This window comes from Periplaneta americana, chromosome 2, assembly GCF_040183065.1.
Source record: "Periplaneta americana isolate PAMFEO1 chromosome 2, P.americana_PAMFEO1_priV1, whole genome shotgun sequence".
In the NCBI taxonomy this organism is placed as follows: Eukaryota; Metazoa; Arthropoda; class Insecta; order Blattodea; family Blattidae; genus Periplaneta; species Periplaneta americana.
Window position 1 is genome coordinate 217,150,956 of NC_091118.1, and position 62,031 is coordinate 217,212,986.

General features: G+C 37.8%; 1 protein-coding gene across 1 annotated transcript; it reads left to right on the forward strand.

Moving 5' to 3' along the window:
- Positions 1–18,803: 18,803 nt before the first annotated feature.
- On the forward strand, positions 18,804–60,451 carry LOC138695129 (pepsin-2B-like). Its single transcript, XM_069819548.1, has 9 exons — positions 18,804–18,952; positions 25,842–25,932; positions 29,045–29,156; positions 39,214–39,317; positions 43,765–43,997; positions 47,656–47,956; positions 53,449–53,553; positions 55,777–55,980; positions 60,333–60,451. The coding sequence occupies exons 1-8, from the start codon at positions 18,897–18,899 to the stop codon at positions 55,975–55,977; spliced, it is 1,203 nt and encodes a 400-aa protein (XP_069675649.1). The 5' UTR covers positions 18,804–18,896; the 3' UTR covers positions 55,978–55,980; positions 60,333–60,451.
- The last annotated feature ends 1,580 nt before the right edge of the window (positions 60,452–62,031 follow it).

The following is a 62,031-nucleotide window of genomic DNA, read 5'->3' on the forward strand; positions in this document are numbered from 1 at the left end:
GAACCAACATGTCCTTCAAATTACGCTAAGAAGCAAATGTTTAATTCTCAATGGATGACTTGATTCGTGTTTATCATTCGGCGGGTAAGGTTGCGCAGTATTGTTCTTGCTCTTTGCCCACAAGCAATATCGCGGTAACAGCATAAGCTGAGGACATTGTTCTTATCCATGTTCACCTTGAGGACCAAAGACACCATCAGTAGATGTACTGGTGGGCACACAAGTCCACGTAAGCAGTAAGCCATGAAGCAGAGTTCAGACACAACAACCGCATAGCAGGTTACGCAAATAAACGGCTGAAGAGCTTGCGAGGTTGACGCAAGCCATTAGTAGAGTCCGGATGACTCTTACTGGGTTGACATGTCGAAGTCATTTCGAGCCATAACGCCAATATTCATCTTGCCTACTTTGCCTATTTAAACTCTTGCTGCCTATTTTAAGAAAAAAATTGTCTTCAAAAAAGAAACTGAAAGTTACTTGCATGATTTGATATAGTGTCCATCAGATCCCTGCGGAGTTGGTAGCCGAAAGCTTGGAGAATTTGATATAGCGTCCATTAGATCCCTGCAGAGTTGGTAGCCGAAAGCTTGGGGAATTTGATATAGTGTCCATCAGATCCCTGCAGAGTTAGTAGCCGAAACCTTGGGGAATTTGATATAGTGTCCATCAGATCCCTGCAGAGTTGGTAGCCGAAAGCTTGGGGAATTTGATATAGTGTCCATCAGATCTCTGCAGAGTTGGTAGCCGAAAGCTTGGAGAATTTGATATAGCGTCCATTAGAGCCCTGCAGGGTTGGTAGCCGAAAGCTTGGAGAATTTGATATAGCGTCCATTAGATCCCTGCAGAGTTGGTAGCCGAAAGATTGGAGAATTTGATATAGTTTCCATCAGATCCCTGCAGAGTTGGTAGCCGAAAGCTTGGAGAATTTGATATAGCGTCCATTAGATCCCTGCAGAGTTGGTAGCCGAAAGCTTGGAGAATTTGATATAGCGTCCATTAGAGCCCTGCAGGGTTGGTAGCCGAAAGCTTGGAGAATTTGATATAGCGTCCATTAGATCCCTGCAGAGTTGGTAGCCGAAAGATTGGAGAATTTGATATAGTTTCCATCAGATCCCTGCAGAGTTGGTAGCCGAAAGCTTGGAGAATTTGATATAGTGTCCATCAGATCCCTGCAGAGTTGGTAGCCGAAAGCTTGGAGAATTTGATATAGCGTCCATTAGATCCCTGCAGAGTTGGTAGCCGAAAGCTTGGAGAATTTGATATAGCGTCCATCAGATCCCTGCAGAGTTGGTAGCCGAAAGCTTGGAGAATTTGATATAGTGACCATCAGATCCCTGCAGAGTTGGTAGCCGAAAGCTTGGAGAATTTGATATAGCGTCCATTAGATCCCTGCAGAGTTGGTAGCCGAAAGCTTGGAGAATTTGATATAGTGTCCATCAGATCCCTGCAGAGTTGGTAGCCGAAAGCTTGGAGAATTTGATATAGTTTCCATCAGATCCCTGCAGAGTTGGTAGCCGAAATCATGGAGAATTTGATATAGCGTCCATCAGATCCCTGCAGAGTTGGTAGCCGAAAGCTTGGAGAATTTGATATAGCGTCCATCAGATCCCTGCAGAGTTGGTAGCCGAAAGCTTGGAGAATTTCATATAGTTTCCATCAGATCCCTGCAGAGTTGGTAGCCGAAAGCTTGGAGAATTTGATATAGTGTCCATCAGATCTCTGCAGAGTTGGTAGCCGAAATCATGGAGAATTTGATATAGCGTCCATCAGATCCCTGCAGAGTTGGTAGCCGAAAGCTTGGAGAATTTGATATAGCGTCCATTAGATCCCTGCAGAGTTGGTAGCCGAAATCATGGAGAATTTGATATAGCGTCCATCAGATCCCTGCGGAGTTGGTAGCCGAAAGCTTGGAGAATTTGATATAGCGTCCATCAGATCCCTGCAGAGTTGGTAGCCGAAAGCTTGGAGAATTTCAACAATTTGACTCAAGTGATAGCCCCCGAGACCATCATAATAATAATTGCTTATTTGCTATTTTAAGTTGTTTTAACAAAAGACATTTTATTGCCTTTAATTCATCATTTTCATTAGCAACTTTAGTGTTTACTATCCCAAAGATGTAATACTCTACAGAACATTTCATTATTCTGTATAAATAACATTACTAGTACCATATATCTTCATCAAGTGAAAAGTGCAAACTGTATTGTCTCTAAATCAGGCCTGGGTGTTAAAAACTACCTGCAGACTACCCCTTAACTCCCCATTCCACAATCCCTGGCAGAGACAGTTATGTTCCGGAATGTTACGAGTAGACCTGAAGGCAAGCATTACTGAGTGACGGATTGTATAAGACATGCATCATAAGTTTCGGTTCTCGCTGGTCGCCTAAAATCCATCACTGAAGCAAAGTGCTTTACTGTGTATTCGTGTCTAAAGCGGTGAACAGGAAGGGACATGGGCGAGGGCATGAACAGGGCTGCTCTAAATACTGACTTGCAGGAAAGAAAAGTCTGCCGAACACTACAGTTGTGGAAGATAGATGTCAGTCTATACACGACAGTTGAAGTACAACGACTTTTTCTGTAATGAAAATTGTTCTGTCTTATAGACGGCAGAATTTAACACCAGAAAATCTAAATATATATGCACCTTGTGGCAATGTGCAACGAATAGCAAGATGTGCTGCATGTATATCGTATAAATTAAGTATAATAGTAACTTATACAGGGACATCATTTTATTTTTACTTCAATTTTTATTGTACCTGCGTTTCTAAATGTACTTGACCCCCACCCCTTTCACCAATGTCCTTGCTAACGTCAGTCACACAAACTTACGGCCGCTGTTGCTAACAGTGAAATAAACAGTACAGGGTACAGTGTGTTTCAGAAATATGTTGCATTTTCTATAGAAGAAAGAGCTTATATTATTTAAGTTTATTTTCACACAGGTATGGTGTGTAGCATAACTGAATTTATCTGTGTGGACTGAGCACAAGTTATTATATCATTAGGGAATATTTTCGTAGAAATGTCATTAATCTGGTATATAAATTTAGAGCAACAGAGTGTACAGAAAGGAAGAAAAGTGTAATATGGCCAACAAAGGTGACAGAATATGCTGTTGAAGATGCTAGAGAAAGGATGCAGGGAAGTCCTAATAATTCAGTGAAGAAGTTAGCTGTAGAAATTTGGGTTTGTTACGTGCTCTTAAGTGCTCACAAAATTCTCAGGAATAAATTAGGTTAGTAATATGTGAATAAAGTAGACTTTACATAATGAATATAACCGCCTGAAGAATTGAGTTTGTGAAAAAAAATTGTTACTACTTTACTGTTTTTTTGATAAAATATCGTAAAAGTAATGATCAAATTAAATCATAATACTGTATTTCCCTGTAACATAAATGTATACACTACTTTGCTCTCCTCCTATCGCTAGGAAAATGTTTTGTTTACATATTGCACTAGCAACTCCAAACTCCTGTAATGGAAGAGGGGTAACAGTGTTTTCGAGTATAGCCAGGTTAATGTTAAAAATGCTGGTAAAAATAAAGTGATGTCCCTGTAGTATAAGAGAGTAAAATCTGTTCACTCTCGTGTGCTATAGATTATTTTATCCATTACTGGTATCTGAATTCAATTTTAAATTGTATGCCTTTTCTTTGTAATGTGCTGCTTGTGAAGAAGCTTACATGACTGTTTGGATGTTATTCTTGTTAATGTGTTGGTTGTCATGGAAGAAAATTTAATTCACTCTATTAGCCCTTTTCTTAAACTTACACCTTTTCATGTTTTAATTGCCTTTTGCCTGCTAATTGCGTCTTTTCTACACTTATTGTACTTTTTTACGTTTTAAATGCTGTTTTGCACTGAATGCTTTAAGTATTAAAGATGCCTGAATATCCAAACTGCAGTCATTAGATGTAAGTATGTCGCTCAAACAGTGGTCCGCGGACTACAGTGTGCAGTACGGATCTGAACTTAAATTAGTATTTATTTGAGCAATATAAAAACCGATAATGCTGCATCAGGTCTTCGAGTTGAAAGTCATAAGAACGGCTTACGTAACGTAAACTTGTCCAAATATGGAGCAAAATGTCGTTGAATTTAATGTGTTACCTACTTGTCCAGTGCTGCACACTCTGATAAAAAACTTATATTTCAATACAGTAAATAACTGAAAACATTATGAACTAATTATAAGAACAGATTTACAAAAACATGACAAATCGTGCCAACCTTAAGAAATGTTGGCAATTGTAGTTGCTCTCGAGAGGCAGACGAAGCAATTGTAATGAGACAAGAAGAATTTTTGGGTTTTTAACTTGTACTGAGAGTTGACGTCAACAAAATTCTTTTGTGTGAGATCGTGCGTATTTGCTTGTTTTCCGCACAGAACCAATACGCGGTAAGCGTGAAATACCACATTCAGTATTCCCAACGTAACACACGTAACAATTTCCCTCTTCTTACCGCTTAAGCGCGACATTCATTTTACTGCTTTAGGCTTTTAACATATTATTTTTAGAGACGTTTAACATAGTAATAATTATAAATTGGAAACTTACCACTGCAATTTCACCTAAATTGCAATGTTAATTATTGTTTTTAAATATTTGCAAAAATTAAGTAAAGTCTACTACTCCACGAAACTTATTGCATTCCTGATACAAGTAACATTAAGGAAGCCGTGAAAAAATTAACAAGATTCCAGATACCGATGTTATTACTGCAATATGTTATATAAATAATATTGTTAAAATATTAAAATGAAAAATAAATCATTACATAACCTTACCGTTTGTTTTAAGTTCGCATTTATAGACTGGGGGGGAAAAAAGACAGACGTGTATCACGGTCTGCTGGAATATAGTAAACACAGAAAACATTTTATAGCAACAATGTTGAAGAAAGATATTTTGGTTTTCCGAAGCTGCCGTCATTAAACAGAAACCAACATGGAGATTTCATTGCAACTAATTAGAAATTCCTCTTTCAGGTATGTAATAAACGATCTTCGCACAGAATGATGTACGATACACGAGCGGTATGTTTGTTTTCATGTTCTCGGAAATTAAAAAAGCTCAACTACGTTTCGCTTTTTCAATCTTTTCCTCGACCATGAAAACGTCAACATACCGCTCTTGTAACGTAGTATATTACTATTTCTGAGCTCAACAAGGCCTACTGTGAAGGTATGAAACCTCAAGTCCCAATTGGAAGTACGGTACTTACAGTAGTGATGATGATGATATTATTATTATTATTATTATTATTATTATTATTATTATTATTATTATTATTATTATTATGGTGGTTGTGACAAATGGTTCTCAACTGGTATTTGTGTTGTTATGAAAACAGGTTTCATGCTGGTCAGTGAAATGAATGGTCTGTCAAGAACCTCGATCTAGCGTGATAAACAAACAAGACTCTGCATTCCGGCACTTTAATGAATAGCGACAATTGCTACTTCTTCCTCTTCTTTAATGACGTCGCAGTTTGGACTTTCCGTGGAAGAGCACGTGGTGGGACCCCAGACACTTGTCGTCAGAGTGTCGCCTGTCTTTCTGTGTGAATCCAGGAGTGCTTGGTATCAATGGCATTTAATTTTCTTCAGTTTCATAACGTCAACTGCGCGAGACAGTGACAACGTGACCTGGACCTACTCCGTGACATCGAACTCAGTGGCGGCTCATCACCTGCGTCTAATGTAAGAGCTATGTTGAAAAAACGGATTCAGGCAGATTTTATCCGATTATTTCGATTCATTTCATAATTGTTTTAAATCTCCTCCATCTTCTTCAGCTATACGCGAAATCCAGGCGTCCACGCAGATGGCGCCACCTCATGAGCTGCCCGGAAGTTCACTTCGCCTCAAGCCTGGAGCCGATCCAGTGACAACGAAAGAGAGAGGGAATTTGAAAGAAACGCGTCCTTTCAAATGGAGAGAGACAGAGTGTGTGAGCTCCAAGCCTGTTGCCCACTTGTCTCACGCTACTGTAGGAAATGTCTTATGACGTGTTATGTTTGGGAGTTAAACAAAACTTGGTCAACAAAGTTAAGTTTAACGGGACCTCCCTGTAGCACAAGCAACTGCGAGCCCGCTTCCAAAGCTTTAACCACTTTCCTGATTAACCCGAGTTAACTCGGGTTGCTAACTTGTGTCAAAATTTATTAACCCGAGTTAACTCGTTTGAGTCCCATTTTCGGTGCTAAGCATTATAGCCCGAATATATACGTTTCCATTCTTTCATTAAGCTTCTTCTAACTATATGGCTACAGAAGTTAGTGATATTGCTATATCTGGTGGTGTTTTTTGTACTTCTTCCTTGCGAGTGGAATTCTATGCTCACATTCACACACAGTAGTGAGTAGATGCTAGTTAGTTTTGGCTGTTTCTGTTTGTGTTTAGTGTTTTTTGTGCTGTTTTGTGTAAAGATGGATCAAGTTAGTGATTCCGAAACTTTTGATCAGGAATATATTCCTGTAGAAGATTAGGAAATGAAACATCGGTATCAGAAGACGAAGTTACAGACCAACAAACAAATTCAGATCAGTTGATGTCGCGTCTTTTCGACAGTGGTTTGAATAGAAGACATCTGACACCATTTCTTCTGCACCTCCGAGGTCCCCATTCCCTGAAATTTTAACATTGTTTCTGATAACGATAATTCGCAATTTTTTTCATTATTCTTTAATAATGACCTCATCAGCATTAGTCTATATTCGAGGAGACGATTCGGCATGCTAATAAGTGTTCACAGAATGCTGAAAATAATTCGTGGCGGCCTACTACAGACTCTGAAGTACGTGTACTTTTGGGCATAGTGATATTGCAGAACATTATTCACAAACCTGAAGAACAGATGTACTGGTACAAATACTCAATGACTGCTACTCCATTCCTCCCAAAACGCTCTCATATAGGAGAGCAGATACTACTGTCCGGAATGCAATGTGCCACTGTGCGTAATACCCTGCTTTCGAGTCTATCACACGACAAGCAACATTTAACGCCTTGATAACAGCACTGGTATTGTACCTCATAAATTAATCCATTAAAAAACATAAGTTGGTAAATAGTTCAGGAGAAAATCAAAGTGGGACAACTACCAGAGCTGGAATCAAGGTGCACGAGATAACTCGGGATAATAATTCAGGTATGAATGTATGTCTATTTCATAGCAATATTAAATGAACTCTTTACGAAAATAAAAAAATATGACACTTTTTTTCACAAAACTGGTAAAATATATAGTAAGGGAAGAGGTTAAGGCGAAGTTTTGTACAGCGGCGTCCAAACATCTCAAAGTGTAAATGTTCCAGCAACGCAGTGCATTCCAGAAGGACTGGACCGTGAGTTTCATTCAACTAGAAGATTGAGTTAACATTCCTCCTTAAAGCTACTCCTCGGCAGCACGGCAAACGCCGATTTGTACAGTCTTAGAAAAAATGTTTGGTCGCACAGATACTGTATAAGCCCCAGAAAGGAGGCAGTGCGCATACAACGAAACAAAACTAATTTTATTACCTCTACTAGTCCTACCAGGTCGCTCGTCCTCTGATCATGCGCACTGCCTCCTTTCTGGGACTTACAAAGTATCTGTGCGACATGAATAATTTGTGACGGTGTCGTGTGTAGTTCCTGGGGTAGCTCAGCCGGTAAAGCATTCCTGCGTTAAGTGAAGGGTTCCGGGATCGATACCCGGCCCCGGAACAATTTTTCCCTTGAAATTATTCAAGGCTGCTTCACAGGGAGCTTCTACCTGAAAGCCAGATTTGCATATCTGTACAGCGAACTATGTTAGAAAACTTCCGGTATCATGTTGGAAGTGGACGAGAACCGTGGACTACCAGTTGGACCACCTGCGAGTCGACACTTCATTATTTCTGCGCAGGGCTCGAAGTGGACGTTTTCACGAATAGGAACGCTACGGCGCTGTGGATGACGACGCCAAATATTACCATATTTATATACACATCGACATTAATGTAACAATTTCGGACATGTTTTCGGAAATTGTAATCTTTTATCACATTTATAATAACCCATGGCGCTACAGCCCGTGAAGGGCCTAGACCGACCAGCCGGCTCCTGGCCTCACGCCCACATGCCGAAGCAGAGATGGACGATCATGCAACCAGAATGGAGGTATTGTGTGGTTAGCACGATGATCCCCCCAGCCGTTATAGCTGGCATTCGCAACCGGATTTCGCTACCTACGTAGCTCCCCAAGTGCATCACGATGCTGGGTGGGCACCGGTCCCATACACTGGCCGAAATTTTATGAGAAAATTTCTTCCCCCATGAGGACTCGAACCAGCGTGCATTCCGTAACGCGAGTTCCAGGCAGGATGCCTTAGACCACGACGCTACGGCGCGGGACCTTTATCACATTTACACAGACGGAAACCACGAGCGATAATCACTTCATTCAGCCGGAAAAATAACATTAAATAAAATACACACACACACACACACATACACACACACACACACACACACATATATATATATATATATATATATATATATATATATATATATATACTGTGTATGTATATATAGGCTAATTGAAGATCTTCCCGGAAGAAGGAAGTGACATCAAATTCTTAAAACATGTCATGTACGTGGAAAAAATAATCTAAAGCATTTATTTAAAGAACAAATTTTTGTGTGGCTGAATAAACTTGTACCCTCGTTTAGTCAACTGGTTGTCATAGTAAATATAGGCCTAATGAAATATGCCCCTGAAATCATTTTCCTTTCGCCTGAAACATGAATTAGAGTTTTGTTGGTTACATCCTTATTCCGGCGAGGGCTTCAATTATTAATGTTATGAAAAATAATGGCAATTATTTCCGGCCTTACACTTATGCCTGGAACCTTTGTTCCGCAATAGTAATATGCGTTACAAGAGCGGTATGTTGAAGTTTTCATGTTCGAGGAAAAGTTTGGAAAAGCGAAACGTAGTTGAGCTTTTTTAATTTCCGAGAATTGAAAGAAAACATACCGCTCGTGTATCGTACATTATTTTGTGCCAAGATCGTTTATTACATAGTTGAAAGAGGAATTTCTAATTAGTTGCAATGAAATCTCCATCTTGGTTTCTGTTCAATGACGGCAAATTTGCAAAACAAAAATATCTATCTTCAACATTGTTGCTTTAAAATGTTTTCTGTGTTTACTATACTCCAGCAGGCCGTGATATACGTCTGTCTTTTTTTTCCCCCCAGTCTATGATGAGTCTGGAATCTTGTTGATTTTTTCACGGCTTCCTTAATGTTACTTGCATCACGAATGCAGTAACTTAGTGGAGTTGTAGAGTTTACTTAATTTTTGCAAATATTTAAAAACAATAATTAACAGTTCAATTTAGGTGAAATTGCAGTGGTAAGTTTCCAATTTATAATTATTATTATATTGAACGTCTCTAAAAATAATATGTTAAAAGCCTAAAGCAGTAAAATCAATATGTCACTTAGGCGGTAAGAAGAGGGAAATTGTTATGTGTGTTAGGTTGGGAATACTGAATGTGGAATTTTAGACATTCCGCGGATTGGTTTTGTGCGGAAAGCAAGAAAATACACACGATCTCGCACAAAATATTTGAAATAGCCAGTAAACAATAAGAAATTCGACTCGCTGCCTAGCAGTGGCCTATGACATCTGATCATTAACTCGCTATGAGTGATAAAGTGTTACCGAGTCCATTCAGAACCTCAACAATTACTGTAATGTTACAATGAAGCAGGGTCAGCATTTTTAGCAATTTAATTCACACTTAATTGAAAAATGCACTGAATATCATGCATAAATAATAGCAGATAAAATGGATCCAAGACGGACAATAGCCGTTTCTTACGAGAGGGAACAAAAAGGTTCCAAAAATTCACGAACACAACATAGTTATACATTACGCTCTACATTGCACTGAAGCTCGTCAAGTTGAGGAAACAAAGTCATGCTGTCTACTCACTGCCCGGTGCTTATCATTGCATTTATGTAAGCCGAGAGCCTACGAATGTAATCCTGATTATCAGGCCTTGAGTCACTCGAGGAAAGCCTTGGAAGGTGCTTAGTCACGGCGTGTTGTGATTCAGCAGGGGCGTAACTACAGAGTGGCCAACTGCCAAATCTACAGAGACACACCCGTTATTATTATTATTATTATTATTATTATTATTATTATTATTATTATTATTATTACACTAGTCAACAAAATTAAGCATATTTTTTGTTAAAAGATAAAAAAAATGGGCGATTCTTACAGCATTTTTTGTGCTGATTTCAAATCTGCTTTGAAAATTTTTCTATCACCCAAGGTATTTGTGTAATTATATGAAATGAATTCAGACTTTTATAGTACTGATAGGCTACCTTATGACATTTTACCTAAATTGAGGGAAAGAAGACAGAGGATGGACACTGGAAAGTTTTCTTTTCTCAATCGTACTATCAGGGACTGGAATGCTTTACCTGCAGACTTACTAAAGGCTTTACCAACAACCAAAAATGTATTTAAAAATAGGCTTAAGGACTTTACTAATAGACGGTAGTATATTATACACACTAGTTAAAGGGTGTAATTGATATCTTGTTATTTGAAGTGTTCTATCAGTGAGGAAGTGTGTCGTGTCAGTGAAGTCTATTGTGTAAGTGAAGTGTGTTGGTGTCAGTGAAGTGGCTGTGCAAAGTATTTGAACAATGAAATGGTTAGAAGTGTCAGTGAAATCAGGTAGAATCAGTGCAGTGAGTGAGTTGACAGCGAAATAAGTGTAGTGCCGAAAGGTACTAGTGCAGATATGAACCTGTCACACTCGTGGGTCTTAGTTCGAACTTAGGGTTAAGATGCAAATTAGATTTACTTTAAATGTTACTTTAAGTGACCATGCCTCAATTTAATTTAGGATGCTTCTTGTTATTGTTGTTATTGTTATTATTATTATTATTATTATTATTATTATTATTATTATTATTATTCCATGTATTGTGGGTCCCTATCACCACGGCATGGCGCGTCCTCAGGTTGCGGATAGAGGAGACGGCCTCCAGATATGGAGGGTAGCTGCGAATATATTGAATAAGCAGTCGTGGACAGCCGATAAGGGGTGGTCCTCCAGCTTGGGGGTTGGGCGAAGGGCTAACAACCCATCACCGTAAAAAACAGCTTGTTACGTATCCCTATAATAAGCCTCGGAATAGGACTGATTCTCTGGCACGACCACAGCAAAGGAATAAGGATTTGAGATTTGGCACTTGGAACGTAACTAGTCTTTATAGAACAGGAGGGGTAACATTAGTAGCAAAAGAACTAGCTAGATATAGAATAGACTTCATAGGAGTACAAGAGGTTAGGTTAGATGGGAATGGCATATCACAAATAGGAGATTACTTGTTGTATTATGGGGAAGGAAACAATAATCACCAATTAGGAACAGGATTCTTTGTTCATAAAAGAATAAAATCAGCAGTAAAAAAGGTCGAATTTATCAGTGACAGGTTATCATATTTAGTACTTAAGGGTAGATGGTGCGACATCATAGTTATAAATGCTCACGCCCCTACAGAAGAGAAAGACGACCATATAAAGAATAGCTTCTATGAGGAATTGGAACATACTTTTGATCAGTTCCCTAGATATCACATGAAAATTTTATTGGGGGATTTCAATGCTAAAGTAGGACGGGAGGATATTTTTAGACCAACTATTGGAAAAGAGAGCCTACACGCAATTAGTAGTGACAATGGAGTTAGATTAGTCAACTTTGCCACATCGAAAAATTTAATTGTCAAAAGTACAACATTCCCCCATAAGGATATACATAAATATACTTGGACTTCTCCAGATGGATTGACACACAACCAAATAGATCACATCTTGATAGATAAACGGAGACATACTAGTATAGTAGATATTCGAACTTTCAGGGGTGCAGACTGTAATTCTGACCATTATTTGGTGATTGGAGAATTAAGAGAAAGATTATCAGTAGCCAAGCGAGTAGAGCAACAAGTTAATATTACTAAATTCAATATTTTGAAATTAAAGGACGAGGAAGCTAAGCAAAATTATCAGGTCGAAATTTCGAATAGGTTTGCCACTTTAGAAAGTTCCGACGAAGTTGAGAAAGAATTAGATGTTAATAGCGTGTGGGAAAATATCAGAGATAGTATCAAAATTGCAGCTGAGCAGAGCATAGGTTATTATGAAACTAAGAAAAAGAAACCGTGGTTTGATGAAGATTGTTGCATGGTAGTAGAAAGAAGGAAACAGGCAAAATTGAAATTCTTACAGGATCCAGTTGAGGAGAAGAGAGATAATTATTTCAATGAAAGACGGGAAGCAAGTCGTACACTTAGGAATAAAAAGAGAGGTTACTTGAAGGAAAAACTGAATGAGGTAGAAACAAATAGTAAGAATAAAAACATTCGAGATTTATATAAGGGTATAAAGGAATTTAAGAACGGATATCAGCCAAGGGTAAACGTGATCAAGGATGAGAATGGTGACTTGCTTGCAGACTCTCCATCAATCCTAAACAGATGGAAAAACTATTTTGCGCAACTACTAAATGTACATAGGCCAAATAGAAATGATCGGGACGAAATTGAAATACAAACTGCTGAGCCATTTATACCCGAACCCACGCTTTCAGAAGTCGAAATTGCGATAGAAAATCTGAAAAAGTACAAGTCTCCAGGTATCGATCAAATTCCAGCAGAATTAATACAAGAGGGTGGGAGTGCATTATATAGCGAAATTTATAAACTTGTACTTGCTATTTGGGAAAAGGAAATTGTACCAGAACAATGGAAGGAGTCCATAATTGTACCTATTTTTAAAAAGGGGGACAAAACCAACTGTGGTAACTTTCGAGGAATATCACTTTTGTTGACGTCGTACAAAATTTTGTCGAATATTCTTTTGAGAAGATTAACTCCGTACGTAGATGAAATTATTGGGGATCATCAGTGCGGTTTTCGGCGTAATAGATCGACTATTGATCAGATTTTTTGTATTCGACAGATAATGGAGAAAAAATGGGAGTATAAGGGTACAGTACATCAGTTATTCATAGATTTCAAAAAGGCTTATGACTCGGTTAAGAGGGAAGTATTATATGATATTCTTATTGAATTTGGTATTCCCAAGAAACTAGTTCGATTAATTAAAATGTGTCTCAGTGAAACATACAGCAGAGTCCGTATAGGTCAGTTTCTATCTGATGCTTTTCCAATTCACTGCGGGCTAAAGCAGGGAGATGCACTATCACCTTTACTTTTTAACTTTGCTCTAGAATATGCCATTAGGAAAGTTCAGGATAACAGGCAGGGTTTGGAATTGAACGGGTTACATCAGCTTCTTGTCTATGCGGATGACGTGAATATGTTAGGAGAAAATACACAAACGATTAGGGAAAACACGGAAATTTTACTTGAAGCAAGTAGAGCGATCGGTTTGGAAGTAAATCCCGAAAAGACAAAGTATATGATTATGTCTCGTGACCAGAATATTGTACGAAATGGAAATATAAAAATTGGAGATTTATCCTTCGAAGAGGTGGAAAAATTCAAATATCTTGGAGCAACAGTAACAAATATAAATGACACTCGGGAGGAAATTAAACGCAGAATAAATATGGGAAATGCGTGTTATTATTCGGTTGAGAAGCTCTTATCATCCAGTCTGCTGTCCAAAAATCTGAAAGTTAGAATTTATAAAACAGTTATATTACCGGTTCTTCTGTATGGTTGTGAAACTTGGACTCTCACTCTGAGAGAGGAACATAGGTTCAGGGTGTTTGAGAATAAGGTGCTAAGGAAAATATTTGGGGCTAAGCGGGATGAAGTTACAGGAGAATGGAGAAAGTTACACAACACAGAACTGCACGCATTGTATTCTTCACCTGACATAATTAGGAACATTAAATCCAGACGTTTGAGATGGGCAGGGCATGTAGCACGTATGGGCGAATCCAGAAATGCATATAGAGTGTTAGTTGGGAGACCGGAGGGAAAAAGACCTTTAGGGAGGCCGAGACGTAGATGGGAGGATAATATTAAAATGGATTTGAGGGAGGTGGGGTATGATGATAGAGACTGGATTAATCTTGCACAGGATAGGGACCGCTGGCGGGCTTATGTGAGGGCGGCAATGAACCTTCGGGTTCCTTAAAAGCCATTTGTAAGTAAGTAAGTAAGTATTATTATTATTATTATTATTATTATTATTATTATTATTATTATTTTATTGTTATTATTATTATTATCATTATTAATTGTTGTTTTTATTAGTTGTGTTTATTATTAATTGTCATTATTGAGTGTAATTAGTTACCACTGCCACCGGGTATATACCCATTTGGAGTGTGAATAAATACTTACACATACAAAATATATTTATTTACCTAAAATGTGTGTGAAATAGATTTTAGGCTATACTTCGCTTGAGAAACATCTCTTTTGAGTGTCCAGCAGTACTCTGACAATATTTGGACTCCATTTTTCCTGGTAGCGCATTTCCATTTCAGAAAAATCCTGATGAAAACACTCCCCACGTTCGTCGCTCTCTATCTCTAGGTTTTGAGGAAAGAAAAAACAGATGAGAAGCCGGGAAGTTATTTTTACAGGCATATTAGCTACACCCCATCACGTTCTGCTCGCTGACAGTTTGTCTGTAATCTCCTGATCTGTGGTTCTAGAACAGTCTGTTGAATGATCCTTAGGTTCCTGGCATATCATTGGAACTGGAAAAGGCATATGACAGGATCCTTTTAGCCAACCAGTTAATACTGTAGAATCATATGCAGCACAACAGACTTCAGGGCCCAGTTCATGTCCTCATCTATTTTGCAAACAAAACAACACTCGTAAGCTCTTTTAACTAGTGTAGTAAAATTCAAAGTTAACTAACCACAAAAGTAACAAAAATTGTTTATGTGATAATAATAATAAATTTAGCTTCCCTTATGAAAAGGTTGCCAGATTTGACAAAGCGTATTACATATAATTTGGAAACACACCTAAAATGTAAAATTATATACATTTGAAACGGTTAGGAAATCGAATATGCAAAATATCAGAAAAATTTACACCTAAGTAGCGTTTGTGCTCATTTACAGTTAAGAAAGGGGGGAGGAATACCATCAGATAGGTTAGAATGATTTGAATGCCATATACCGCGAGAAAAATAATAGTACGGATTGATTGGCATTGATATCTAAACCAATCAACAGCCATCGGTTAACATAACTTGAAATTTCCATTATCACTCCCATACAAATGATTTCTCAATATCTGAACCGATCCTTTGAGGCACTAATGGCTATTTCCTTCACAATGCTGTGTGTTAGCCCCAGGTTTTTACATTTGTTGGCAAAGAAGGAGGGTATGGTACCTCGTGCTCCCACCATCAGACAGTATTTCGAGGTATGTTTCACTTTATAAGATACTTTTACCACACTTAAAATTAGGACAAAGAAAACATGGGTTATGAAACTTGTTTCAAGAATGAAATCCCAACTCAAATGAGAATTAATTCAAACACTTACAGTTTAATGAGGAATAAAATTTATTTTTATGAATTGTGACTTCACAGACAAAAATGATCTAAAGTTATAAGTCAATTGTTAAAGCAATAAAATTAAATATTTGAAATATTTGCTTTCTATTAGGATATATAGCTTTTCTAAAATTACAAAAAAAAAAAATGGTGGGTGGTAGAGAAATTATTCTAACTTCAATTTTGGAATCAGCAGAAGAAATCGCACAAGAAACAGCAGGAATTGTATATTTAATAAAATCACTGTTGACCAACGTTATTATTATTATTATTATTATTATTATTATTATTATTATGTTTTTCAAGAGCATTCTTACATGGCACTCATTTCTGTGTTGATCGGTAGGCCAAACAGACTGACTCTTTTAAGATTTTTAGTATGATGCAAAATTTAAGTGACATTGAATTCATGCAAACTGCTAAGGAGTTCGCAGATGCATACAGCAAAGACATTTTTCAGTTTTTCCGCGAGAAATATTAATATTGCGATCTCGATTAGTGAAGTAACCTCCCTTCCTATAGTGAAAATTAACTTTGTTTCACCCAGTTTTCCAAAAGTTTGTACAACTTTGATGTTTCTGTACATTTTTGTTACAACTAACAGTGAGAAGCGTTTATTTTTCAAAACTAAAATAAAATTTTAACTGAGAAGCACCGTTGATCACCATCACCACCATCCAATCCCTACACTACCCTTACACAAATACTGACACATACACTAACCCTAACTCTTCACAGATACACATCATATGGCCCGCCGAAGTGGTGTGCAAGTAGAAAATGGGTCACAGTCCTGCCATCTATCCGCAATATGCGTAACCCGAATCACGTAAAGTGAAGTGGGTGGACATTAGATACACACACATTTGCTGATCCAATACAACTCTCAACATTTTCCTTCAAAACTACTGATAAATTCTAGTTGATTTCGGAGACCATAGTGATATCTGTTGGACTCAAACGAAGTTTCTTAACTTATTCTGAGCAGTTATTTCTTATATTTAGGCTGCAAGCGAGCATAGATAAGTAAGCTATGTACAGCTTCAAATGTATTATCTTCCACCAAGATGGGAATGTGTTTAATTTCGCAAGCATTTTCGAACTCGCACACAGTTCTCTGATGCAGGAAAGGCCCCTTTACAGGAGGACGAGTGACGTCGATAACATTGGTATATCATAACATCTTAACAAATGTAGTGTCATTGGTTTGATTTCCTGACTCATTAACCATTTATAGTGGTAAGTTAAACAATGCACATGACAAATCATTATCCACATCATGTCAGGTAACATGTACCGGCATATTAACTTCGCTAGTCTTAAGTGAGGACCGTTTTTGCAAAACTTGCTAACTTCGAAATTTGAAAAATTGAGATTTTGATGGATTCGTTAACATAAGGCAGGCCTCTACATGATGTTCAAAGCGTCTTAGTAAAATTGGGTTATTTCTCTTCATTGTAGTGTGTCAAAGTGTGATTTTTTTTTTCAAAACTTGCTTTCTGCTATAAGTGAGAGATACTGCAAAACTTGCTTACTATAGTGTTTTGTCTCTGTTGTAAAATTTAGTTTTTTTCAGTTAGCAAGTTTTGCAAAAACGGTCCTCAATTGGAAACTTGAATACATTTCCTCCCTGGTTATTGTATTCAAAACAAGCCGAGATAATATTTTATAAGACGAATTTTATTCAATAAACTGATACCCCTATATTGAAGACCTACCCAAAATAAGGGTGTACCTATACCTGGTGAGGTTTATCTTGTCTCAGTAGCAATAAAACCAAGTTCCTTCAAATGAGGGTGGAGATTATAGGAGGGTTGTAAACTTTCAGGATTCCTTTCCAAACCTTGTTATTGTACAGGCTACCGGAACTCAGTTTCTTGAAAGACAAGCTCAGTGACGGAACTACACAGTACGAAGAGAGATATTTTGTTATTTTATTTTGCGCTACAGAATCTATCAACTACTCCCTTCCGCCACTGGATGGATGGACGGCACCGCTTCACTCCCCCATCGCCATAACAACACAGACGAAGTAAGACACATCTCCTTTCTCTCTCTTTTCACAGTGAGACAAGAAACAGCACACAGACTTTAATAAATATGTAATATACGTTTCAGGAGAAAGGAAATTAATTTCAGGGGCGTATTTCGTTAGATCTATATTTAGCAGCACAACCATTTGACTAATCAAGCATACAACTTTATTCGATATTATCGTTTCTGGTTATAAATAAATGCTTCAAAATTACTTTTCCACCTACGTCACATATTTCATTAATTTGATGCTACGTCCTCTTCGGAGAGGTCTTCGATTGGATAAAATCATAGGATACAATTTTTGTTCATTGGACATGTGGTACTTTTGTTCAATTCTTCGGGAAAATTGTTTTATTTATGGAAATTTCCTGAATAATGCTCTAAGTAATTCCGCCGCAGAATCTGAACCTTGAGATTTCTTTTAGCTTATTGATTACTAATTGGATCTCTTCCTTTGTTGCAAGTGGCTATTCGGAAACAAGGTCGGTTAATATCGTAACGCAATTCTTTAAGCTTCTACAACAAGTTTTCTGCTGACTGTGCAGTAACTACTATCTGTGCTTGCAGATATGCGAACTACCTGTAAATTTCATTCGCTCTGAAGAAGAAACGTTGAGGCTAAAATCGACTTAATCGCTATTTTCAAATGTAGCCCCTTTCAGTAACAATCATTATACTGTATTTTCTGTGCACTGTAAGTCCTGCAAGTTTTATACAAATCCGGATATAATTTTGTAGATATTATTCCAGACACAATGAGATCCTTAAGTATATAAACTTTGTATAAAAACAAACATTATTCTATAGATATTATTCCATGAAGTTTTAAATAAATGCAGACCTAATAATTCTGTACATATTTTTCCATGCAGATATTCTCCAATCCTATACATTTTATATACTGTAAATCCAGATATATTTCTGTAGATACTATTTCATGCCAATAGGCAATACGACATCGAAATGCATATATCTCCGGACTAGGACAAATTTATCCGCAAAAGGCTATGAATTAATGTAGGGAATAAAATAGGTACAAAGGCCGAACTCAGAACTAAGCACTCTAAGTGACGCCAGCGTGACGCGCATACATTGTGGGAAGGAAGCGTCACGTTTTTGATAAGGGGACGGTGGCGAATTCTAAGACTTAAACGTAACAATAGCGGAAGTCTCGAACCCGGGGCCACTTCAAGATCGGCGGGAGGTGCATCCTGCTCATAAATATCAGCCGATAAACAAGTCGCCTGCGCTATATAAGGAGGGGCAGGCATGGGCACGCACACATCATGTCGCGCCTGATACTGCTCCTGGTGGTTGCCGCCAACTGCAGGGCACTTGTACGGTAAGCCAGTCTGTACATACTGACGTATTTCTTCGTGCTGACAACGACAGTGGAATCCGTTTTTCTAGCACCGCGAGTCATAATTTAAATGATGATTACTTATTGTTCAGAGCAAAATCATCTTGTAGAGATAGTATTAGTAGTATTTATTTATTTAACCTGGTAGAGATAAGGCCGTCAGGCCTTCTCTGCCCCTCTACCAGGGGATTACAACTATAATATGAACAATAAAATTACAATTAACATTAAAATTACAATTACAATAAAAATTAAAGCACGACAAGATTACCTGATTAATGAAAGCTAGACATTTTATTATAGAAGTTAAGAACAAAGAATATTTTTGTATTTACTGAATTACAAATTAAACCTACAATAACAAAAATCTATGGTAATGAAATTACCTGATATTAAAATATTTTGTGATAGATTAAGAGAACTATTTACATGAAACCATGTCTGAACGAGTCTCAATTACTGACCAAGTGCCTAGTAAGTTTGCGTTTGAATTGAGTTTTATTTCGACAGTCCCTGATGCTAGCAGGTAGCGAATTCCAGAGTCTTGGCAGGGCTATTGTGAAAGAGGATGAGTATGAGGAGGTGCGATGGGATGGTATTGTTTCATGGCGAGAGCGTGTGTTCAGATTATGGTGGGAAGAAAGGTAAGTGAAGCGAGACGACAGGTACGAAGGAATAGAAGAGTTCAAGATTTCGAAGAGAAAGAGGAGTGAATGTAAATTTCTTTTCTTATCTAGTTTGAGCCAACCTATTGTTTCCAGGGATGGGGTAATATGATCATATTTACGAACATTGCTTACAAAACGTACACACAAGTTATGAGCACGTTGAAGATACTGAGTAGGCTTAGCTTATAAACTAATTTCAATACGAACAGAGCATTTTTTTACCTTTATAATAAATATTAATTATGTAAATGTTGCATTAACGAACTAAGTGTTGGGCTTTTGTCACAGAATATAAAATACAGCAAAAACAACTGGGCACAAGTATTTTTAAGAGGGTTTCAATTATTTGCTAGCTGATGACACCAAAATCTAACTTTTACTACGGACTCTGATTTTTTTTTTTTTAATTTCTGGATGGTGTTACATAACTTAATCAAACTATCTCTTAAACTGTAAGAGCCACAGTATCATTTTGCTTTCCTAATACGAAAGTGTTTTCGATTGCTACAAATCAAATATGAACAATATGACAAAATTTTGGTACCATAATGATATTATCGTATTTTATAAACGTTATCGTGTATTATGTATAGCTATCTTCTATCTTCTTTATACTGTGGAAGAACTCTGTATCTGCTCTTCTAAACTGACTGAGCATATTGGGAATTAAATCAATGGCTTTCCCAAAACACGCTGTGAAATATTTCATATAGAACAATTTTTATCTCGGAAAGGAAGCAAAAAATGAGCAAAATTGTATTAAACTCTTTAGAATAACCCCTAAAATTAATGACATTACTTATGGTTGACCCTGTACATCCCATTGGTTAAAAGTTCAGCGCCCACTTCGTGTGAAGCCAGCACTCACTAACTTCGCAAAGGCACTTGATGAACATGGGAAAGGATTCACCTATTTGATTGATAAATTACTCGAATCATTGAAAGCAAAACAAAAGAGGATGTGTTTGTTAGGCCTCAAATTGGACCTAATGCAACAATATTTGTGTGAGCTTTCAGGAAATAACAAATCAGAAAATTATAAAGAATCTGTTAAAACTTTGTTAGAGTACAAAAATCTAGAATTCAATAAATTTCTAAAAAATAATTTATTGCATTCTCACACACTTTTCCCCCAAATATTGGAAATTTTAGTGAGGAACATGGTGAACGTGACATTTCTGAAATTGAAGAAAAAGCTACCAGGAACGTGGAATCCCTACATGAGGGAAACGTGAGATGAACACAGGACATCTAAACGGCATGAAATGAAGTTAATCAATCCAGGGTTGGGCCTCATACAGGACTTGAAAATCGTATCTAGATGTGTTATTCCTTAGTTTTATCATATTTAAAATTATTACTACTGATAAATTAGGCCTGCATAGGTACCCATTATTATTTATTAACATAGTATTAGGGGGAAAAGACTTGGCCACTCTACCCCATTATCTCCTGGCCTAGTTTCCTCATAAGTGGTGCCTTGTTGGTATCACTTGTGAGTTTCAGATCTGTCTTCGGACACTTTACTCAACAACAACAACAACAACATATTTTTACTATATTACTAATCATGAGTTTCTTCTTCTTCTTTTTCTTCTTCTTCTTCTTCTTCTTCTTCACTTCATGGTATGGGCAATTGCCCGTTCCGGCTTCAAAGGTCGCTCCATCTTTTCATCGGTCGTCCCTGATCTCTTCGTCGTTTTGGTTTATAATTTATTGCTTTCGTAGGAAGTCTGTAGTCGTCCATTCTCTCTGCATGTAATTTCCAATCTTGTCTGTAATTGTCTATTTTATCAATAAGTGGGTATACTCCTAGTTCCTGCCTAATATCTTCATTTCTAATTCTATCTAATCTCGTGCATCCTTTTACAGTACTTTCCGCAAGAATCTCATCTCTGTCGCTTGTATTTTACTAACTTCAGGTTTTGTTGTAACTCAACTTTCACTTCCATATAAAAGAGTAGGGACTGCCATTACATTGTAGAATTTCATTTTTGTTTCCTTTCTGCTTTTATTCTTTATTATTAATTGTGCCACATACTGTCTGGAACTATTGTAATTGTATTTTTATATCATTATTCTTTTGGTAATGAGTTTCTAATATTAAAAAATGTGAACTCAATTCTTTTAAATGCGTGGATATTAGGCAAGTTTTTGGACTATATCGGTGGTTCAGAAATTCATATTACTTCGTGGATGAAGCTCTTAATAGCAACCCATGCCCGGAACCGCACCGTGTTACAATAAAACAAAATCTAATCAAGAGTTTATAAATACGTTCTTGCTTCTGCTGAGTCAAGACATTTTAATTGTGTTTGTGTACATGAAACATGTCTGCATGCTAGACAACCCGCACTGATAAGGAGCAGGTCCTTACGTCAGCTGCCTGTCCAGTACATTTTTCATTCACGTCAGTAACGTTCTATAACCAAGTAGAAGCAAGAATATTCAAATTTATTTTGTGCGAGATTGTGCGTATTTGCTTGGTTTCCGCACAAAACCAATCCGCGGAATGTCTAAAATTCCACATTCAGTATTCCCAACCTAACACACATAACAATTTCCCTCTTCTTACCGCTTAAGTGACATATTCATTTTACTGCTTTAGGCTTTTAACATATTATTTTTAGAGACGTTCAATATAGTAATAATTATAAATTGGAAACTTACCACTGCAATTTCACCTAAATTGCACTGTTAATTATTGTTTTTAAATATTTGCAAAAATTAAGTAAACTCTACAACTCCACTAAAGTTACTGCATTCGTGATGCATGTAACATTAAGGAAGCAGTTTGTTTTAAGTTCGCATTTATAGACTGGGGGGGAAAAAAACAGACGTATATCACGGCCTGCTGGAGTATAGTAAACACAGAAAACATTTTAAAGCAATAATATTGAAGATAGATATTTTTGTTTTGCAAATTTGCCGTCCTTGAACAGAAACCAAGATGGAGATTTCATTGCAACTAATTAGAAATTCCTCTTTCAGGTATGTAATAAACGATCTTCGCACAAAATAATGTACAATACACGAGCCGTATATTTTCTTTCAATTCTCGGAAATTAAAAAAGCTCAACTACGTTTCCCTTTTTCAAACTTTTCCTCGAACATGAAAACTTCAACATACCGCTCTTGTAACGCATATTACTATTTTTATAACCTGATTTAATTTTGTTTCATTTGTGCTAAGGTGCGTTCCTGAATAAGGGTTCGTACCCAAAACTCGACCTACTTGGCCCCTCTACCAGCCTAGGGTGTTTGTAACGCCAGCCCCGTATTTAGTTAATGTTACGCCCATGGGCCAGACAAAATTTTGCGCCACCACCAAATGTTAGACATTTAGCAATGGAATTGTAGCAACACATGCTACTAAGTAAAACAGGCATCTGCGAAGTAGGAATATATAAAGTGAGGGTGGCTGACCTTGAAATCAGAGTAGGAAGATTGTTCTTAGCTCAGGACTATGCTAGTTGCAGTGGATCCAAAATTCAGGGTAGACTAGAAACTCTAAATATATGCTGATCACCAGTAGGCTTGTAATGTAGGGCAACGATAGGGTGCGTTACGGTGGTTTCAAGTTGACTATCCTTCACCAGTCAGTACTCTAGCATGCGTGCCTGCTGAATAATAATGCAAAAGGTTAGAGGTTCTCAGGCGCATATTTTTGCAGCGGAATTTGGTGAGTGTTTTGAAGTGAATGACGGGAACATTACATATAAATAATTATGTAATACAAACATACGAGGTGACAAGCGATATTATATACAGAGACAATGTAACACAAGAAAAGAAAGGAGGAATCTCAAACCCAGGAATAATTCTATGATAATTCTTTTGGACATAACGAAAGGTACGTAAATATATCTTTGTAATGTTATGTAGCGTATATGTAGGCTATTTCTACAGCTATTCAGATTTGTTTATATTCACCTTGTTATTCGTGTAATCGATCTCAGAACAAAGTCAATGTCCTCGTACTAGCTCACGTCCCATGTTGCAGTCAAGTTGTGTAGTCGGTCCCCAACATTACAGGCCTAATCACCACAAACAATGTAACAATGTCAGTGGCTGAATGTTTTCTTAATCACAATCCATCTCGTAGTTACATTTACAGTCTGATGATTCAAACGCCCCTGAGTCTGAGAAGCACGCAAGTAGTTTTTCACTCTCTTTTTTTCGTATGTGAAAACTTATTTTCTACTCGATATTTTTCCTTTTTCAAAATTGTGCCAACACTACTAATTTTCCGTCCTGGGTCCGGGTCCATGTGGCCCATGCGTAAACGAAGAGGCCCGGTAATAGGAATTTCAAAACACCCTGTATTTGAGTGCAGCACATAGGTAAATATAAAAAATCATGGGCCACATTTCACGGGAAAAAATCTTTCTGAATTTAAATTTTGTTTGTCGGTGTAATTTGTTAAAATAGCTATATAGTCGTAATAATGATGTCAGCGCTCAATCACTGACACTCAGCAAGGGCATATCACTGACATAAAACGCGACGCAAAGGCAGCGATGTTGCCAACTTCCTTACTTACTGGCTTTTAAGGAACCCGGACGTTCATTGCCGCCCTCACATAAGCCCGCCATTGGTCCCTATCCTGAGCAAGATTAATCCATTCTCTATCATCATATCCCACCTCCCTCAAATCCATTTTAATATTATCTTCCCATCTACGTCTCGGCCTCCCTAAAGGTCTTTTTCCCTCCGGCGTCCCAACTAAAACTCTATATGCATTTCTGGATTCGCCCATACGTGCTACATGCCCTGCCCATTTCAAACGTCTGGATTTAATGTTCCTAATTATGTCACGTGAAGAATACAATGCGTGCAGTTCTGTGTTGTGTAACTTTCTCCACTCTCCTGTAACTTCATCCCTCTTAGCCCCAAATATTTTCCTAAGCACCTTATTCTCAAACACCCTTAATCTATGTTCCTCTCTCAAAGTGAGAGTCCAAGTTTCACAACCATAAAGAACAACCGGTAATATAACTGTTTTATAAACTCTAATTTTCAGATTTTTTGACAGCAGACTGGATGATAAAAGCTTCTCAACCGAATAATAACAGTCATTTCCCATATTTATTCTGTGTTTAATTTCCTCCCGAGTATCATTTATTCATCATGTTTATCATCTTGTTATTCACCATCTTTTACAGTATCCACCTCGCGTCAATGGAATTCCTTGTCACAAAGTATTAGGGGCTGCAAGACAATAAACACCCTTAAAAACAGCTTAAAAGATAACCTTATTAGCATTTCACTCCAATCATACTGATTTAAACTATCACTGACTACAGTGTTACTTTTTTCTTTAGACATCATCCTGATAGTGCTATATTTTCAAAATTGTCTCATAATAATCTCTTTCTATTATCTAATATTATTTGAAATATATTAGGCTAACATTCTATGTATTTTAGCTTAATTCTGCTACACAGTTTATTTCAGTGTTTAATTAATAGTTCATAGTATTTTGTTGTTTAATTCTTAAATAACTCTTGTATACATGTAACTCTCATCTAAATCAAATTGTTGAATTCTTTGTAAGTTCATGCATATGTATATATACACTTTTTTCTGGTTGAGTGGAAGAGAAGGCCTTACGGTCTTAACTCTGCCAGCTAAAATAAATTATTATTATTATTATTATTATTATTATTATTATTATTATTATTATTATTATTTATATTTATATTTGTTACTGTTGCTCCAAGATATTTGAACTTCTCTACCTCTTCAAAAGATAAATTTCCAATTTTTATATTTCCATTTCGTACAATATTCCCGTCACGAGACATAATCATATACTTTGTCTTTTCGGGATTTACTTCCAAACTTATCTCTTTACTTGCTTCCTGTAAAATTCCCGTGTTTTCCCTAATCGTTTGTGGATTTTCTCCTAACATATTCACGTCATCCGCATAGACAAGCAGCTTATGTAACCCGTCTATGTTGCCAACTGGATTCTTAAAAATCCGCCATGAAGCAGTACAGAAACCGCTAAATTGCTATGCTGTCAATGTAAAATGGAATTATTTTTCCTCTCTGAGTGCTAAATCCCCATATCAGCAATACAAATATCATACATTTTACCGGCTAAACTACAACACAGGACACTACCAGATATAGCGGGAACACGGCTGAATTGGCAGGCAGTGTGGTCATTTGCTCTTCCTACCATTTGCTCTTTGCAGACTTCCGCTGAGGCGGCACGCCAGCCCCCAGCCGGAAGTGCTGGACTCTTCCGACAACACGACGCAGGTGGCGCTGGCGAGCAAAGGAGACGTGAGTACCCTGCATGCGTCACTTGTAAGCTAGCCAGCCTTGTTTAAAAAGGGAGAAAACTACGCATTTTTTTATGTAACTGGTCGGTCTTTGGAGAGTTCGTGTTCGGTTACATTCCGTAAAGTGAAACCTTTTAACACAACGTGGTAGCAGTGGCGGTTCTTCATTGATGAGTTTGAATCCCGGAGTCACCTATTTTTTAAATATACATATTTTTTAAGAGTTAAAGCATATCATTATATCGTTCACATTTATATTTTTTAAATGTGTGTTGTCTGTGTTCATTAAAATTCATCCAAACCCTATCTCCTTGCTCATCTGCTTGACTACTTAAAGAAACTTACAAATTTACAGTCACTTTATTTTTTTAGTAGGTTATTTTACGACGCTTTATCAGCATCTTCGGTTATTTAGCGTCTGAATGAGATGAAGGTGATAATGCCGGTGAAAGTTACCCAGCATTTGCTCATATTGAGTTGAGGGAAAAAACCTCAACCAGGTAACGTGCCCCGACCGGGAATCGAACCCGGGCCACTTGGTTTCGCGGCCAGACGCGCTAACCGTTACTCCACAGGTGTCGACTTTACCGGCACCCGCAGGGCGTGATCTAGAGTATCCAAGAGCGATTATGTTCAGCCAGAGGAAATGAGGTGGTTGTCATGGCAACCCAACTCGTTAGGTGTCGCTCGTCATTTTCGTGCTGAGAATGCTCGTCTTGTGTGAAGCGAGATGTGTTGACACAGTTGTGTGCGTTGCTTGTAAGAGATCAAAGTTTGTAGATCGCTAATCAAACTGCTAGTTCTGAAACATTTACTAGAAGATTAAACATCGTCCGAATGAGGAACATAAATGGTCGTGTGGCAGTGGTTATTTCCAAACAATTTGTTGTTGGTCGTGTTTACTAATAAGCGCCAAAAAGGGCGCGTACAACCAGGGCCATATTTACGAATGGGCAGACAGGATAAGTTGCCCCGGGGGGTGGCATTTTTTGCCCAAAGGGCATGCGGAACATTCTCGAATTTTGTTACCAGTGAGGGAAAAAATTCACTTTAAAATCGGTGCTGAATTTTATGTAAATCTTTAAAAATAATCCTGATACGACATTCGCTGCCTTAAACGAATAAAAGACTACTTTTGCGATAAAAGACCGACTACCAACCCATTCATCTGTGGCTCATTCTCATTCTCAATAGTTAACATTGAGCTCATTCAACAGCAAGTGATGTTTGCTAAAAATCGCGACAATGACATTTATTACGAGAAAACAATGCAACGGGACCGGCAGACTAAAATTAGGGTTTAAATAGCATATCCCACCGAACAATTGTGAACCTCACTGCACACTGCCACCCTTGAACTATTTACGTTACGTTTGTGGAGCGATGGTAGCCTATAGTTGGTGTGTGATTTAGTGATTGGTTAATTATTAAAGAATGAGTGATCGTAGAGTTAATTAAATGGTGCGCAATGTAAAAACAATTAAAACAAAGAACTGTACAATGAATTAATCAATCAAATTCCGAAACTATAATTATTTTTTAAGAAATCCGATTCCAAAAGTTTGGCCCAACAACCCGGCACTGCTGTTTCCAAGGCCTACTGATAATAATATTGCTTACTCCTATCATACCGATATAGACGGCACGGACAACAAATCTTCCCCAGTAAATGATAGTGACATTTCATTTGCCCGATAAGCATAATGTAGATATTTACTTTTCATCAACATTTGTATTAGTTATGCTGTACCACAACTTATGCACACGGGTTTCACCGGGATACATAAAATTAATTTATTAAAAATACTGTATTAGTTAACTCTTATTTAAAATATTTATTTATTTATTTATTATTTATTTATCTACTTATCTATTTATCTATCTATTTATCTACTTATCTACTTATTTATTTATTTATTTATTTATTTATTTATTTATTTATTTATTTGTCTACTTATCTACTTATTTATTTATTTATTTAATCATTTATTTATTTATCTACTTATCTACTTATTTATTTATTTATCTATTTATCTACTTATCTACTTATCTATTTATGTATTTATCTATTTATCTACTTATCTACTTATTTATTTATTTATTTATCTATTTATCTACTTATCTACTTATCTATTTATTTATTTATCTATTTATGTATTTATCTACTTATCTATTTATTTATTTATTTATCTACTTATTTATTTATTTATCTATTTATCTACTTATCTATTTATTTATCTACTTATCTATTTATTTATCTATTTATCTATCTATTTATCTACTTATCTACTTATTTATTTATTTATTTATCTACTTATCTATTTATCTACTTATCTACTTATTTATTTATTTATTTAGCTATCTATCTATCTATTTATCTACTTATTTATTTATTTATTTATTTATTTATTTATTTATTTATTTATTTATTTATTTATTTATTTATTTATTTATTTATTTATTTATTTATTTATTTATTTATTTGTTTGTTTGTTTAACCTGGTAGAGATAAGGCCATCAGGCCTTCTCTTCCCCTCTACCAGGGGATTACAATTACAATATTAAGAATGCAATTACAACACAGTCGTTCAAATATTTGTCAAGTCATTTTTAAGTTATGATGTGTGACTTTCAATTTTTCGTCAATTCTTCCAAGAGCAGAACCCTTCTGTTTGAGACTGAGTACCATGATTTATGACTGTTACATGACCCCATTGTCTGTCTGCATTGCAACGAATCGATTAAAGAACGGGGCGGCGAAATATAAACTGGAGAATGTCTAAATACGGCCCTTCCTGGCATTATATTATTATAAAGAACTGCGTCGGGTTTAAAAACTCCAATTGCTGCATATCCGCATACAAACATTAATAGCTAAATAGTAAACAGTAGTAAAGTCATTTCTTGGTGGCATCCTTCACCCGGTTCCTTCTCGCCCGCTCTGCGCAGCGCCATATCACTTCCAATCACTTGTTTCACGGCGTTTGTCACTGACAATTACGTCAAAACTCAAACCATTGAGAGTTTTTTAATAATCAGTTTTGTGATATTACAAGTGTTCTGTACTTTTCATGAAAATGATTTGGGGAGTCACTATGGCTCGTGTTCCACAGGTTGCGTACCTGGTGAGCGTGGTCCTGGGCTCCAGTCCGCAGCAGTTCCAGGTGGTGTTCGACACCGGGTCCTCCGACCTCTTCGTGCCTTCCAGTAACTGCGACGACTGCGGTGAGTCCCCAGCTTTCTGGCTGCTTGCCTATGATCACGATGATTGAAAGCTGTGCAATAATTCCACCCAAACTGCACAGCTTTCACTCTAAAAATCAGTGGAAACTCAGTAATGTTTCATCACTTATCTCATAATTTCGTAAGATATGGCTCAACATTTTCTTTCTCAATCTTGTTGAAAAATACTTGTCAATAGTGGTTGAGTGCCTGCATCAAAACAAGGCCGGTGATGTCCTCTTTTGGCGACCTATTTTTTACACTTAAGATAAAAAGAGTTGTGCGTCCCCCTTATGCACTTATTTTATTTTATTTATTTTATTGGGTTATTTTACGACGCTGTATCAACATCTAGGTTAATTAGCGTCTGAATGAAATGAAGGTGATAATGCCGGTGAAATGAGTCCGGGGTCCAGCACCGAAAGTTACCCAGCATTTGCTCGTATTGGGTTGAGGGAAAACCCCGGAAAAACCTCAACCAGGTAACTAGCCCCCACCGGGATTCGAACGCGGGCCACCTGGTTTCGCGGCCAGACGCGCTGACCGTTACTCCACAGGTTTATGCACTCATGCTTACGGTTATCGAAAGAAAAACAAAGGAAAATGATAAAATCGGGAAATGAAAGGAAAATCAGAAGCACACAAGTAAGGTTCCGATAAAGTAGCTGTATTAGGATAGGCTGTATAGGTATATAAGATACGGCCTTGACTTCCTTCAGATTAAGTAAACACTACCCCCTTCCACTAGCTAAAACTCTACCTGCTACGAAAAGCGCCCCCCACCCCCTAGCTAAAACATCAGTTAATGGACAGCACAGCCGATAGGAAATGAATGTACGTCGTCACTACTGTCGGCTGGGCAACACGCGACAAGGATGCCTATCCTGATGCAGCTACTTCATCCGAACCTTACACATCACAAATACCAGCTGATACGCCACTGGGCTGAGTTAATTTGATGATTCTATTCCGGTTATGTCAACTTTCTTTTACTTGGCTAGTTGACGACGCTGTATCAACTACTAGGTTATTCAGCGTCGATGGAATTGGTGATAGCAAGATGGTATTTGGCGAGATGACGCCAAGGATTCACCATAGATTACCTGACATTGGTCTTACTGTTGGGGAAAACCTCGGAAAAGCCTAACCGGGTAATCAATCCGAGCGAGAATCAAACCCACGCTCTAGTGCAACTTCAGATCAGCAGGCAAACGCGTTGCCGCCCGAGCTACGTCGGTGGCTGGAAGTCAAGTTGAAGTAGAAATAAAGAGAATGAGTCTGGCGACGTCAAGTTGGGAGCACATTGCCGAGACGCGGTGCAGAAAGTGGGATGCGGTGAAAGGACCGAACGGCGACAATTTTTAACAAGACGGGAGAACGAAGATCGAACACAGTGAGTGCTGATTAAACGCAGAGAGTGCTACATGACAAAGCTGCTGGTATTCGTAAACGTTCAACTAGTGAAGAACGCCTGCACTACTCTATTCAGATATTATATAAATCATATATGTTGCAAAACAGCATTCATGTTTAAAACAGAAAGACGACGTAAATGCATATAAAAGAATACATTTATTAAATACAGAGTCTGATTATGTCTCGTGACGAGAGTATTGTACGAAATAGAAATATAAAAATTGGAAATTTTCGAAGCGGTGGAAAAATTCAAATACCTGGGAGCAATCGTAACAAATATAAATGACACTCGGGAGGAAATTATACGCAGAATAAATATGGGAAATGCGTGTTATTATTCGGCTGAGAAGCTTTTGTCATCTAGTCTGCTGTCAAAAAATCTGAAAGTTAGAATTTATAAAACAGTTATATTGCCGGTTGTTCTGTATGGCTGTGAAACTTGGACTCTCATTTTGAGAGAGAAACAGAGATTAAGGGTGTTTGAGAATAAGGTGCTTAGGAAAATATTTGGGGCTAGGAGGTATGAAGTTACAGGAGAATGGAGAAAGTTACACAACACAGAACTGCACGCATTGTATTCTTCACGTGACATAATTAGGAACATTAAATCCAGACGTTTGAGATGGGCAGGGCATGTAGCACGTATGGGCGAATCCAGAAATGCATATATAGAGTGTTAGTTGGGAGGCCGGAGGGAAAAAGACCTTTAGGGAGGCCGAGACGTAGATGGGAAGATAATATTAAAATGGATTTGGGGGAGGTGGGATATGATGATAGAGACTGGATTAATCTTGCTCAGGATAGGGACCAATGGCGGGCTTATGTGAGGGCGGCAATGAACCTCCGCGTTCCTTAAAAGTAAGTAAGTATAAAATAAGAAATATTCACAACAGCAGAATATAAACTACCAGAAGAAAGAGGAAGACCTTGTCTAGATGAAATCTTCACAACAAAATTGTGATTGGAAAAAGGCGTGAATTCAACCTCCGAACCCTTTTCTTCGTATATCACGAACAAGCGTCCTCCAGAGTGAATACAAACAAGTTTTAGGACATACAACATGACAAGGAATAACGTCCCCCCCCCCCCAATGAATTCAATATGAGTAAAATCATTACACAAGATCAACAAGTATAAGGGAAAAAAATCGCAAGCTCTGCAGCAGAATCTGCCGTACGCAGTAAACGTCGCAAATACGTACATCTAGTAGACAACTACATCTTCATCGTCTTTGCTGCGGAAGCAATAGGCTCCTGGTGTAAAGAAGCAAAAGACCTGGTTTCCGAAATTGGCAGAAGTTTGGTGACTGTTACTGGAGACCCTCACTGCACCAATTACCTACGGCAAGGAATAGGAATAGCCATCCAACGTGGAAACGCAGCCAGCATTTTGGGAACCTTTCCAGACGCCAATTCTCTGGATGAGATTTCTTTATTTGAATGTCTGAAAGCAAGACAAGGGTGAAGTACGAAGCCCCTAGGATGAAGATAACACTCCACTCACGGCAAGAATCGAACTTTTGCTCACTAGATGGCAGCATATTGCAGTTCTCTTAATTAGTGCAAAATTAACGTGCTAAGAAATGAAAACGGTCATTGTCTGGTGATCGAGTTAACTAACTAATATAAAGACAATTATTTAGGGAAAATAAACCACTACACGGGGGTTAAATCAAAACGAGGTGTACTTTTTCGACAGAGAGTTTCTAAAAAAAACCAAAGGACGGGGTTCGTTAGAGTCTGTTAATAATAATTGAGACAATGAGCATACTTCTTCTTGGTTGAATCCAACCATGATTTCCATTAAAATATATTTGGTAAATCTAGGTAATGCTACTATACACATAAATTATGCACTCAAAAATAGATCCCTCATTATCTATAAAATGTTAAATGTTATGATTTATTTAACGACGCTCGCAACTGCAAAGGTTATATCAGCGTCGCCGGATGTGCCGGAATTTTGTCCCGCAGGAGTTCTTTTACATGCCAGTAAATCTACTGACATGAGCCTGTCGCATTTAAGCACACTTAAATGCCATCGACCTGGCCCGGGATCGAACCCGCAACCTTGGGCATAGAAGGCCAGCGCTATACCAACTCGCCAACCAGGTCGACTCATTATTATCTATAATGTCTGGACTCTAGACTTCCTTCATGCCAGTTGATCTCTTATTCCATCAACAATTACAGGATAACCCATAAGTAATATCATTTATTTCAGAAGTTATTCTTTGAGATATTTCAAACAAAAAGGTTTAATAAAATTTTGCTCGTTTTCTGCTTCCTTTTTGAGAAAAAAAAATATGTTATATGAAACATTTCATAGCGAATTTTGGGAGAGTTATTGATACAATTCCCAATATGCTCAGTCAGTTTAAGAGAGCAGTGAATTATGATAATAAATGATTGAATGAGTTTTAGTTTTGTCCTTTAAATGTGCAGAAATGTAATCTAAACAAATGTAACTTTTCGTTCTGCAAAGGAATTATGAAATGTTACATTTGTTCCGATCAAATAAAACTAAAATTCTTCTTTCAATCACGTATCATCATAATACCGACTGAGCATATTGTGAATTCAATCAATGGCTTTCCCAAAACAAGCTATGAAATATTTTTCATACAGAGCAATTTTTATCTCGAAAAGGAAACAAAAACGAGCAAAATTGTATTTAATTTTTTTGTTTGAAATTTATCAAAGAATAACCCGCTGAAATTAATGACATTACTTATTGTATAATAAATTGATAGCACTGAAGATGGAGAAAGAATCCTTTTATGAGAAATAAAACCATACGTGTATATAAAGTATACAGATATTAAACAAATATGATCCCTAATTTTATAATATAATTTATTACATATAAGTAAAGACCGGATTTTTAGGTTTTTAAAAAGCCCATTTTAGATTATTGTAATAAGTGGAATATGTATTTTTAGTTTCTTTTTTGTCCAAAATGTGAAATAGTCGCAAAAATTGCCTGATTATTAAAAATGCACTCTTACAGTCAATTTTAAATAACCTAACGTTTTCCTCGGTGGTAAAGATAGAATAATTTCCAATCCACTGTCATAATAAATGCGATTTCACTTGTTTTGGCATAGCTTAACAAAACACAAAATATAAAAATCCAATGTTAACACCAGAATAAGACAGACTGCACGGAGACCTCGGAAAACTTCACAGCTCGCACCCGCACATGCAAGGCCACCATCAGGGAACGTGCCCGAAAGCTTCACGAATTTCAACAATGCGACTTTTTCGCAGTTCACCTCAACAGAAGGTTCAACCCTTCTACTGGCATGCCATATCTGCGATCAGTGGAAATTCAAATCATTGCCTCTGAAACAGGCCGCTACACAAAGCAAGACGGGATTCCATGGTAACCATTTTAACAAACGATTGAAGGGATAAAGACTCCAGATTGGGTCGCTTTCTCCAGTGCAGAAGAAAGTAAAAATTATAAGATGTATTGAAATTTCTAAATATATTTATATAAAATGCAGTGAATACAGAAAAAATACCTCTTATTTATGATTTCGCTTTTTTTTTAACAGAATTTACATATACGACTCTTATGATCAGACATCGAGATTTTGGATCCGATAGAATAAGTTTACTACGTCCGTACTATAGGCAGCTTTTTCATTTTCTTGGAGTCGGCAGAAGAAGAGACATGTGTACATGAAACCAAGTTCAGTCCAGTCTGCTGGTTCTGTACAGTGACGTTCCAAAAAAAGGCAACTAATTTATCAAACATTACAATAAAATGATTGTCAGAGGAGAAAAATTCTATAGAACCAAAAAATTAATCTTTATATAGATTAAAATAAAAATCCTATCATGCGAAATTTTCAAAATTAATTAATATGCATTTCCTTTCGGCTTCTGTCATAAGCACAAGTGCAATACTTACTCAACATACATAATAATTCTACACAACTTATGAAGTACAATACATGGTACTGTTACAATGTAGCCTACTACAACACACACTCTGAAGGTCTCAAAACTAAACTTTCTTCGGTAGTCGGCAAGACAAAGTTTATATTGGGAGAAGCTCCGCTCTACATCACATGATGTAATGGATTTATTTTAGTAGGTTATTTTACGACGCTTTATCAACATCTTACGTGATTTAGCGTGTGAATGAGATGAAGATGATAATGCCAGTGAAATGAGTCTGGGGTCCAGCACCGAAAGTTATCCAGCATTTGTTCATATTGGGTTGAGGGGAAACCCTAGAAAAAACCTCAACCAGGTAACTTGCCCCGACCGGGATTCGAACCCGGGCCACCTGGTTTCGCAGCCAGACGCGCTAACCGTTACTCCACAGGTGTGGATGATGTAATGAATGCAAAACGAAAAAACACTAAGTCATTGAAATCTATCTTCGCTACCCAGCAGTGTCCGTAGACTTCTTCCCTGCTAGCATGTCTTTTATGTCACAAAATATCGCATATATTCTTAGACTAATTACATAGATAACCACATGTACAGATCAAAACTAGACTACTAGCTATCTCCTGTCCTCTCTTCTGATAAAGTGAACTAGGTGTACGGGACTGTTTTTATTGTCAGAACAGTACCTCCTCTCCCTGCCTTATGAGTATGACAGAGTAAATAAAGCACATGGGACGACAGGTAGGTCGCTGCCCTCACTGCCCCCACCCACTACAGTCCAGCTATCCAACTTGAAATCGCACTGTTTTCATCTATCGGGTCTAAAGTCTCTAAGCCTGCTTATGATCATGATTCGGAATATTATCTAAGAAATTATGAGTTTAGAAGTAAGGAAAGAAATAGGTAAATCCTATAAGTCTGGTCCCTACATATAACTATCATTATCACTGCGGAATAAGGAAAAACTGTTAGCTTGTATTTACTAGAAGCAAAGTCGTAAATTCTTATTGCATTATGCAACAAGGACCCTGTGCCTCAACTGTTATCGAGGAACTCTGGGTTCTTCCGGTCTACTCCCCGAGGATGACCAAGTCATCGTGGCTGCGGTTATCATCCTGAACAAGCCTGAGGAGGCTGCGACATTTCGCAAGGATTGAACCGAGGTGCTTGCATGTCCCCGACGTGACGTGCTGAGACTTCACAGAAAATTAAATTTCGTCTCCAAAAATCAGTGAGAACACACCACATGTTTCATTTTTTTTTAATTTATCTTCTAACACGCACGAAATGGTAACCGTACAAAACATAATAGTACATTATGCAACGAGCCTATAATGGTAGTAATTCAGACGGAAGTATGTTATGAAACGAGCGCAAGCGAGTATCATAATTTTCATACGAGCGTCTTAATTGCCATTATAGTCAAGTTTCATGCGACTTTTTATGCTCGACCATATTGATTTTTTCCGGCAATTGATGAAATGAATTTGCGGGAATGTGCTTTTTGAAAGGCTGGAAGATGACTGTGAATTGATGTTAATTTGTGTGTTGTTTTTTTTTCGACTGAGTGTAATATTGTCTAATCTCGCGCTAGTTGTCTTTCGATTGCATATCCGAGAATAATCGATACTTGCGCTTTCATATTGCTACAATGAATAGTATTTTGTGATTGGTGGAACAAATGAACTTTAATGAATAGATATACTTTAATGAGGTCCATTAAAGGGCTGCTACCAGGTGTATAATTACTACATTTCGGCATGGTCGAGCATAAAATAATTTTAAAGTCTTGCAGAAGAAATATCGTATCAATTATCAGATTATAAATTGAATATATTGCATTAAAAGATATAATGTATCAAATTAGACAAATTATAAAGAAAGTTTGAAGAATCCTTTAGGAAAGTACTCTAAATTTCACGATATGATAACAATGCTTAAGTTGACTTGGGTTGAGAATAGGACTTGAATGGAATGTATGAGTCGGGAGGGGTGAGACAATCAAGCAAAATACATTCTGACTTTCAAACACAACTAAATTAATTCCGCTTAACAAAGAAAGCACGAACACTCAGCAATGGCATGCGTAAATTTTGAGAATGCCAACAGGAGACATTTCCAAGAATATAACTAAATAGCATGGCCGGTGCATACTGGACAAGCACCAAGCGTGATCTGGATATCGTCTGACTTTGAAGTGCATCTCATTTGCTGGTGTAAAGTTTTCTGGTTTATCCATGGTAAACATTTCCCTTTCCTCGGCATCGCGTTGCTTTATATTTCACGTTTTCAGCAAACTCATCTTAAAATGAACTTGCTGTAATTGGACTGCGACAAAATTTGCATATAGTTCAAGACTTCAGAATATTAATTATTAATTCTAACGATAATAATTTCATTTATTTCTAAATTTGTTTCCTTAATGTTTACAAACTTTTTTACGTGTAGTTAAAATTAAAGTGAAGGTGATAAAGCAAACAGTTTCTTTGTGAACACGAATGGAATGAGTAGATTATTAATTTAGAACACACTGAACGATCAGATACTTTTAATGAGAGGTTTTGGTGGTTTTCACAATGGTTTTGGTCACTAGTCAGACAATTTTATTCTGTTGTTCGTTGGTAGCATTAAAACAACACAATACTATGCAAGACTTGTAGGCCTACAATATGAACTATTAGCACTGTAACACAACTCAGTGTGAATAATGCAACATTATAGAAGAAGTGTAGGCTACTTCATTATACGAGTATTTCACTCCCTAAGTGCAATTTTAGCAAACATAACGGACCAAAATTGATAATGTAAAAACTTAAAAATGCATAACTGTTGTATGGGGAGAGTGTGAAATCAGAGCCAACCTCGGTGCTATGATGGTGAACAAGTGAGTCTCTCAACAGAGAAATGCTTGTTTAACCCAGGCGGGAATATTTATTTTCCTTACGACACAATGGCTCTACAGCAGCGTTTCTCAAACTTTTATGAAGTCGGGATCACTTTTTAAAGTCAGAACAGTTCCGCGGACCACCTTACTCTTGTTCCCTTCGAAAGAAAATTTATCATTTATGTAGCATATTTCAATACCAGTATATTTTAAAATTGAATTAAGGTTCGGTACTTTGGTCCTCTGTTATGAATTCGGGTGGTCCCTGGCTGGGTTACAGGCGCGGCGCCAGATATTCAGGGAAAAGATGTCGAGAAACATTACGTATATATAATCTTCATCTTACGATGTTTGGTGACGTATACACGTCCGTTGATGTGACATATTAATGAATTAAAATACTATTATAGTCACAATCATGCCATAGTACGAAAGAAAAATTTCACAACCTCGAGCGGGAATCGAACCTGCGACTTCCTGTTTATGGCATGATTGTGACTATAATAGTATTTAAATTCATCTCGTATATAGTGTTTAAATCCCTCTTTTGCTGCCGAGAGTAGAATGGGTAGTCGATAGACGGTTAGGGTAATAAATTTCATAAAATGTCAGTACTGGGAGAAAAAGTGAAATTCGATTGCCACGTGTCATTTCCAAACTCTGAGATTTTAAGCTATAGTGTGATACGCAATTCGTTTGAATTTTATTTTTTCTTCTGTCTTTTTTGAAGGACCATAAGGGCAGACCGCGAGGACCACAGGTGGTCCGCGGACCATAGTTTGAGAAACGTTCTCTACAGCATTTAACACTTGTCTTTGCTCACAAATGACAATTTCTTGTTAACGCCTGACATTACTCCATTAAAAGCAGGGTTCCCGTGCTATAAGTTGTAGAGATCCTGGTAGAAAATATTAATACGTCCTTTCAAAAGTTTCATTGGTTCCTAGCCTTCGGAAACGTAGAGTATGAGGAGGATATCAAGCAGGCTAATCAAAATGATACGTAATGATGTAGTTGTCAGTTGGAAACCTTTAAGGGTATATGTACGTGAACGACCACAAATATTATCAGAAAATGCAGGCTCTAAATTTCTAAAATTTTATAAGGAAATGAACTCACAATTGGACAAAAATTACAAGGTACCACAACAAGACTTATTAGAACTTAAATATCTGATAAAAGTATAAAAAAGGTTACTACTACTAATAATAATATTTTTAAGAATTCATTTTTTTACTTTAAATTAAATTTTCCAAAATTTGGACATTTTCACACATATTATTTCATAACTCCACAACCATTAGAAATAGAATTCTGAAATTTTGTACACTGATTTAACATGCATTTATCCAAAAGGTAGACTACAATAATCCTCATTTCTTTGAAAATAGAAAAATTAGGTCACACAACATTGTGTAAATTTTAACATATTTTATATAGGACAAATAAAAACTTAATTGTATTAAAATAAACAACTCTACATGTATGAGAGTAGTCTACCTTTCAGAAATAAGTGTTTATTACATGTAGGAAAAATATTAAAGATGTCAGCGAGACAATGTTATGGTTACGAAATGATGTAACTGTAATTTTTTTTGCTTTTTTTTCATACTCTGATAAAACTGGTTTGAAAAATATTATTAGTAATATTTTTTATACTTTTATCAGATATTTAAGTTCTAATAAGTCTTGTTGGAGTACCTTGTAATTTTTGTCCAATTGTGAGTTCATTTTCTTATAAAATTTTAGAAATTTAGAGCATGCATTTTCTGATAATATTTGTGGTCGTTCACGTGCATATACCCTTAAGCGGGCACTAGAAAAATACGTATAATAAACCTGCAAACTGTTTCAGACAACCACCACGAGTATGACTGCCCCAACCCCAGCGCCTACACCACCAGCATCTCCTACGGCACCGGCAGCGGCTCGGGCCACTTCTGCACCGATGACGTCACTGTGCGTACCAGGCGAAGGCTTACACACAGCCATCGCTCACTACTGCCATATTATTTACATTTTATAATTAGTTTATACCATTTACAAATCTGAGTAGAGAATGTACCACAGCAGTTGCTACTAATCTCGTTGCAAGCATGACATCGGCGTACAGATTGTCTCCCTTTCAACATGTTTGGGGTGTTTTTAATTATATCACAGGCGGCTACAACCCTGACATCTAATTCCATGTCCGTCTTTACTGAATTCTTATAAACAGATGACTTTAGATATCGCCACAGGAAATAATCGAGTAAATTCAAGTCGGGTGACCTCGCAGGGTAGAATAGGGCCTCCTCTACTAATCCAGAGACCAGGAAATGTATCATCCAGATGGTTGAGGACATCTAAACTGGAGTGAGGCAGTGCTACAGCCACATTCTCTCACGGACAGCAAACGGCGCGCCCTCCAACAACTTAGGCAAATCTTGTACGTTACGCAAGTAGGTATGCTATAGTGCTCACCCACGTATTTAAAGTGAAAAAAGAGTTGATCTTAATCTCGATTCGCAGACCCCAAGCTCCTATCTCAAAATGTTCATCCTCTATTTTCTGTGTAATGTCTGCACACATTTATTGAATCGCTCAATATAAGCAAGAGATAGCTCATCATTTTTCTATAGGCCTATACACTTTTAACATTTAAATATCACTGATTAACTTTCCAACTGCTTTACTGTGTTAATATTTAAAAATTTACCTGGCGACTGGTTTCGAAGTGTTGTTCTTCATTGTCCATAGCCTAGTGGAGATCCCGCGCTGTCTTCTGGTTGCCTGTTGTGGAGGGGTGCGTTCACCTACGCAGAACACATCACAAACCCCAATCACAACTACAGCAACATAGACAACGACATGAAAATACTACACATCTAGCCAAAAAACTAGACACTTGACACCCTAGAACAATATGAAATGTATAAACATACAAAACACACCCACATCACATCCTAAAGACTCAACTCAATTTCCAAACACACACCCTTTTCATGAACATACCCCACTACAACAGGAAACCAGAAGATAGCGCAGATCTCCGCTGGGCTATAGACAGTGAAGAACAACACTTCGTAACTCATTTAGAGGGTTAAGCAATATATTCAGGGAATTTTACATTTAAATTAGAATTCCGTTATTTCCTCCCCTCAAGTCATTTACAGTATTGCCAACTTCGATGTCTTCGTACTGAATCTGGTGGATTTGATTTATTTATTGTATTTATTTATTTATTTATTTATTCATTCATTTTATTTATGTATTTATTTATTTATTTATTTATTTATTTATTTATTTATTTATTTATTTATTTATTTATTTATTTATTTATTTATTTATTTATTTATTTATTTATTTTAGTTAGAGTTCAGAAGGAAAATGATGTCCTCGATGGTCAGAGGAATTTTGAATTTTCAGAATTTTTAAAGGTTTCTGTAGAGTTTTATTTTCTACCTCCCTTTGCGACGTCAACGCTAGAGAGACTGCCAATGTCAACAATTCGTTTACTGCGTTTTACGCTTCTTTTGAACTTTTCAATAGCAAGAAAGTTCTTTGATAGCAGGAGGCCCGTGAAAAATTATAATTAATCAGCAAGTTTATTGCAGTAACATTACATCTTCTAAAGACTGTGGCAGTGCCTGTGTTGTGATCACGCTATCCTTAATCACTGGTAAATATAAAGTGCCGTTCATTCAGAAATTTAGAAAAGAGAGGCTGAAAAATGTTTAAATGGCCGGCTGCTAGAAATGTTTGCGGACTCTACTGCAGACAGTGAGGTGTAAATTTTTTGATGCAATTTAAAGGCTAAATTTAATGATTTATTTGACCATTCAAGGCCAACAAATATAAAACTGCGGTTCAACCATTTCGTTTATCACGCCAAACGAAACATAAGCTTCCTCCGGCCGAAAACGTTAATTTGAATAACTTATGATGAAATAAATCAAAGGGGCTCGTTTACAACCCGGACAGGAAAGCAGTGCACATGAGCCCAGGCTATGTTCGACCGCGTTTCCGCGTTGCGATTGCAGCTACCTCGATACGCCCTCAAGAACAATGCGCGGTCTTCCAGTTCTATCTGCATAAATTGTACAGCTGAAAATGAAGTAAAGTGTCTTAATTTTGAGAATGACTTCTTGCGTGCAATCCATAAAAAAAAACAAGTTCGTTTGCTTACATGCGTTAATTCTAATTGTATATTTTTCACTAGAATATAAACCATAAACGGTTATATCATTCGCAGCTGAATGTTTGTAACGATATTGCGAAATTATGTGATAGGTTCATAACTCTCATGTTTCAAGAGTGGGGTTCAATCTAGTCTACTGCTATTCTCACCAGTTTCATAGACATTGCCCATAATATAGAAGTTTTTCGCCAATCATTCTTGTTTTGTTTTTGGTTTCTGCGAGTCCTTTCTCGTAGTACGTTTACTATTATTATTATTATTATTATTATTATTATTATTATTATTATTATTATTATTATTATTAGACTATTATTATTATATTATTATTATTAGACTATTATTATTATTATTATTATTATTATTATTATTATTATCAGGCTTAGGATCCGAGACAATTTAAGAATGAAGTGAAGTTACAGTGAAACGGAGTACTGATGGAGTGAGGTGGTGCTTTGAGTTTTGTTTACCTGTACGTTAGAGTACAAACCGGTTCGTGATCAGAGGTACAGTATTTTTTCGAAATCAGGCCATCATAGTGCATTTTCAATTCATAGTGAACAATTTTTTCGAACTAGTTGGAAGTATGTACTACATGGTTATTCATTGTGACGCTAACGACTTCAACGTCGCCGAGGGACATGAAAACCTGTGAGGTACGTCTCCTACTTCATTTTCCACCGTCACTAGATTGTACTATTAACAGTAGAACATAATGAAGCACATTGACGTCGTTGTTTACATTCACAGCATGTCTGTCAAGTAACTCTACGTATAGTCAGTTGAGCGCACATTGGTTGCTGAAGTGTCCCGGATCCTAAACCTGATTATTATTATTATTATTATTATTATTATTATTATTATTATTATTATTATTATTATTATTATTATTATTATTATTATTATATGCAATAGTAATACCTAAAAGATTTTACTAGCCTTGGTAACGTTTCGTGCTAAAGAAATAGTGTTATGTAAAATACAATAAAACCACAGTCTAGTATATACAGTCACGAAGCTTGAGTTTATGAGGTTGCTAGGAACAATAGACTGTGCAGGTACTATTTCGCATTGTCTGTAATGAGGCGATAGTAGCGATCCTAGTGGTTAGCAACTATCTACGGATGCATATTTACTACGTATTGAGCTTCGTGACTATATACTAGACTGTGGTAAACATCGTTAATCCAGACTTATTTAGGTAATCCCGACAATAGACTTCATGGGAGTACAAGAGGTTAAGTTAGATGGGAATGGCATATCACAGATAGGCGATTACTTATTGTATTATGGGGAAGGAAACGATAATCACCAATTAGGAACAGGATTCTTTGTACTTGACACTCGGGAGGAAATTAAATACAGAATAAATATGGGAAATGCCTGTTATTATTCGGTTGAGAACCTTTTGTCATCCAGTCTGCTGTCAAAAAATCTGAAAGTTAGAATTTATAAAACAGTTATATTACCGGTCGTTCTGTATGGTTGTGAAACTTGGACTCTCACTTTGAGAGAGGAACAGATATTAAGGGTGTTTGAGAATAAGGTTCTTAGGAAAATATTTGGGGCTAAAAGGGATGAAGTTACACAACGCAGAGCTGCACGCATTGTATACTTCACCTGACATAATTAGAAACATGAAGTCCAGACGTTTGAGATGGGTAGGACATGTAGCACGTATGGGCGAATCCAGAAATGCATATAGAGTGTTAGTTGGGGGGCCGGAGGGAAAAAGACCTTTAGGGAGACCGAGACGTAGATGGGAAGATAATATTAAAATGGATTTGAGGGAGGTGGGATTTGATGATAGAGACTGGATTAATCTTGCTCAGGATAGGGATCAATGGTGGGCTTATGTGAGTGCGGCAATGAACCTCCGGGTTCCTTAAAAGCCAGTAAGTAAGTAATCCAGACAATACAAAAAAAAAAAAAAACTTACGTAAAAATATAAACGTGAGGTTTTAAAAGTAGCTGTAAGTCAACAATGGCATTGGTCACATATATCCGCGACGGTTAAAAATGTCGCAGCAGGATTCAAGGGCAATCACGCACAGTACGAACTGCACTCCTGTAGATTTTACGTCTATGCCCTTTAAATGTACAATAGGCGCTACAAGCAGAGTTTTAATGTACAGTAACTGGGTTACGTAATTTTGTTAATTCGGTAGTTCACAACTTGTCCCCATTAGTCCTCTATCGCCCACTCAGTAGTTCACAACTTGTCCGCAGTTCGGCGGCCTCACGGCGCACGGGCAGGAGTTCGTGGTGCTGGACCACGAGGACAGCTTCTTCGCCAAGGCGGACTTCGACGGCATCCTCGGCATGTCGTACCCGGCGCTGACCTCCTCCTACCAGGTCACGGACCAGTACGGCATCCCGCGCACGCACCACATCAGTCCCGTGTTCGAGACCCTGGTGAAACAGTACGGCATCCCCAATGTGTTCTCTCTCTACCTGGCCCTGTAAGTGTGCTTTCCCATTGCATTTTTTATGCCTTTCGTAACAACTTCTTTCCTTCATCATGTTGCTAATTATGTTCCTGCTTATGCGAGGATCACTCCAAAAGTAATGCACGAAATTTTTTTATTTATTTTTTATTCTACACATTTGCAATTTATGGAGGTCATAGATACATCTTTCCTGTTTGTATTCAAATGTAATTTAAGGCGTTCCCGTGAGTGGCGCCGTGATAGCACTCCTTCAACTGGCTGCTGTACTTGACATTCGACAGAAGCAACGTGCTGTTATCGAGTTCCTGTGCTGTGAGAACGAGACAGTGGCAAACATTCACAAGAGGTTGAAAAAGGTGTATGGAGATGCAGCTGTCGTTCGCAGTACGGTTAGTCGGTGGGAAAGCAGATTATCTAGTGAAAGAGAGCACGCCACAATATTCGGGATACTCCTCACGGCGGCAGACTCTGCACTGCACGAAGTCCTGACAATGTGCAGAGCGCTAACGTGGTTGTGGCTGACAAACGCGTAACAGTGAAAGAATTGTCACTCCAAGTTGGAATAGGAGAAACAAGTATGTGCAGAATATTGACACAGTTGGGGTTAAAAAAGGTTTGTGCCAGGTGGATTCCGAGGATATTGATAGAAGCCCACAAAGAAACCCGAAAAACAGTGTGCAATGAACTTTTGGACGAATATGAGAATGGTAGGCATGACTTTCTTGCAAGAACTGTGACAGTAGATGAAAAATTGCTGCACCATTTTGAATCGGACCCAAAGAGGCAGACAATGGTGTGGCATCATGCAAATTCACAAAAAACTGCGCCTTCGGCAGGAAAAGTTATGGCTACTGTGTTTTTCGATTCAGAAGGGCTCTTGCTTGTGGACATCATGCCACACGGAACTACTATTAATTCTGACGCGTATGTCGCAACTCTCAACAAACTTCAAGCTCGACTGAGTCGTGTTCGACCAGCTCGGGAGACGCAGGATGTTCTGCTATTGCACGACAAAGCACGGCCACATGTCAGTCACAAGACCACAGAACAGATCAGAAAACTTGGATGGATAATATTGAAACATTCGCCTTACAGTCCTGATCTGGCACCATGCGATCACCATCTCTTTGGTAAACTGAAGGAATCCCTTCGCGGAACGAGGTTTGAAGATGACGACTCCCTCGTGCACGCTGCTAAAGAGTGGCTCAGATGTGTTGGTCCAGACTTTTACCATACAGGTACTGTATATAGGGCCTCATTTCAAGGTGGCGTAAGGCAGTTGAAAGGGAGGGAAATATGTGGAAAAGTGACATTTGTTCCTAAAGGATATATCTACATTCTGTGAAAATAGCAAAGCTGTAGGATAAAAATGTAATTTTTAAATAAATGTTGTGCATTACTTTTGGAGTGACCCTCGTAGTTCATTTTCTTACTACCAGTCAAGTGACATATTATATAGGGTGCGTCAGTGAGATATGACGGTTTTTATTGCCGTGTTGTCGGACTTTCAAGACGAATTAAAAGAAAACATATACTGGAAGAAATCTAGTACAATGCAATTTATTAATGTCTGATTACTTTTTAAAAAACTACATTTCGTAAGAAGCCTCCATGGCAACGAATACATTCCTGCAATCTGCTATGAAAGTTCTACATAACTTGCCCCAACAGAATAGGTTCGATGGCACTAATTTCTTTCCTTACGTTTTGTTTCAACTGGATGATGGTGCAAAGCTTGTTGCGATACACCCTACTTTTGAGATAACCCCATAGCAAGTAATCAGCTGCAGTCAGGTCAGGAGATTTTGGCGGTCGGGCAATAATCTCCAAATCGTGAAATTATTCGTCCTGGAAACGTGTTTCGGAGACAGTTCATTGAACCATGAGCCGTGTGCTACGATATGATATACATATTTCGTCATAGGATTTCTTATATGTAATGGTGGACCTCACATTTCCACTTATACGGTGCCACCATTAACAATCATTACAAATAACTCTTCTTTGCAGCATAGTTTAATAAAACTACCCTAATCCCACTAGCTATCTCCCTCTTGCTCGTCTATTTAATACTTATCCTACCTTGTTTTTGCTATTCGTTATTTATCCACTAATTCACATACAGGCTATCTCACTGTTTATACCAGTTCACTTCTACAGCCGATTCGTTATTCAGTTCGCTCACTTGCACCATCAATAATTTCTTACTATTCACACCTTCGTTACTCTGAAGCCTTGATAGTAATCTTTCCACCTGTTGTTTTCTTGGTATTTTACTAGTTCACTAATATTGGTCACTCATTAATTCGGAAAACACTAGTCACTAGTAAAACAGGTCGTTATCAGCCAGCACTGATCTCTGCGCTCGCTTGTCTCCCCACGATATCTCGTTATCCTCCACGGCTCACTTAACGTTTCATTTAATTCCTCGATTTTTTTTACCGTCATGCTTCTAAAATCTTTAAAATCTCCAAAAATATCCCCAACGGACACAGTATTAGTCTTTTAAGTTACTTCTTTCACATTATCATCTTCACTTCATGGTTTAGGCTCAGTGCCTGTTCCGTCTTCACATTTTATTCAGTTCCACCTCTTCCTAGGACGTCCGACATCTCTTTTGCCTTTAGGTTGGTACTGTTGTATCAGTGCTGGGATTCTCTCGTTATCCATTCCAGACAGGTGTTCTTTCCACTTTTCTTTATAATCTTCAACTTTTTCGTTTATGTTGTATATATTTAATTCTGTACGGATATCCTCATTTCTTATCAGATCCCTTCTTGTACATCCCTTCACTCTGCGAAGAAACCTTATCTCTGCAGCCTGTAATTTACTTTTATCTCGTTCTTTAATTATCCATGATTCGCTTCCATATGTCAACACGGGCACCGCCATAGTTTTATAGAACTTCAGTTTTGTTTCTTTTCTAGTTTTATTTTTTAGTGTTCTATTTATTGTTCCGCATATCCACTGGAATTTGCTTATTTTTTGTCAACATCTCTACCTACGTCATAAGTTATATTACAACCTAATTTTTTTTTCTTTTTTTTTTACATTGGGGATTTAATTGAAGTGAATTTTAATGGCAGGCAGAGTAATTATCTCATGCCCCTATGTTTTAAATTGCTTCCAGTGCACTTCATTAGAACCAGGTACCCAGCTTCGAAGCCGTTAGCCCTGTGAACTTACAGTATATTTATTTTCCCTTATTATCATAGTACAGGTTATCTAAGCAATTAGCAAGTTCTTTGTGATAGTAGAAGAGAAAGAGTGGGGGAAGGGAAGTGGTCCGTGGCCCATTTCTTTTAGGGCTCATCCCGACATACAACCTAAATAATCAAAATGAGATACTTGTTCTATGGGCTTATTATCAACTATTATTTTTGTACGAATTGGAAATTTACCACTGTGGGCCATTACTTTAGTTTTATGAGTTGATATGCTCAAATTATAGTTTTCTTTTCCTAGTAGGTGTAGTTTGTGATACTTCTTTCACTCTCACCCTTATTACTATCATTTCCTCCCCCATTTTCACATCCCGACTCATGGATTAGTTTTTTCCCAATCTCTAGTCTTCTTTCCTTTTCCCATGACAAAAGTAATAGCCTATATGATTTTCGACATACGTACGATAGATAGTACTTTACTGGAGGTGCGAATTGCGCTGTTGCAGGAACAGTAACGGGCAGAGCATGGCCTTCCTGGGGGGCTCCGACCCCGACCACTACCTGGGCAACATGTACTACGTGCCCGTGGTGCCCAAGTCCGTCAGCGTCGTCAACCAGTTCGGCTACCTGGTGGGCCACACCAACATGTACACGTACTGGCAGGTGAACCTCACCAGCTTCAAGGCCGACGACCAGCAGATGCTGGCCGGGGGCTCCACCGTCCTGGTGGACAGCGGCACGTCCTCCCTGGTGATCCCCAGCGCCGTGTACGCGCGCATCCCCCAGCTGAACACGGGGAGGAGCACGGTCAGTGTCTTTGTCCACGACAGATTACGTTACCCCACTAGGGATCTGAGTGGTGCGCTTGTCCACGTTATTGCAAAACGAGCCACAAAATTAAAGGAATAATAATGTTATCTTCCTAAAAGCCAAATTGGCTAGTCTCTTATATTGAGACAACTCACCCTGCCTAAGGTATTTCCGTGGTTTTCCTAAGGCGTTAAGACAAATGTCGGGATGAGTCCTAAGAGAAATGGGCCACGGACCTATATGCCCTTCCCCATAAATTCCCCTTTTTACTAACAAACAACTTAATTCCCTAGTACAGAATCTATAAAACTAGTGGCTTGTGCAGCAAATGCTGCTGCAAACTAAGTTCGTTAGACGTTCAAATAAATATTTTTCAGATTTATTTTCAATGAAGAATACTTCTCTTTTTTGTAGTTATTTGCTTCCATAATAATGAAACATACTCCCTCTGAGTAGATTTTTTTAGGCCAAATACTTTTTCTTGAACCTATCCAACTTCAGTTTTTGAGATTCAATGCGAAAACGCAAGTATCAATGTCAGGACGATAGCAATAGCTATTTCAGGTCATTGTGGATTGTAGGCGAAAGTTAAAAAAATGTCAGGTTTGCTAAGCTTTCGAACAATAGCATTTTCGTATAGCTGCTGCATGTAGAATTTGAAATGTAGAGCGTAAAATCATTTTATCCTACTAAGAGATCTTGCTGAAATGATCTGGAGACTACAAAATTTTCTAGGCCTCTTAGTTTATCAGTAAGCAATACCTTTTGATCTTTCCTTAGGAACTGTAATTTTTGCGCTCTCTCGAGCCAATACTGAAGACAATGACACATATCAATATCTATACTATACCGCCATTAAGTATATGAAAAAGACCTAACCCCACTGTTTTAATAAGTATAAAAATATTTCATTTTTAATAACAATATTATTATCTTACTTAAGTTTTGTAGTTATATATAGCAGCCACTCAGTAAATTATAGAAATGAAGATCTAAATTAAGATATTCTCTACATTTACTTACATAACCTCAAACGTTTCACTTTCATGTCATCAATATAGTATCAATATTATGTAAAATTAATGAAAAATAGACGCATCATGATATTAACTATAATAATATTTAATTTCTAATGGTAACAATGTCATCAAACCACCTCAAGTTTCGTAGATTTGAATATCCAATACACAGCTGTACTCAGAAAAGTATACACTGCAGGATCAGTTTTTAATAACAAATTGAATTGAGCTCTAAATATGTCGGCAATCCTGCAGGTCATGGCCTTCGTGTAATAGCCTATTGTTTATTGTAGTGTGTGTTTTGTTCTGAAATTCAATCAAGTCGGCCGTGTTTCAATAAAATTAGTTCTCAAAACTGACAACAGATGGATTTTGGAAAATAGGAAAATTATGTAGGAAAATTGACATTTCACTGAAAACTACTACTTTTCCGAAAAGTTTGCGTTCCAAGCTTCAAAATGAGGGGCCATTTATTAAAATCCGTTCAGCCGTTTGACCCGTAATTTCCATTACCAGTTCAAATTATATATATAGATAGATTACGAAATACATGTGCAAGGTCACTCATTTAGTCGCAATGCGAAAGGACAGGGAACCTTTCAATTTGTAGATTCAGAATTCACGGCGTCTCTCCTGGCGGTCTTCACCTGCCTTGTCATCGAACAACAGACGACAGAGTCTTCTCGACTCCTCCTGCACTGCGAAATGACACAGTTCATTTCAATGTGCAGATTTACACCAGCCAGTCCTGTCCCGTGATCACTTTGATCACATTTCCGTCCCCCCGCGTATGTGGTACCTAAGAGGTTATGTCCATTTTCGGTTTTCCCCTTCAAAATTTTCTAGAGCTCCTTCGGTGGAGCAGCGTAACCCGGAGTGAGACTACTGACCAACAGGCTTGGAGCTGACATATTTAGTTTCTTGCAGCCCCGAACCCCTTGCAAGGACGCGTTTTGCGTACCTTTTAAATTTGTCCTCCCAATTCTCCTCTTTCAATTCAATTCAATTTGAAGGAAGAATGTCTGACTTTTAATTGGACAGCCTGTGCACGTGTCCCACTGCAATGCTACACACCATCACGCTTATATTGTTGATGCTGATACGATGAGCATTTACAGACGGCATATCAGCAACTATGTTGTTTCTTGGCGTTGGCGACATGACGCCTATCATTCGCTAGAGGATTATCCGTCATTTGTCTTACTGTTTGAGGAAACCCAAGCGAGAATCGAACCCACCCCAAGCATAGTGCCCGCTCGCTGGGCTGTATCCAAAAATGTCTGAACTTCAAGTGTAAACAACCAATCTCGGTCCCGGGTGCAGGTCTCACCGCAGTCAAAGTCGGCAGAGGAAAATCCAAGACTACCATCTCACACTCTAATAGCGGAAGAGGCCAGTTTTGAAACTGCATTGCACTCCCACATCTCGAACCAGAAGAGGTAGATGACTTATTCAGAAAAGTGCTTATGGCGATACTGTATGAGAGGAATCCTAAATTTGAAGCATTTTCTGACTGAAGTCTTCAAAATTATGTTCCAGACGATGTCCGTTTCTCTCCTCAGATATTGACAGAACACAATTATATTCTAATCTATGATCAGTTTCTCCTAAAATTTTGACTACCACGTTCTTCGTCGCGCGGTATCTTTCACGAAATGTTGTGTCACTCAAATTTTCAAAACGATCGTTTCTTAAATGGTTAACATTATCTCCATCTGGCTCTCGAGCAGTTCCAGATGTAACAATTCTGCGTCGAAACGTTCCGCTGTTTTGTATTGCAACCAGTAAACATTTAAAGGCGGAAATTTCTGTCACTAAACTAATGATAGCTTTACTGGTTCGTTAGAGCTAAAGAAGCTTGGTGAGCTATAAAAATAATGTAATAACGTTCTTTTTAGAAATAAATTGGGATACTCTTTTATTATATGTACGGCATAGTATATTAATAACAGTAATACAGAAACAAAAATATTCTCTTCGTAAAACAAAACGTCGGCCTGGGTGGCGCAGTCGGTAGAGTGCTGGCCTTCTGTGCCCGAGGTTGCAGGTTTGATCCCGGGCAAGGTTCATGACATTTAAGTATGCTTAAATTCGACAGGCTCATGTCAGTACATTTAATGGCAAGTAAAACAACTGCGGGACAAAATTCCGGCACACAGGCGACGCTGATGTATCCTCGGCAGTTGCGAGCGTCATTAAATAAAGAAAATTTAATTTAATAACAAAAAATAAACATCTTTCTGTTTCAAAAAATATATTCTTTAAACATTAACACACCAGATGAATTTTGTGATAATTTTCTGGATGTGTTGGTTCTCATTTTTGTAACCAGTTTCCCGATGTTCGAACGCAGTGACTGGGCGACATTCAGCCTGACACTGTGCGTTAAGTTCGTGTCTGACAATGAGCTTCTGTATTTTATTTTGCTATTTTCATTAAAAAAAATAGTTGTTCCCATATCTATGTTGATGCAACATACGTGCAGCAAGTCTTTGCAGTCTTGGGAATCTAGTATACGGAAAGTCATGGTAACAATTACTTAAGCTTGGAATTAGACTTTTGCGTAATCCACCATGTCCTGGAACTTGACATTTTCACGGTGGATTAACCAATCACAGTCACCGTGAAAGCCTAAAAACTTATATAATCACTTAAGCTCTTTGTGTTGTTATATTTATCTTTCAACATGTCGTCACAATGACTGCAGTAACTCCAATTGTTACTCAGTCGAAACGCCTTTTGCTTTTGAGCTTTCGCAAACAGGTTTTCCTGCTGTCGAGAACAATGAATTCATATTAACTCCCTTGTTTCACCACGAACAGTTTTCATCGCAATACCTGTACGTACACTGAATTCCCCGTAGTGTACCGCAACCTGCTACACTTGCACAGAAGACGTCACTACTAGCAGCACATACAGGGACATTTTATTTTTACTTCAATTTTTATTGTACCTGAGTTTTTTAATGTACTTCACTCCCACCCCTTCTACTAATGAAGTTCAACCGTCCTCCACACAGATCCAAGACCGCAGATAGTAAGCAGTACTGAGTTAGTGAGTATAGTACGTTCCAGAAATATGTTCGCGTTTTCCAGTGACGAAAGAGCTTTCAATATTGAATCATATTTTCGCACAGGTACTGTCCGCTTGCCTACGTCGCATCCCGATTTCCCCCACCTGCATCTGCTCGCCCCTCTGTAAAAGTTGGGCTGTCTTAGCTCTTTTGTGAAAACATTAATTTCTGTTAGGAATTGGGCTTTTACGTAATATTATACAGCTGTTTAATTTAACTTAAATAAAAGGGCCTCGTTTAGTAATTAACTGTCACGTGATTTCCCCCCTTTCTACAATCCTGCGGAATAACCACTTTGACGGACAGTAGATAGCATGTCTGAGTAATTTTATATTTTCGAGTCGCGCAAAAGTGAAGATTGAATTTACAGTACGTAGAGTAGGTACAGAATTATTTCAACATGAGTTACTAATACGAAGGACGAAACTGGTAATTGGAATTAGATGCAATAGTCTATAGTGCGATAATATGCACAAAAGAACTGAAGCCTGTATCGAAATGAACGGCCACCATTTTCAAAATTGTGTTTAAATATTCATATGATTATTTTTCAATTTAACTTCTTTCTCTATATTGTACGCTAATGTGCTGTAGACAGTATAATATACACTGCATAATGAATACGTCCACATGGACAGCTCAGTTCGTGAGTAAAAACACTTATTGTTAATACAGTACTGTACTTTGATTAAACAAAAACCTAATGAAAATTATCAAACTCATAATCGCGATATTTCCTAGTTTACGTAAATGGATGAACTACTTTTCTTCCTTCCTATACCTAGTAGAATGATTTGTTTGTGTTTTACGCCAGTATCATCGAACTCCAGTCGTGGAAGGGGATAGCAAACTGTGTTTCCGGTTCTCTAAAGGTGTAGACAGGTTAATATTAAAAATGTTAGTAAAAATAAAATGATGTCTCTGTACGTCTCAAGAGAGCTGACTTGTCTAGTATTTCCATAGCAACTTCCGTTGCAGAAAATCCTTTTATTTTTCGTATTAATGTGGATCGAATGTAGACGTGAAGTATTATCTTCATCAAATCCTTTATTTTTAGTTCACGTTGTCGCATACTTGTGACTTTCACGACACACAATGTACATACAAGATCCGTTTCGTTTGTTTGCGGTGAATGCACTAAGAAGTGAAAGGTAAATACACACAATCTACGAACAATATTACTGCATGAAGTGTAAATCAGATTGCTCAATAAAACACATACACGTCAAAAATTATAAGCTACTTAAAATATTCGATCATTCGCATCCTGCAGATGGAACCTGCAGTATATCATGAAGGTGGAATCCCAAAATGTTCCTCCCCAAAACAACAACGGCGGTAGTTTCACAACGCTGCTGATTATGCTGATAATGGTGACGTTGTTTCGTTGTTTGCAGCTTTCATGCAGCAAGTCAAGTCAGCTGCCCACCTTCACGTTCGTGCTGGGCGGCAAGTATCAGTTCAGCCTGTCCGGCCAGGACTACACCATCAACATCGGATACGTGAGTGCACACAACTTAAGGCTGGTTCACAATAAACCGGGAACGAGAATCAGAATGAAAACGAGAAGCAGAGGACGTGAATATGAAAATTTTTGATTCACAATAAACCGAGAACGTAGACGACTATGCATATCGATATGCATGTCAATAACGATATGTAAAGTCGATATTACGCATTCTGATGTTATTTGTGTATAATTGACCAACGGCGTTCTCTCATGAGTACAAGGCAGCCAACATAATTACAGGTTAACCAATTTCGAAATTTGAACTGAAACATTTCATTAGGTACGGTACTATAAATATGCCCATGCATCTTTATTATCACAACCTATTTTAAGTCTACCATAACGTAAAATAATTAGAGAAGAAACATTTGTAATAGAACAAAAATGAACACAACAGTAGTTATTGAATTGAAGCGTGAATATGTAGTGTGTAATACAACCAATACAGTAATAAAATATGATTCGTTTACGATCGGTGTTCAAAGATGCAGCTATTGAAAGCCACGTATTCTCCTTCATTTTCTCATCTTTATACGAGGCGCGCCGCTTATCGTAAACGTGAGGATTTTCCTCAACACTCAATATCAGAATCTCATCAAATAAAACTTGCTCCATGATGCACAGCACAGAACAAAATAATGCATAGGTTATGTCACGGTCTTCTTGCTACATAATATATGACGACAAAATAGCTTTTACATGGCAATAGAATGAATCTAGTGGGCTGTGATCGGAAACGTGAACGTCAAAGTTGGAACTTGGCCAACTCTCCGTTCCCGATCCCGGGCTCCAGCAAGCTTTTCGTTAATTGTGAATGTTCACATTTAAATGTACAAATTTTAACAATCTTACCGTTTTCGTTTTCGTTCCGATTCTCGTTTCCGGTTTATTGTGAACCAGCCTTTACTTATTAACTTTTGTCAAGGGAAAAAATTCCGTTTCTGGTACAGAATACACGATCTGCAGACGGGATTGCACGTCATGGCTGTTCGCCTACCCTTCCAAATCGTTCTTGTCAATCTTATCTCGAAGCAAGATTGCTTCATTCAGACATGAGCGCGTCATCCTGGCTACACGCCTTTCTTTTTTGTCGTGAATACGTCCACAAGTTCCGTCCTCTACTAGGGTGCCATCCGAGAAAGTCGACCAACACATTTTCGCGCCAGTTTTGTTACGCCTGTTATTTCTAAACTACGCGACATATTCCGATGAAGTAAACGGCGATCAACAGACGAAGGATCAATGTATCCAACATGACGTTGAGTTGGAGTGGGTGACGTCATTTAGCTATCCGCGGCAGAGGGGAAGTTAAAGCACTAATTGACAGATCGCGCGAAAGCCGAGATGGAGTAATTCGAGAATGTGAAGCGACAGAAATAGAACGTTCACAGAGATTCCTAACGAACCAGGCAACAATCAGCAGACAAGTTAAACTGGCCAGTGAAGTTGGGTAAGGACAGAAAATTGACAATGTCGAGGCATATGCAGTGTGAGAGCGGATACATCTCATCCTCAAGAAGTTTTCACCCATAGAGCTTGCGCCTGTTTTCCCCGATACAGCCTACCCCAATTTTTGTTCAGTTATGTTATAAATACGAACATTCAAATCTAATCTAGGCACAAGTCTTTCTTTTTCCTGGTTCTTATGTCACGTTGAACTTTGGAAATATTCACGTTTCTTTTTTTACCGTGAATATTAACCACGTTTCTGAGTAAGCGCTAAACAATATTCCTGTGATAATATCCAGATGGGCGTATCAACAAAACTGCAGGTTTATAGAGAGCCATAAAAATATGGAATGATTTTTCCTATTTCATTTTTTCTCATGTCCATTGTAATTCCCACACGATAGTTTTCAAACACAGACTGGTTCAATTGAAAGTTTCTCAATAATACAAAATTTGTTGACGTCTTCTGGCATGGTGTCCTCACAGTACTACCCCCAAGCTGACTGACAGGCTGTGACGCACGCGGCCCGGGTTCGAGTCCCGATCGTTGTGGCGGACAAGGTCGAGCTCCATCCCCGATGGGGCCAGGGCAGGGGGTGAGAGTAGTTACCTACATACTTAGTGTGGTCAGCTGGTGAGTTGGGGATGCACAGAGCCAAAATGCAATGACCTAGGTGTCCGCTGTGCCTTCATGTTTCACAAGTTGTACGTCGGGAAGCACAGGCTGTCCAGAGAGCCATATAGACTCTTGTCATTGTTATTGCAGGGCACGTGCCAGATCCTGGTGTCGAGGGGCAACTGGATCCTGGGCGACGTGTTCCTCAGGAAGTACTACACGGAGTTCGACATGGGCAACAACAGGATAGGCTTCGCGGTGTCAAAGCCAGCCCAGCAAGTCAAAGCTACGCAGACAAAGACGCAGGCGCAGAACTCCCCTTCTTACAACGATTACAACTATTACTACTAGCAGGTAACACGATGAGAGTCGCAAAGAGTTACCTGGAGGTATGTCTGAATGGATGATTGGCCTTACATACTCAGGCTTACCTCCTAGACTTATAGTTCACCAAGAAGACGTAAGAGGTCGTTGAAGTCAATTATTTCCCATGGAGAAATGTGATCACACGAGAAAGAGAATTCCTGCATGCTTCTCCGTTCATTTGTTCGCGATTCCTTGGCGCTGTTTTTAAGTAGTATATCCACAGTCTATACTTGTTTTTTTTTTTTTTTGAAAGATGGGACATGACAGGAGCGTTGCGATCGGAAAAACAACTGAATGTCACATAGCGTGGTAGGCCTGTTGCTATGGTAACAACGGTTGAGTTGCCAAACTTACAGTTCGCACGTTGCGAGTGCTTAATAGCTCTCTTGGCGACATTTATTGTGCACACAATGTTAGCATTGGTACGTTTCGTCTTTGATTCTCGTCGATTTTTGTATTGTTTTCTTACCTTCACGTCAATTGTTAATGAATGTTTTAACGTCACCCAACTTAACGACAATTGCTACCTTCCATCAGCTGGCAGCGTGGTAGTCTATATTGGCAACACGGCACTGTAGTTCCAAGCTCGGCCGCTTAACTGTCATGTCCCATCTTTCAAAAAAATAAGTATAATATAACCATTCACGAAGCTTGAGTTTATGAGGGTACTAGGAACAATAGACTGTGCAGGTACTAATTCGCATTGTCTGTAATGAGGCGTTAATAGCGATCCTAGTGGTTAGCAACCACCTATGGATGCATATTTACTACGTATTGAGCTTCGTCACCGTATATACTAGACTGTGGTATATCTATAGTTTCGCTTTATTAGTATTGTTATAACTTTTTTATTTCCCATAAGCTTGGAAAATATTTATACATTTCTGTGCGTTCTAAGAAAAATGTATGATAATAGTTCCTTGAATATTATAGTCGCGTCGCTGTTATTCCCGGCGTGACTCCTCTTTGCTTATGTCTTAGGAAGTCAAGGCTCTATAAAGTCTAGGTAGGTAGTATCTTTCGCCATTTTTGTTCTTTCGTTGCTGAGCTACCAGACGAGGGATCTATTTGCCACACCGTTAAACATTATCATGTCGTAGCTCCTATGATAATAAATCAAACGCACTGTAATTCAGCAAATAATTGAGCGGCAAATAACGTCCTCGTGTGCTTTCTGCGAACGCCAACGAAAGAGCCAAAATGGCGGGCGATTATGTTATGTATTTATCCAGCCTTAGGAAATGCTTAATATCTTCATCAGCGAATCACAAGACGCACACGTTTAAATGTAGCCGATCTGCAACGTGATTGGCTGCCAGAAATTAGAGCGACGGGACTATATGTAGCTTTCATAACTTGCCGCTATTTCGCTACAGAGGACTACAAAATGTAACAATTAAATATTGAACAGATGCTTGCAGTACCATTTGTTTTTATATTTACTTTTCCTGCTACTTAATTTTGAGAGCGCTACAGTCGAAAATTTTCAAGCAGTCCTGTAAGTCTGGAGGCATGTAAACTTGGTGCAACATGATCCGGAATTATCAAGACGCACAGAAGTTTCCGGACACAACTGACCTCAGAAATACTCGTAGAGTGCGACAAATTTAAGGCCTCGGGAAGTGTAGGAAGTGTACCGACAACAGCAGTGCTGACAGCGGAGAATATAGCGGATGTCAGTCCCAAGAAGTCCTCGCGATCTTTCTCCCAGCGAAAATGCATCTCTGGGTTCTGCGCGCAGGGCCGCACGGGATTCCAGTTAGAGAAGAGTTAGGCCGGAATATGGATAGGCTATGCGACGCATGTGAAAATTTCATTTCTGCTTTCCCCACCTTAGCGGTTCGTCGTAACGTCTTGATGACCAACGAATGCGCGGTGTTCGATAACGACACCAGTAAGTCCACGTAAGTTTCTTTTTGTATATTTCCATTCATTAATATTGACGAGTTCAATGGATAACGTTTTTAAGTAGCTTGTGGCATTTTATTATTTCATAAACTAACATATAACATATCCGATCGTGACTTATGTCCACCCTGTAGAATCGCGGCGTGTATAGTTGGGGAATAAGTATCTCTTGATCGAACAGATGACGGAGCCAATTCGTTGAACGTTTCTACGACTATGGCATGTGAGAATTAAAGAAAAGTGTTTATTATTATTATTATTATTATTATTATTATTATTATTATTATTACTAGCCGTACCCGTGCGCTCCGCTGCACCCGTTAGAAATAAATATAAAGTAATTACATAATTAAAATAGGACATTTGATCCAGGGAACATTCGTGTTTGATAGAAGGATAAATCGTTTAATATGTTACTTAATTTAAATTGCATCCAAATAATTAAAATGCGATCATTTTGGTCCAGAGACACTCATTTGGTGCAATGACAATTCCCTTAACATGTTTCTAATTTTTATTACATGCAACCATAGTTTAATGAACATTGATATCATTTAGATTTAATGTGTATACTTTATTTTACTTGTTATAGGTTTCCATTGAATTATGGTAATAACTTAATTTTAACCCTTGTTTTCTACGTATTCAGTAAATGGCGCTTGGCCCACTATGGTTCTGAACCCTTCAAATAACTTAAATTATATTATATAATATTACATTACATATATTATATTATATTATATTATATTATATTATATTATATTATATTATATTATATTATATTATATTATATTATATTATATTACATTACACTATATTATATTATATATTATATCACATTACATTATATTATATCAGAAGTTACTGTAATAACATTATAGCATTATGTCCATCTAGAGAAACTACACTTTCCAATGGTGAAATAATAATTAATTATACAAATCGGTTAATTTAGCTTCCGATATTACTTCATACAAACACAGAAACATTCTCTGTAGGCTATCTTTCATAGCTTTCGATTGTTGCTGTCCAAGGCCCCTTATACACGAAGTCATTTGTTTTTTATTTCATTATACGGCCTTAGATGGCAGTTATTTTAATTTTAAAACTCATTTATCTCATTAAATATCAGTCCTATCAAAATTTTGTAAAGAATAAAACTTATCGGAAATCATTTTTAAAGAACCTTTTGTTATGTAACATTTTTCACAAAAATCAATAATAAGCGAGATATTTCGATTTATTTAATTCAGGCCCCCTTATAACCCCCCTTTTTAAATAAAGTATTTTGAATGCCATATAGCCTAAAATCTAAGTTACAACGAACTTAATTTATATTCCAATTTTCATATAAATCGGTTCAGCCATTATCGCGTGAAAAGGTAACAAACATACAGACAGACATACAAACAAAAATTTCAAAAATGCGATTTTCGGTTTGAGGGCGGTTAATTATATATGTTAGGACCAATTATTTTTGGAAAATCGAAAATTACCAGAAAAATTTCGGCTACAGATTTATTATTAGTATATAGATTATTATCTTTACTTTAAGTATTATTTCGACGAAGCTCATGCAAAGTCAGTAATGCTGCTAATACGACGATGATGTTCGTAATTGTGTTAATTTTTATTTAGTTTTGGAAACGGTTAGTTTTTTCGTTAGGAAGTAAGCCCTCAACGCACAATTCGGAATGTTGAAGTTTCTGTCTACGTGGCAGGGGCAGGCACAATGCCACATAGATTTACTAAATAACCACGCTGTCCTTTGCAGCCTGCTGGTTACTCCTGGGTCTGAGTGTAGCCGGTGAAAGCTGTTGAATTTGAGGTGAAGTGAATATTCAAATAGTCTTGAGTCGCATGTTGCAGATCTACTACGTTTAAAAGAATCCTTTGTTCATGAATAAGAACAAAATTCATGCCCAAATTTTCTCAACTCTTAGTAACAGATGATACCACGACCGTAATCAGCATATTTATTTTTTTTAATCTATTCGCCGAACTCAGAAGAGCTCATGACTTCCTTATCATTCGAAACCAGTCAGCAACAGCTGGAAGAGTCAATGAGGCTATTCTTTCAATCGCAGCTGACGAACTGTTTTCTTTGCATTAAAGAGTGACTTTTAAAAGTGGCACAAGTAGTTCGAATGTCTTTCTTCGAAAGGAAATTGAAGCCGTAAATCTCCCTCACTGCTGGATGTACAGCCAATAAGTGATTGTGTGTATCTCCCCCACTGTTCGATATACTGCCAATAAGTGATTGTACATTGTACGTGTATGTATCTCCTAATTTTCAGACATGTACAGTATGACGCCAATCTGTTTTTCTGTATCCCCTCATTTCTGAACGTGTTGCCAGAAGGTGACTGTGTACAACCTGTTCCCTTAACTTGTGTCTAGGTGATGTCATGATGACGTTGTGTGTGTTACAGGTCCCAGGGTAACCCAGAAGCTGGACTCGTTCAACACGTCATATTGACGGAATAGCCGAAGTAGTGACTCACACTAGTATTACAGCCACCTTGTAAATATATTCGTACATGCAAACCAAGCTCTCTGAATTCGTTATTCCAACAAAGCCCCTCCTAGCCCCATCCACACCAGAAGAATGAGCAGATATTTTATTTGTCGAAACTTAAAGTAAACAGATTGCAGAGAGAACAAGATGGCGATTTTTAGGCAATGATAATTGGGAGAAAAAATAGTAAAAAGAAACCTGTCCAACATTGAGCAACAGAAATAACACAGCAACCTTGCAACGATAAGATGTTTTTAAATTTACCTACTTGGAAAGAAGGAGGAATTGGTAGAGGTGGTAATGGTAATGGTAATAATAATAATAATAATTATTATTATTATTATTATTATTATTATTATTATTATTATTATTATAGTGACCAATGAAAATTGCAACTCGGACACGCCACGGTACGGACCAATTTGTTCATCATGCTATTTCTCAATGGCAATGCAACCGTTCAATACTTGGCAAATATATTCATAAGGATCGCTGGACGGTCCTCCCTAATCCTTAAACAGCGCAGCCTACAACATCTTACTGAACAAACTAAACAACAAAAAAGCATATATATATATATATATATATATATATATATATATATATATAAGGGTGTAACAAAAAATATGGGCAAAACTTCAGTTATGGATACAATATGTACACAAAAAAAAATAATTATATGTACATAGATCTACCTGTGATTGAGGTTCTGGCTGATACGTACATCTATTATCAGGCAGTACATCTCACTTGACTATACAGTATGTGTCAGAGTAAGAACAATATTGTTTGTATGCATATTAAGTCTGTTACTAGTCAGCGATGTATGCAATGGAAGGGGAAAGGAACTAGCCCCTCTACCACATTGTCTCCTGGCTTAGTTGCCTCATGAGTGATGTCACTTGTGAGGTCCAGACCTTTCTTCAGACAGTTGACTAAACATCAAGAACAACATAGATCCGGAAACGCTTGATTTCTGAGTAGGGTTTGCAAATGCTCTCCAGTGGGTTTGTTTGGTGCAATTATTGTGGTGAATTCTGTTTACACTCCCACATATAAACTGCTCAAGACGTCCATCTCCTGCCTGAACACAGGCCGCAGCTCGTCGTCTCATCCAGATCCGAACATGCTTGGCCTCCACGTTCACCAGATCTAAACTCACTGCACTTTTTTCTCTGAGGCACTTAAAGTCGTCGGTGTATTCGACTCCTGTGGATAATGAAGGAACTCTACGTCAGGTTGTCGGACAATAAGAACTATGCCAGAACTTGAAGCGTGTTCGAATCTTGTTGGGACGACGACCTGCGACATGTTTCCAAGCAAGAGGCGGACATTTTGAACAGTTAATCTAAGGAAATGGAAACAGAATGCAGCAAACAAACGTACTGGAGTACACTATGGTCATATTCAGGAACCAAGCATTTCCGGACCATGTTGATATAATTATTTTCTCTTCTACATGAGGTATGGGAAATGCCTGCTATTATTCGGTAGAGAAGCTTTTATCATCCAGTCTGCTGTCAAAAAATCTGAAAGTTAGAATTTATAAAACAGTTATATTACCGGTTGTTCTGTATGGTTGTGAAACTTGGACTCTCACTCTGAGAGAGGAA

Excerpts from the sequence above, each read along its gene's own strand:
- LOC138695129 (XM_069819548.1), top strand. The coding sequence starts at position 18,897 with ATGTCGCGCCTGATACTGCTCCTGGTGGTTGCCGCCAACTGCAGGGCA. Across the intron at positions 29,157-39,213 it reads CAGTAACTGCGACGACTGCG|ACAACCACCACGAGTATGAC; the intron begins GTGAGTCCCCAG and ends AAACTGTTTCAG. Across the intron at positions 53,554-55,776 it reads ACACCATCAACATCGGATAC|GGCACGTGCCAGATCCTGGT; the intron begins GTGAGTGCACAC and ends TTGTTATTGCAG.